The 67354-nt window shown below is 56.5% G+C and overlaps 4 protein-coding genes across 18 annotated transcripts in view; 2 read left to right on the forward strand and 2 right to left on the reverse strand.

Annotated features, from left to right (window-relative positions):
- The first annotated feature begins 397 nt into the window (after positions 1 to 397).
- On the forward strand, positions 398 to 5414 carry CRABP2 (cellular retinoic acid binding protein 2). Its single transcript, XM_036922571.2, has 4 exons — positions 398 to 626; positions 3987 to 4165; positions 4379 to 4495; positions 4968 to 5414. Exons 1-4 carry the CDS (start codon positions 557 to 559, stop codon positions 5016 to 5018), a joined length of 417 nt encoding a protein of 138 aa, XP_036778466.1. The 5' UTR covers positions 398 to 556; the 3' UTR covers positions 5019 to 5414.
- A 14721-nt stretch (positions 5415 to 20135) lies between these two features.
- NES (nestin) lies at positions 20136 to 28645 on the forward strand. The gene is made up of 4 exons (XM_036922569.2): positions 20136 to 21080; positions 22216 to 22340; positions 24064 to 24137; positions 24398 to 28645. The coding sequence occupies exons 1-4, from the start codon at positions 20289 to 20291 to the stop codon at positions 28162 to 28164; spliced, it is 4758 nt and encodes a 1585-aa protein (XP_036778464.2). The 5' UTR covers positions 20136 to 20288; the 3' UTR covers positions 28165 to 28645.
- Positions 28646 to 36469: 7824 nt separating this feature from the next.
- Positions 36470 to 53244, reverse strand: BCAN (brevican). 11 transcript variants are annotated; one of them, XM_057495040.1, is made up of 16 exons: positions 53031 to 53244; positions 52461 to 52676; positions 51734 to 51897; positions 49137 to 49247; positions 48063 to 48437; positions 47568 to 47742; positions 47156 to 47292; positions 46375 to 46671; positions 44241 to 44474; positions 43028 to 43675; positions 39615 to 39722; positions 38860 to 39018; positions 38139 to 38221; positions 37687 to 37831; positions 37274 to 37464; positions 36470 to 36951 (listed from the first exon to the last, which is right to left on the reverse strand). In XM_057495040.1, the coding sequence occupies exons 3-16, from the start codon at positions 51774 to 51776 to the stop codon at positions 36844 to 36846; spliced, it is 2814 nt and encodes a 937-aa protein (XP_057351023.1). In that variant the 5' UTR covers positions 51777 to 51897; positions 52461 to 52676; positions 53031 to 53244; the 3' UTR covers positions 36470 to 36843. The 11 variants fall into 11 exon arrangements, with proteins under 11 accessions (XP_057351023.1, XP_036778447.2, XP_057351026.1 ...); XM_036922552.2 differs by lacking the exon at positions 52461 to 52676 and having other exon boundaries at positions 46375 to 46668; XM_057495043.1 differs by lacking the exon at positions 52461 to 52676 and having other exon boundaries at positions 43028 to 43633.
- A 7696-nt stretch (positions 53245 to 60940) lies between these two features.
- Positions 60941 to 67354, reverse strand: part of HAPLN2 (hyaluronan and proteoglycan link protein 2) — an 8346-nt gene continuing 1932 nt past the window's right edge. For 2 of the 5 annotated variants that reach the window (XM_057495060.1, XM_057495059.1), the window contains exons 4-8: positions 66731 to 66842; positions 66160 to 66513; positions 65867 to 65983; positions 65551 to 65733; positions 64566 to 65181 (exon numbers count right to left, since the gene is read on the reverse strand). In XM_057495060.1, the coding sequence (XP_057351043.1) occupies positions 64901 to 65181; positions 65551 to 65733; positions 65867 to 65983; positions 66160 to 66513; positions 66731 to 66818 (1023 nt within the window). In that variant the 5' untranslated portion in view covers positions 66819 to 66842 and the 3' untranslated portion in view covers positions 64566 to 64900. Of the gene's footprint in view, positions 65182 to 65550; positions 65734 to 65866; positions 65984 to 66159; positions 66514 to 66730; positions 66843 to 67149; positions 67235 to 67354 lie in introns of those variants that run through there. The other 3 variants (XM_057495057.1, XM_057495058.1, XM_036922564.2) reach the window with 3 other exon arrangements.

The following is a 67354-nucleotide window of genomic DNA, read 5'->3' on the forward strand; positions in this document are numbered from 1 at the left end:
GGGTATCTGGCACCAAGGAGCGCACCGAGTCAGGTTGGGGAGGGTTGGGGAACAGGGGAGACGTGGTCCTGTGTCTCGGACTGTAGGACATGAGACCCCAGCATCCGTGCCCAAGGCCTGGCATCGCATCCTCTCGGCCGAGAGCCCGATCCGAGTGCGTGCCCTCCGTCCGCCTCCCCATCCGCTCGCCCGCGCTCGAGGAAGCTATCTCGGCCCCCAGCGAGCCCCGGACCCGCCCAAGCGGCTAGACCCCGAGGCCGGGAGCCCAGGGTAGGGGTGGGTGGTAATGCAAGGCCGGGGCTCAGGGTCCCCCAGGTGGGTGGGGGCGGGGCGGGGGCGGGGCCACCTCATTCTGGGGCAGGGGCGGGCTCAAGCAGGGTATAAAGGCTGCCCGCGCCGGAGCCCAGGCCAGCGTTGGGCTAGTCCTGGGACGCGCCTTGGTTCTAGAGCCTCGCGATCCGGAGAAGGCGGAGGCAACATCTCTTTGGACTAAAAGGACTCAGCGTCCAGTGCTTCAGCCGACGGATCTGAGGGGACCGCCACCCGCGCCGCCACCATGCCCAACTTCTCTGGCAACTGGAAGATCATTCAATCGGAAAACTTTGAGGATTTGCTCAAAGTGCTGGGTAAGGAGATTTTCGAGCGCCCTGGAGAGGAGAGGGGGCTCCGGAGTCCTCGGAGGTGGGTAGGAGAAAGAAAGGGGAGCTGGAATCAGGGCTTGGACGGCTGGGCGCCTGCATCCCCCAAAAAGGGGCCGGACGCCTGGGTTTTGGGGCGCTGGCCCGCAGGGCTAAATCCTGCTTTCTCCGGCGGGGCGCCCACCCATGTCTGCTCCTGCAGTGACTCAGCCCGCGAATCAACTAGGAACCAGAAGCACCGAGGTCTGTACCCCTCGGGGTGGGGCCGGGGGCTCTCTGCAGTTCAGAAGCTGCAAACCCTGCTGCCTGGGTCCCTACCCGAGCGAGCCCCTCGGAGACATTCCTGCCTCCTTCCCCGCGCCCCGGCCAGCAAACCCAGCGCTGGGGACAGGTTCATTACCTCTCCAGCCCGGCCTCCACCCAGCAGGTGATCCGCCACCCCGAGCACCGACCGACACCCCTTCCTGCCCGCTTCAGCACCTACCACTCTGCTCCCTGCAACCCCCCTCCCCCTATTTGTGAGACAAATATTTTCCTACAGCCGGCAGCCCTAGAGTCCTAAAATCGCTCTGGATAATTATCACTTTCTTAGATTTCAACAAATGGCTTCGTGTGTAACCCCAGCCCTTCATTTCCAAAAATCCAAGTTCTCTGCTTCCACCCTCCCTGGAGATCCGCTGCAGGCCAGCTGGGTGTGTTGGCTGAAGGTGGGGGAAGTTGAACCTACCCGGCCTGCCTTTCCCAACTCCTGCAGGCCCTCTAGTGTCTGGGAAGTGGGAGAAAGGCAGGACTGGCTGGGAGGGGGCCTCTGGGAAGAGATGGCGGTTAGCTAAGGACCCCAGTAACCGGGAAGCCGCCTGGGAGCTCTGGAGCCTAAGGGTGACATGCCATCAATTTCTGGATTGAACAGAGAGACCCCAGTTGGGCTTGGGTGGCACCTACTATGGGGCAGGGAGCTGTAGGGGTGAGTCTGGACCTAGGAAGGGCCGCAGTGCTAGGGGGAGCTCAGGGATTACCTTGCTGTTAGTTCTTGTAGTCTAACCGCCCGACTTCTTCTAGTCATGTCTGTCCTCACTGAAACTGGATCAAAAGGGTAGAAATTTTCCCTTCAGAAAGCCAAGATGCCATTCCCTCCCCTATCATCTCTGGATTCTGGCCCCTCTCCCCAGTGGACGAGGCGGTGCCCTGGCACAGCCCTGGCACAGGCCCAGGCATCAGCTGGAGAGTAAGATCCAAAGCCCAGTCCTGTTGTCTGTCCATCTTCAGTCTGTTTGTCCTCCCTGCAGGGTCTCTCAGAGCCACGTGCCTTCCTCAGGCGCCGCTGGGGGGCAAACTGAAAACAGACCCGTTAGACAAACACAGTCCTCAGTCAGCCAAGGGCTGCTGAGCCGAGCCCCAGCCCCACAGGCTCACAGGCCCCACAGGCTGGCCAGCCGGGTGCCTCCTCTGACCCCAGCTTTGCCTCCCCAGGAAGCGCTGTACCTTCTCACCCCTCTTTGCCCTAGGCAAGGGTCCCTCTTTTGTCAAGAATGCTCAGGTTTTGGGGGGGATACTTGTCCTATCCACCATGATGGTCATGGCATATTGTAGGTTCTGCTTCTGTAACAGGAAAGTTGGATGCTAGATATCAGGATGGGCTTCCCAGGTAGCAGCAGAGTGAAGTAGTGTCTTTGTCCAAGAAGATGGGGTGAGATGTGTCTCTTCTACCAAGTTATTGAGCCTGGGAACCTCAGTCATTTCCCCCTGACCCAAGAGATCAGCAGGCGAGAGGTGGGCTCCTGGGACTCCTGAGGGGCAGGGCCCCTCCCTCGTGCTCCCTTCTGTCTGGAACAGAGTGGGTCTGCTTTGGTGCCAAGGGAAAAGAAGATTTGGTTCTTTAGGAACCCAGGTCTGGAGGAGGGCCAGGGAGTCTGGGCCAGATCAGGGGTAAGGGAATCACACGTGCCTGGCCCAGCCCAGCTTGGTCCCTTCATCTCCACCCATCTGCTTCCCCGAAGGGTTCTGCTCCAGTTCAGGGCACGAGGCCAGGCCAGGTGAAGTGCTGTGGAACTTAGACCTGGGCCCGGGCCAGCAGTGCCACCCTGCCTGCTTGTCCTCCTGGCAGAGGGGTGCTCTCTCCTGGCTCCGCATCCCTCTGAATAACTGGGGAGCAGAGAGAAGGGGTCCAATCTGGGAAGGGATATGGGAGACAGGCATAGGGACTCTGAATCCACAGAGGCTGAATGAGAAGGCCTGACCATCCTGAGATGGGGTAGGTGACCCTGGAGTAGGGAACATATCAGGGAAGGCAGGGAGGCAGTGTCCCTTTCTGTCACTTGAGGGGAGAGGGTCATGGGGGCCTCCCAAGAGGGTAGGTGAACAGGACTCTGATGTAGGGAACTTTGTCACCCCCACTCATGGCTTTTTCTTTGTCTTCCTCTTATCAGGAAAAATAGTAGTAACAATAAGAATGGCTACTGTTTCCTGAAAAGTTAAAGGTATACCTGGCACTACATGTAATAGGTCCTAAACACATCACCCCATTTGCTAGGCTTTTTGAAGAACCATTGTTTCCATTTTACACTGAGGACTCTAAGACTCAGAGAAGTTAAGCCCATTGCCCAGGGTCACCCAGCCTGCAGGGGAGGCTGAGCCAGGTGGAAATCAGAGCTGAATACATCTTAGTCCAGAGCCTATGGCTTCCCAAGGCTGCCAGTCATTCTGGAGAGGGAAACAGCTGCCCACCTCTTCACCTGCTGAGGATCTCTGCTCCTTCTCATTTTAGGGAGGGACAGAGATTGGGCAAATGAAGGCCTACCTAGCACCAGACAGGAGACGTGGATAGGGCAGAGAGGGAGGTGGCCCCTGCTTCCCGGACATGCGTGGTAAGGCCTAGCTTGGGGAGGTTCTGCCCTACAATACAGGCAGGGGTGAAGACACGGTGACTCCGGTGAGCCCACCGCAGCAGAGGATCTCAAGCAGGGTGCACAAAGGGCCAAACGCGAGGTGAACAGGGCCAAGGTGAGCCCATAGCAGGAGGCCTGCTGGGTCGGGGGAAAGGGGAAAAGCTGTCCCTGAGAGCTCTGGGACTTGGGGAGCCCAGTCTGCGCCTACCGACTCATCAAGGTGGGGCCGCAGCCAACAGCAGGACTCCTAAGGGCAGGGCACTGCCTTTCTGCCCCTCCTCCCTAAGCCCCCCAGGCAGTCAGCCCACAGCACCTGCCCTTTCCTTAAGGAACTTTCTAGGACACCCAGACAGACTGCCCCCTCCCCCAGTCGCTCACACTTCAGCCTGCTCCAGCTGTCCCGGGGAGGGTGTGATTGGTGCTGGAGCACCCCTAAAGGCCAGCCTCCCTCTTCTCCCTGCAGGGGTGAATGTGATGCTGAGGAAGATTGCCGTGGCCGCGGCATCCAAGCCCGCAGTGGAGATCAAACAGGACGGAGACACTTTCTATATCAAAACCTCTACCACTGTGCGTACCACAGAGATTAACTTCAAGATTGGAGAAGAATTTGAGGAGCAGACTGTGGACGGGAGACCCTGTAAGGTGAGGACCAGGAAAGGTTCCCTCAGGGTCATGGCCCGTATTGCCCTGACTCTCAATGTGTAACTTACTAGACTTTTCCTAGATTCTTTGTCTCAGTTCCAGTGGAGAAAGTCCTAGGAAGCGGTGGCCCATAGAAAGGGGTATATCCCTTATCCCTCTCTCTGCTTTGTCCCCGCTGATGGCCCAGCTCACTTGGTCACCTCCCTCTTGCAGAGCCTGGTGAAATGGGAGAGTGAGAACAAAATGGTCTGTGAGCAGAGGCTTTTGAAGGGAGAGGGTCCCAAGACCTCCTGGACCAGAGAGCTGACCAATGATGGGGAGCTGATTCTGGTAAGGCTTGTGTCTTCCCAGCTATAGGCAAGCCCAGGGCTACCTTTGGGGATTTTCTGGGACACTTCAGGGTGCAGCAGGTTCGAGATCAACCACGGCTGGTCTCTCCATCTCTTGATGGGGCACTGGGGTAGGACTAACCTGTCCCTGTCCAATTCACTGCCCTTGTAGGAATGTGAAATGGTGTTCCTTCTGGGAGGGCAAAGGACATGTACTGAAAGGCCCCAGCAATTCTCCAGGGGGGACTTTCCTAGCTTGGGGAGGAGGATGTAGGACAGACCCCTGGGACTCTATTGCCATCCTCCCTCCCACGATGCCTGGGCATTTTGGAACCAGCTCCTGCATGTCAGTCCTGAATCAGGAAGCAGGTTTGCACCTGAAGGTGGCTGAGTGGAGTACCTCCATTCAACACACCTCCTCCCAAGCTGCAGGACCCTGGGGCCTCCCAGACTAACAGCGGCTTCTCTTCCAGACTATGACTGCAGATGACATCGTGTGCACCAGGGTCTATGTCCGTGAGTGAGTGGCTGTGGGTCCAAGAGCTGCCAGAGCCCATCGCCAGCCCTTGCTCCCTGCCTCCCCCCACCCTCATTCCTTCCTCCTAGGCTAGCTCTCCCCCAACCCTGCTCATTTCTGGGGGCTCTGAATGCCTCCTGCAGGGGCTCTGCTTTTCTGGCCCCACTTCCCTTCCCCTACACCAACAAAGAGGGATGGGTTGCAAAAGCCCAGATCACCCATTCTGGAGTCACTTCCCCTGCCCCGAGTCAGCAGTCCCAGCCCTAAACCCCCCCAGAGCACAGCCTTTCTTTCTAAGGGGACCTGAGGGCCCCAGTGGGAAAGACGGGCCCTCTGGTTTCCACTCTTCCACCCTATACAGTGTAGAATATTTATTGGTTAATTTTATTAAAATGTTTTAAAAGATACAACCTGTCTCTGGCTCCTTGGGAAGGGGCAGAGAAGTCGCCAGCTTCAACTTTGCCTCTGAAATGCAGTGTGAGAGAGCTGGTGATTCAGCAGCAAGGATGTGTTACACGGACGGACGGAGGGAAAGGTCCCTCCCCTCACCCTGCTCACCACCACCCCTCCATCCCGCTGAATCCATGAGCATCGAGCATCACCTCCGCTTCCCCTCGCCCAGCCTCTTCAGTCCCCACTCTGGCTTCCAAGGTCACGGGGGCCCTGGGCCCTGGGGAGCTGCCTCCCACCTTCTCCCATGTTGTCCGTGATGGTGACACAGCTTCCTCATCCTCTTCTAGTTGTTTCGCTCCCCTGCAGCCTGAGCTTGGCTTCCCATGGCTCCAGATGAGCTTGCTGATGCCCACAGACTGGCCTGGCTCCTGCCCAGGTCTCTGGACCCGAGGTCGCCTGCCTGTGAGCCCTCTGTGTCTGAGACAAGCCCACCCGCCGCCTGGAGGTCTCCCACACACCGCTTCCACGCCGGCTTCCACGTCTGCCGGGCAGGCCTCTTGACTCCTGCACCCACGCACCTCCCTGAGCCTCCGCACTCAGATCTATCCCAATTCCATCACCAGGTCTCAAATGCCTGCCCTTCCCCAGGCCGCTCCCTAGACCAGACCTTCTCGTGGCTCACCTGGTTCAGTGCACAGCGGCTTCTCCCTAGCTTGTCTGTCCTGCTCTTCCCGTCCTAGTTGTGTGACAGAGTGAATGAGCACCTGTGCTGGAATCGGAGGTGTTCCAGTCCTGGTTCTGCCACTTGCTAGCTGGATGACCTCAGACAAGTGACTTAGTTTCTCCGAGTCTTAGTGATTTTTTATTTTTTATTTTTTACGCAAAATAATGTAACTTAGTGGCTTATGTACTGGGAAGTTGCAGCTGGGTCTAGCTTCGGGTGTGGCTAAATCCAGGGCCTCAAATGAGGTCATCAAACCTCTCCCTGTGCATCTATCCACCTCCTCTCTGTTTCTTTTGTGCATTGGCCACATTCAGTTGAGTCACATGGAAGTTTTCTCTAAGTCATGGGAAACTGGCTAATGATGCCTGAAGCTCATGTGGTCACAGCTTCATATCCAAAAAGAAGGACCCTCTCCCAGGGCCCTTTCCTCAGTATCCCAGAAGGAGTTGCTTGGGGTCTACTTGGATCACATGACCATCCCTTGATCTAGTTGCTGTTGGCAGGGCATGGGGCCTGGGCACAGGCCAGGCCTGACCTATCACCACACCCTGGCACGGAATAGGTGGGGCTCCATGACTGACAGGCCCACCAGATCCCATGGGATGGGAAGAAACACTTTTCTCGTGAAGAGGGTTCCTATGAGTCTCAGATTTCTAATATATAAAATAGCAATTACATATAACATCTATCTCACAAAGGATGCTATAATAGTTAAATAAAATAAATCTCACTAAGTACACAGCATTTAGCTATAGTAAACCCTCAAAAAATGACAGTCTGTCTCTCTGATCCATCCTCCATAATGCTGCCATGGGGATCCTTCAAAACATAGATTATATTATGCCACGCCCCGTTTAAAAAACAATAAAACAAAACAGAAACCTTAGCTGCAGCCCTTTTTTTTTGTCCAGAATAAGGTCCAAACTGGCACTGGAGGCCCTGCAAGGTGTGGCCCCTACCCCCTTCCTGCGTGGACTCCTCCGGGCAGGCCTGCGCTCCAGCCCCGCCTGCCTGCTTGCACATTGGCACCCAGAGCTTCTCCAAAGCTTAGCTCCTTGCATAGCCTGAAGCAGCCTCTCTACATGGTGCTGACAATCAGCAGTCACGCTTCAGAGCCTCTATGCCTTGGATAAGCCTACCCTCCCTGCAAAGCCAAGGCCTGCCGCTCCTACCCCAGGAAAGGCCACGTGCTGCAGCAGAGGGCAGAGGGTCAGGGCCAGGGCACGGGGAGAGAGCATTCAGAGCCCTCTCAGAGAGAGGGGTAGGGGGTGAGGGTGATGGGCCCTTCCATTCATTCACCCAAATATTGCTTCCTGACAACCTCCTAGGAGCTGAGGGCTCAGCTAGATGCTGGGAACACAGAATTGAACAACACAGACAAGATCTCTGCCCTGCTGGGGCCTGTGGGAGGAAACAGACCTTAAGGGAGGAGAGTCAGACGATCAAAATATAAATGTACAGATAAATGCACATCTGAGTTCTGCGTAGGTGCTGTGACAGAACCGGGGAGCAGAGGGAGAAAGCATTTCACCTCATTCAGATCACTGGTGGGCAGAGGTGTCAGGAGAACAGGTGTTTGACGACAAAGCACTTGGCGTGACCTGAAGGGCTGAGTGGGGTGAAGCAGAAGGGAAGACACTCTAGGTAGAGAGAACCACAGGGAAAAGGCCCCGAGGACAGTTTGGGACTAGCCAGGGTCCAGTGATGGGTGCAGGGGCTGCAGCCAGATCATGCAGCCCCTGAGGACTTGGGGGCCATGACAAGTATTTATTTTATTCGATGAGCAATGAGAAGGCACTGGAGGGTTTTTTAAAGGGGGTGGTATCCATTTGTGTTTTTAGGAGTTCTCTCTGGCTGCCAGGAGGAGATGGATCGGAGAAAAGGGGAGTGAAGGCAGAGACAGCAGGAGACTGGTGAGATGTCCCGCAGAGGGTGGAGAGAAATCAGGTGGGCAACACAGAGGCAGAGGGTCCAGACTCCCGGTGGACTGGATGGAGGCAGGGGGAGAGAGTGGCTCTCTGGCTTCCATCTCTGGGGGCTGGTAGTGCTGCCTTCAGAACTGGAAACATGAATCGGTCTGGATGCCAACTTTCTTGTTTTTATCCAGAAACACCCCAACTCCTCAGCTTGAGCCCTGGCTGCATCTCCTTTCGGCATCACCTCCACCCCTCCCACCCCTGCCTGGACCTCAGCTTTGTCTGATCCCCATCCAGGCTGCTGGCTCCCCAGCCTCCCTTCCCCCCTTGACTTCACTCGCCACTCCTCCCTGCCCACTGCCCAGGACGTTGTGGCTGTCTGGTCAGAATATCTGCTCTTGTTTCTCTGCCTAGTTTGTCTCTTTCTGGAATGAAGTTGCTGAGAAGGGCAGAGAGAAGCACATTTCTTTTTCCCGGGAGATCCCATCAGATTGGAGGCTCCCTGAAGGCAGTGGCTGTGAGTCCCCTGGGACTGGGGCTCTCTGTAGGTGGGGCCCCTCCCCCTGGCTCTGCTGCTTCAGTACATGCCTCCCTGCCTGCCAGCCAGAGATGAGAGGGAAGTCCCAGTCCTGGACCCAGGAGCTTGGATCAGGGAGGGGCCGCCTCACCCATTTGGCCCAGCCTGGCTCAGCCCGTGAGAAAGTCTACTCAGCTTCCTCTCCCCAAAGGCCAGCCTGGGTTCCTCTGCCGTTACCTGGGCCCTCATTACCCAGCAGTGAGTTTGGGAGAAAATGCACAGGAGCCCCCATTTGCTGCCTGCATGCTGAAAATCCTGAGATCTGTGAGGGCAGATCCCAAACTTCTCAGAGCCCAACCACAGGTGAGGGTGAACCACTTCCGGCAGCAGAGGGGGCCTGGGCCATCCAGCCTCCAGTCCTGTGAGGGGCAGAGCAAGGAGGGCCAGAGAGGCAGGGGTACAGGGACAGAGAGAGGGCATGTGGAGCTCTCCCCAGGGGCCCGGGGGTTGACATACATGGCAGGGGCACTGACAGGCACCGGGAGAGTCTGTGCCAGCATCTTGGGGAAACTAAGGCGCACATAAAGGACAAGAGCACGGGGCTGAGAGAAAGATCTAGCAACATCAAAACCAAAAGATTCAGGGCACAGCTAAGCCCAGAGAGGAGAATGCTCGGAGCCCAGGGTGCCTCTGAGGCCCCCTGAACCCAGGGCCACTCCGTGCCTGTGTGTGGCAGGAAGAGCCCAGTCACAGGAATCCACAGGGGAGGGACTGGCCGCAGTGGGGCCTGAGACAGGAAACCCCGAGAGAGGGAGGGCCTGGGGGAGGGACCCAGGGGAAAGCAGAGGGGTGGGGACCCGGAGGAGAGCCTGACTGGAGAGGGCTCAGACACTCAGGAGGGGAGGACAGGGGAGAAAGGGCTCCGGGGGTGGGGGTCAGAGGAGAGGGGGTGTGCTGGTCAGGCCCTCTGACCCCAGGCCCCAACAAAGGGCTGCCCAAGGACCGCCACTGGGACAAGATGGATGGGACTGGGGCTGCCAGGCCCTTTGTGGCGGGGGATGAAAGGCAGCAGGCTCTGAGAGTCCCCCAGGGGCCCCCTGTCTTGTTGGCCCCCCTGCACCTCCCCGCAGTGCCCTCAGGGGCCTTCGCGTGTTGGTGGGGGATGGGGAAGGGCTGAGGTGGGCAGGGGAGAAGTGAGTCCAACCAGGTATTTCTCCTGGCTGGGCTGCTCCTACCTGAGGAAGATGGGGACCGGGCAGAGGGACAGCGGGGGACCTGGGGTGTGCTTCAGGCTATACAGAAAGCGAAGCATCCGTGTGCCAGTAAAATGCAAACGAACTGCCTGCGAGGCCCCAGCAGAGGCGGCTGATCGGGGCTGCTGTTGCCGTCAGGGGCCCCAACCCCATCAGGCCTTGCCGCCTCTCCTCCAGTCCTGCCACTGCCCTCCTGACCCCCTGGCTTCTTCCTGCCCCTGTCCCCCTTGGCGCTGCCAGTCGAGAAACCAGTTCTGTTCCTGCCCTGGATAAGGATCTCTGGGCTGGGCTCTTCCCAGGCAGCGGCAGAAACCTGGCAGGCTGACAGCACCCCCGCCCCCAGCAGGAGCTGCCAAGATCTCCCCACTGCAGGCCCACTGGGTTGCCCAGCCCCTTCCTGGCCATCCTTGCCACCGTCCACTGCCTGCCTTCCCAGCCCAGGTCCCACCCGAAGAGAAGGTCTCCGAATGGCTTTGGAGGGGGCAGGGGTCCTCCCTTGCCTCTTCCCTAGGATGTCCCAGAAGCCGGGTCCCTCACTGCCCACCCCCATTCCCATTTCCCATCAGACAGCTGTTGGCCTGAACCACCTCTGCCCCCTGCCCCCCAGGGCTCCCCACAGGGCTCTGACAATGGCTCTCCCACCGCAGGGTCAGCCAGGCACTGGCACAGAAGGGGGCAGGGTGAGACAGGCTTGACCCTACTTAACCCCGACCCGTGGTCTCCTCTCAAGCCATCGTTCATTTCCTGAGATGTTCTGGTCCCTTTCTCATGCCTTAGAGCTGCACCCCCCTCCCCAACACCACCACACAGAAGGGACTTTAAAAGGTCATCTCCTCCATTCTTCCGACTCCTCATCAAATGTCTGCCTGACCTCTGCCCCTGCCCAGCACCCCAGAAACCCCAGGCCACTCCTTGTTTCCTGCCCCAGCCCTCCGCAGGGTTGCTGGCCACTCCTAACACCCCCCAGGGATCCGCTAGCTGGGGGTATGGGAGATGGCAAAGCAGAGAGGTGGGCAATTCTGGTAGCTGTCAGGGGAGACCCTGGGACATTTGGAAGAGACTGGGCTCCGCTCCAACCCCTACCCCTTGAGGTGAGCAGGTGTGTCAGGCCAGGCTGGGATTCAAGCTGGTGACTCAAGCTGGAGCAGCGTGACAGCCGCACAGTCCCGGGCAAGAAGCCCTCCCTTCCAGCCGCCCCAACGTGGAATCTTAGAAGCTGGGAATTCTAGAACCAGAGAACAGTCTCAGAAAGAAGAGTCCTCAGTAACCATGCGTCTTCTTTGTTCAAGAGAAAACTGGGGACCAGAAAGGGGTGTGGCCCCCTTGTGGGGGTCACTCAGGCAGCAGGGAAATCTTTGGTCAAGTAAGAGGGGGCTGCTTGGGTTCAGTACAAACCAGCTTGGTCCCAACCAGTATCAGCTGGACCCTCACAACCTCTTCCTGCCCACCAAGGGGAGTGGTCTTTCAGCATGGAGAGAGTTCTTCCCCATAGTCTGGTGCAGCGGGGCAAACCCATGTCCTTCGAGTGGCCTCTCTCTTCTCCGTCTGGGCCAAAGATCATGAGGCCAGGACAGGTGCAGGGGGCCGTTCAGGCTCAGGTGGGGGGTTACAGGACAAGGTTTCAGCAAGGGCCTAAGGGCAGGGGAATCTTGGGCTCTGCCCAGAGCTGCCTGGGGAGGGAGAGCCACCTCCCCCGGGCATAGCTTGGTGGAGGAACACAGCAGCTCCTCAGAGGCCTGACCGAGCTCCTACTCTCCCTTAGTCCACCCAGGGACACACCTGAGTACATGCCAGGGCCAGGGCCTCCCCTACTTGGGTCATGGACACAGGTATCATCACTGCTTTCAGGAGTGTCTACCAAGCCAGGACCCCGGCCCAGGTCTTGCCTTGGGCAGATGGGCAGGATTCATTTCCTCCACACACGTTTAGGGAGCATCAGCTACATGGCAGACACTGGTGAACACAGACAACACAGAGCTTTCCTCTGTCCTCATGTTCCCTGAGGCCTACTCGGTGCCATGTAGTTCCCTCACCTCTCGCTCAGTTCCAGAGCCAGGATGGGGTCTCCACAGCACGCTCTGGGCAACAGGGTGTGAAGGAAGGCCAGTCCCTGCCATCCTCAGGCTGCCTGGCCTCCTCTCCAGCCCCTTTCCTCATAGCTGTGTATGGAGGCTAAATCTCTCAGTGAAACTTCCCTGTCATTGTCCTGCTATCACAGCCCCTGACACAGAAATCAGCCAAGGAACCGTGGAAACACAGGGGCAGAGGGATGAGGTCAGCCTGCCAGCAGCCTGTCTCAGGGCAGGAACCTGGGCCCCAACCCAGCTGAGTCCCAGGACGAAATGGAGCAGAGATTCCTCAGTTCCACAGCCCTCTCTGGCTCGCCCCTTCCCACTGCCCCCATCCTCCTCAAAGCTCCCCTCAGTGCCTCCTGACGGAGCTTCGGCCCCTCTCCGGACAGAGCCCGTTCCTCAAGCGGCCTCAGGGCCTGGAGAGGGGTCAGTGGGGTGCCCCTAGGTGGGGACACTCTCACCCCCCTCTCCTTTCTTTCTCTGCTCTCCACCCCACTCTCGCCGTCCCTCCTCTCTCCTTAGTCCCCCACTCTAGCTCCTGGCTGCAAGCCAGCATTGTTCCCGCCCTGTTCCCCACTCAGACCTCCTTTCCTCCCTGCCCCCTCCAGCCGGCCTGTGGGCACCAGCCGAGCCCCAGGCCACAGTAGCCCCGGGCTGGGGGTGGGGCAGGAGGAGACCTTCTGGTCCCATCTCCTGCTTCCTCATCACTGCCCTACCAGTCCCCACTGATGGCCTCCACCCCGACAGAGAAGGCTGGGGAGCTTGGGTTTCTCAAGGCCCCAGGTTATTTTTAATGCAACCAGCTTAGAAGATAAATATACCTCCCCTTCCCCCCAGCTGCCCTGCTCAGACAATACCCCCTCCAGATTCTCTCCTGCCTTTCATCCACTCTCCTCAGACTTGACTCGCCTCTAATGCCTGCTTCTCACATTTCCTCCTGGTAGGTCCCCCTCTAGCCTGGAGTCCCAGCAGGAAGACAGCTTGACCCCCAAATCCCATAGATGAGGTGGGGGGTGTCCTGGTGTCCTGGCTCCACCTAGTGCCTTTCTGAGACCTTGCGCACAGCCGTGGGGCCCTGGGGGAGCCTCCCGTTTGGTGGCACGGGCAGGCACAGGACCTGGAGAGCCCTGGACAGGAGTCCCTCCCGCAGGTTGATCTGCCTCCTTGGCTGCAGCCCGGGCCCCGGGGCTCCTGGAGGTCAGGAGACCACTGCGTCTTCCTTTCCTTTCTCCCACAGTGCAGGTAAATTCTTCCTGGAATGAACTACCAGGCCCCTTGCTTTGGCTCAAAGACCCTCCTGGCAATAGTCCAGGGCAGGAATTGCAGCTCTCCAGAGAGCACAGAAGAGGCTCCCCGGCACCCCGATGCACTACTGTACATTCCTGGATTATTGGAGTCCCGGGACTGAGGAAGCCACCAAGGTCTTCTAAGACAGGCCCCAGGGTGAATCACCCTCGCGCTGTTAGCTGGACTGGGCTCCCTAACAGGGCACTCCCTCCCTCTGTTGGCAATCTGCCCCAGTGCAGAAACATGTCTCGTGAGCACTTCCTTTGTCTGGGCTGGCATCTGGGCCCTATAGCTCCCACTCAGCAGGCCTGGTTCCGCTTCCTGAATCTACACAAGAAAAGTCTGGGCCCTTTCACCCCAGAGTCCTTCAGACACTTCAGATGACCCTACCCCATGTATTTATTTTCAAATATTTCATGTGCTCTATCTATAATTGTATCACACGCAGTACCTCTTCACCCCCCTTGGGTCTCCTTCCTCCTCCCCAGAGAGAACCACTGTCCTTTATTTTGATTATTTTGATTTTCAAAAATATTTTTACTACATAGGTACAAATCTCCAAATAACAAAGGGCCCTGTAGGATTCTGGTCTTTGATGGAAATGGTATCAGCTCTGCGTATTTTACTACGTTGCTTTTCTTTCCCAATATGATGCTTGAGAGGTTCAACCATGTTGATTCGTTTCCACAGTTGTGTGGAATGAACACAACTCATGACTGTGGAAAATTTTAAAACCTGGCAGTGCCAAGACAGTACGGAGCCCTGGGAACTCCATGTATCCCGTTTGCGGACAGTAAACTGGTGTGCCACTCTAAAAAGCAATGTGGCATCATTCCGTGGAGTTGAAGATGTACCTCCCCTCAGACCACAATTCCCTCCCAGATGGCCCCAGAGAGAGCAGCATGTGCCTGAGCTCCAGGAAGCCTGGGCAAGAGGGCTCACAGTGACACGGGTGGTCGCCACCCAGACATCCCTGCCCTACCCGTTTACTCATTTCACAGCCACTGAGCACGTGCTGAGCACGAGGCACTGGGAATTTGGACAGGACAGACAGACAGGTGAGCTCTCTGTGTTCAGGTTGGCATTATTGTCCCCATTTTCTAGATAAGGAGGAAGCTGAGACTCAGGCAGGTTAAGTGTCTCTCCAGGTCTCAAATGCAGGTCTGCCTGCAGAGCTTATGCTCTTAACAGCGTTGCCACACTGCTTCTAGGTGCCTGGTCCTTCAGTGGGCACACTTCAGTGTGTCTGTGCCCTCCTTCTGTGGGGTGCTCAGAGCCAAACTCAGCCCTGGGGTGTGTGGTCAGACCAGCGTGGGATTGAACAGTCAGTCAGCAAACACCTGATGGGCGCTCTGCCTAGACAGGGCATCCAAGTGCTGCCAGATACGGACCTCACCTTCGGCTTCTTCCCTGCTATCCCAGTTCAAGCCTAGCCCCCTGATCTCAGCTCCAGGCCAGCCTCAGCTGGCCTTCAGTTCTTCTCTGTCCACTTCTCCCCAAAACTGGGTGGGTGGGTGGGTGGTGGTAGGGTAGGATTTAACCAGGGGAGAGGAGTTTTAAGTCCAGAACTGGTCATCTCCCGGCTCCGTGTGGCCTCAGGTGGCCCTGAATGAGATGATGGGAGAAACATGAGGAATGGTAGAGATTAAAGGCTTCCCTAGCAGGCCCTCTCTGAGTCATCCTCTGACCCTGCACTGTCCCCTTCCTTCCCAGATAGAGGGAGGTGCAGTCTGAGTCAGAACTGGGAGTTCGAGTTTTAGTTGTGTGATCTTGTATAGGCTACTTAACCTCTTGAGGGCTCCTCAGGTAGAAAACCATGGATGAAAACAATGATGATATTACCCGTCTCACTATGTAAATCTTATAGATTTTATAAAGTCCAGTTTCCCAGGGAATGTAGCTTTTCTTGAGGCAACCGCGGCCCCTGCTGGCCAGGCCCCGTGGCAGCCCCTTCTCCTCTCCACAGGGTGGAGACCTGAGCTGAGCCCGGAGCTGGGCCAGCGGCCCCTCTGCGAGGTGCTCCTCAAAGCACAGGCCCAGAGGATGAGAGACAGAAGGGACCAAGTCGTTCTGTGCCTCTCCCCCTTCTCCCTGACAGGGCTCATCCCCCCTTCATCCGCTCCACTGGTGCACCATCCTGAACTGAACCCCACCCTGCGCATCTGGCCTCTGTGGCACCTCTCATGCCACAGTCACTTCCATCCCTAGAGAAAGCCACATATATGGGGGTCTCCCCCATCCCCTCCCTCATCCCCACATCTTCCTGGAACTGATGCATCCTAGCTAGTCTCACGTCTCTTCTCTCCTCTCTACTCCTAGGTTTGGGTCTTATTGCCTCAAACCTTGGTGGTACCTGCCCTGTCTGGCCTTCCTGTCTGTCTCCTACCAACCCCACCTCCACAGCGATTTTTCTAAGACGCAGTTCTGACCAGGTTGCCCTTTGGTTAGGTGACCTTTCCATAGCTCTTCGGTTCCCGGAGGTGGAGGCCCAGCCACCACCATCCTGCTGCCTCCATTGGCCACCTCATCACACGTCTCCACCCAGGTAACCCTCGATGGCTCTCAGGTCTGTCCTCCAACGTGCCCATAGGCTCCCTGGGGAAGGAGCTGCATACTAGTCATTATTATTCCTTCGAAACATTTATATTGTGCCTATAGTGTACCTGGCATTCAATAGATGCTTGATATGGTTTATTCTAATAAACCAAGACCCAGAGAGGTGACCTGACTAGTCCAAGGTTGCACAGAGAGACGGGCTCTTTGTTCAAAGCTTTTCCTACCCCCTTGCCTTCCCTCAACCCCTTGTCCCAGGATGGGGCATGGGGAGGCCACCTGCCCTGCTGCGGACATGAGGGAAAGGAGAAGAGAGCAAGACCGGCCCCAGCACCCCTCCAGCTGGGAAAGGAGAAAATGAAGAGGAACACGCTGCCTCCCAGCACCAGCTCCAGCTCCAAGACGCCCTCGTGTGGACAGGGAAGGCAGGAGGGGAAGGCAGGGTCCCGCCAGTACCCAAAGCTCTCAGGCCAAAGCCAGGCTTCCCACGGGGGGTCCCAGGCCCTCCCTCTGCGCTGCTGATCACCTCCTCATCGCCAGATCTCTGTACAGAGCGTCTCAAAGTTTCCGCTCCTACCCTCTGGTCCCATCCCATTCACTTCCCTCCCCCCATATCTTTTCCTATTGTTAGAGGACGTGTGACTTCTTACTGACTTTACCTCTTGCCACTCTTTACCTGCATGTCCAGCAGGCCCCATCTAGCTGGGAAGTGGAAAGGCACAGAAAGGGAGGGCAGGGAGATAAAAATGGGGGGCTAGGTTAGAAATGGGGACCAAAAGTGACTTCCTGACCCCTGCCCTAGTCTCTGCATTTTTGAGGCAAAGAGGGGGGAGACAGGGGAGGTAACAACAGTGAAACAGCTTTAGGCTCTCTGACCACTGCCTACAAGAACACTCTGCTGTGTCTCCCTCTCCTGTTCCTTAAAGCTGTCTGGCAGACCTCCTCTGAGCTTCCTTCTCCTTTGTGGGAAGGAGGAGGAAAGAGGGGTGAGTGCCGCTCATCCAGTGCTGTAATCAGCCTCCCCCAGATGCGGACCTCCCTTGGGGCTGGAGATGCCCAGAGCTTGCTGCCCCATGGGGCTCCTTGCCCAGAGTCCTCCTGGCAAACACAGCCTCACCTGTCCCTCCCCGTGGACCCTCTGTTTCCAGTCATCCCTCTCCAGGGTGTGTTTCCCTTACTCAGTGGTGTCTGCAGAGCAGATGAGCGAGCCTCCTGCCCTGAGAGGCAGCTGCCAGGAGTGGGACACCAGTGTGCCCTTCAGGCAGACCCCCAACCTCGAGGAGGCATTCCCTTGGAAGTCCACACCCACTGCTTTGGTGGGCACCACCCTTCCCCTCTGGGCAGAGGAGGGGAAGCCACAGCCTGCCCTCCAGGGCTGGCCCCACTGCACCCCTGTGGGGCTGCATGCAACCTCTTCACACTCTGCCCGCTTTCTCTCAGGCAGACTGGGCAAGGGTAAGGCTTCTGGGAGGGTCCAGCCATTTCCTTAGGAGGTATGTGGTACTCAGGGGCTATAGTTTTAGTGTCAGAGCTTACCTGCAATCCTGAGACAGAATTATGTTCTGAACGTTGTCATCAAACATTATTCCAACTTCCTTACTATCCGCTCATCTTCTTCTGGGGTCAATCCCAACTGGACACTTGAATATAGTGTCCAGGTAACACTTCAGGTGTGGAGGACAATGGGAATGTTGCCACTTGTGATCTGGACACCTTGCATCTATTGATCATTTATACCCTTTGTACTTTTGCAGGTAGCCAGTTCACAGTGGTGGTTCATAGCAAGCTGTGGTGTGCTAAAACCCCCAGGCTCTCTGCTCTCTTCACTGGGTATATTCTACTCTTTACTCTTATCTTCTTATGCTGTTGAGATTATATATATATATATAAACCAAAAGCAGAATTTCACATTTATCCCTATGAAATGTCATCTGGTTCAATTTTTTTCCCTATTTTGTCAAAATCTAAAATCTTAGTTCTTGCATAATCTGTAGATTTGATAAATATGGCTTCTATGTTTTCATCGAAGTCCTTAGTACAAACTCGTAATAGTCAGGACCACGGACAGAACCAGGGCAGCCCACGGGGCCCTCCTCATGGACATCTCTGGGGATGGCTACTGAACTTTGTGTCCACTGTAGTATCACATAGCCCATGTGTCCCGGGCCCAGGAACAGAAGGTGTGCAGCCAGGGACCTCACAAAAATCCCAGTAATCCAGGGCAACTGCTGGAGGAGGAGAGGAAGCCAGTTGGCCAGCCTCGTGCCCACTGAGTGCCTGCTGGTGCCCAGGAAGGGCCTCATTTCCCTCATTTCTCATTGCTTCAGATGTTGTCTGCTTAGACTCTTCTGAACATTGCTGTGGCTCTGCCAGGCTGTGGTTGCTGAAGCCCACCTCCTGCTTTTGAGAAATCAACATCACACGCTTTTCCAGCATTCTAGACCATCTCTGTTCCCCATTACCCCTAAAACTCACTGAGAGTGGTTCATGGGAGGAGAGTTTGCTCCAGCTCAATAGCTTTCATGGTGATGGTCTTCAAAAAGGGTTTGTAGTCTTGTTTGATCCTCAGAATAAACTTACGGGGATAGATAGGTATTAACCTCTTTTACCAAACAGCTAAACTGAGGCTCACTTAGAGAAGTTATATGATTTGTCCAAGGCCATTCAGCAAGAAAGTGTAAAAGTCAGACCCAGTGCTCTTTGCATGAGATATGGTGCCCAATGTCTCCCCTCTGGGTAAAATTGAGGGGCCCAGGAGAGAAGCTCTCCACACCAATGCCAGCAGGGGTCCCCCCTCAAGGATCCCAGGGCTCTCAAATATTCAGTACTTTCTCCCCACAGGAGGGAGAGGCCCCACATCCAGCTCTCCTGGATACAACTCTTGGGAGCCCTCAGCCCAACCCCAACAGCAGGATTGTGAGGTGATGTGAGGGTGGAGAAGGCTTGGGCTCCCGGTCTGAACTAACTCTCAGTCAGTCCCTCCATTCTGCACCCACCGGCCTCCCCCTGGTCTCTGTTCTGCATAGATGTAGTGAATTCCAAAGGCCAGGTGGCGGAGGTATTGGTGGGGTGGCCTCCTGGTCATTGACTATGCTGTACTTCCTACCCAGAAGCTCCCCTATGTTCTCTGTGCACCCCAGCTCTCTGTGGATGCCTTGGGCGCTAACTATTGTAATAATCTTATTATGTTTGTCTTCACCACAAGACTCAGTGTTCATTGCTGTTGCCCTGACATCACTGAACTATGAGCTCCTCTAGGGTTGGGACAGAGGGCTGATCACATAGTAGGTGTTCAATTTACACTTCATAACACTAAATTGGACTTACATGAGCAGAAGTTCCTTCCCTGAAGATTCCCTTGGTCTCGTTAAGGCTGAGTCTCCCCTTCTGGCTCTGCTTCCCCTTACTCTAGGGTCCTATGGTCCCCCACTTCCCTGCTCAAAGACCTTTCCTTCTCCAGAAATCCCTCCCGACTACTTTCACCCTCAGTGAGCTCTCTGCTCCCAGAAATGTAGACCCCTCAAACGGGTGTTTTGAGAATTCGGTCAGATAATATAAGTAAAATGTTAGAATATAATTTGGCACATTACAAGGCACGATAAATGTGGGCTTGTGATAATGGAAAGAACTGCCTTTTCTTTCTGCTTCCGTGTCTTGGCCCCGTCTTTATGCCGCCAGGGGGCGCCCTCTGCTCAAAAACATCCCTGACTACGAGGCCAGGATGGGGAGCCCTTCCGTGACAACGGAGGGAGGGCCTTCGACTACCTAAACCTGGGTGCCTGAACCTCAGGTTACGTGGAAGAGCGGTAGGAAGGATGGAGGTGAATAGGAGAAAGCACCTTCTCACGTGACCTCTCCATTTCCTGCTGGAAACAAGTTAAAAGGATGTGTGTGCATGTATCATGTTTCCCAAAGGGACATTCTTCTAGTTTTCCAGACAGTGTCTCTCTATTCTCTCTCAGCAATGCTGCTTTGTTCCAGTATTTTAGGAGGTGAGCACTTGTTATTTATGAAAAACGTGACCACATCTATCTTTTTGGCTGTCCGCTGAGATTTCCACCATTGTTCCCATCTTATAGACGAAGAAACTGAGTCTTAGAGGAATTCAGTAAGTGATAACTGTTTGGGGTGCTCAGTAACTGAGACTGGAACCAGCCCAGAGCCCCCTGGCATCCCCTCCACAGGTTCAGTTCTGTGCATAATCTGCGTTTATCTGGGGTTATGGCCGTTCTTGGCCTCGTCCTGCAGAAAGACACCATCATCAGACTGGCTTATCCTTAGCCTCACTCTCCAGCACACCAGGGCCTCCGGGGCAGAGGCTGCCGCTGCTGCTCTGAACTCTAAGGAGTTAAGGCCTGGGGTCCCGCCCCTTTTCCCGCCTCGCTGGCGGGAGTATGAATAGCGGAGCTCCCAGCTCCCACTCCCGACTCTCAGTAGCTCCGGCAGCTCCAGGCCCCGCCCGTTCACTGTCCCCTCCGTCTCTTTTTCCCTTTCGTCCTAAAAGCTCTAAGGACCACTGGCTTCTCCCGGTTCCCTGAGTCTCTCCACCGTCGGTGGTTCTGATGAGCAGGATGGAGGGCTGCCTGGGGGAGGAATCTTTTCAGATGTGGGAGCTCAACCGGCGCCTGGAGGCCTACCTGGCCCGAGTCAAGGCGCTAGAAGAGCAGAATGAGCTGCTCAGCGCGGAACTCGGGGGTCTCCGGACACAGTCTGGGGACGCCTCCTGGCGGGCCCGTGCAGACGACGAGCTGGCGGCCCTGCGGGCCCTCGTCGACCAGCGCTGGCGGGAGAAGCACGCGGCCGAGGTGGCGCGAGACAACCTGGTAGAGGAGGTGGAGGGCGTGGCGGGCCGATACCAGCGGCAGAGGCTGGTCCGGGAGCGGACGGCGGAGGAGGTGGCCCGCCACCGGCGCGCGGTCGAGGCGGAGAAGTGCGCCCAGGCCTGGCTGACCACCCAGGCGGCGGAGCTGGAGCGCGAGCTGAAGACCCTGCGCGCCGCGCACGAGGAGGAGCGCGCCGGCCTGAACGCGCAGGCGGCCTCCGTCCCCCGCGGCCCCGCCGCGCCCCGCGGGGGCCCCGCGCCGGCCCCCGAGGTGGAGGAGGTGGCGCGGCGGCTGAGCCAGGCGTGGCGCGGGGCGGTGTTGGGCTACCAGGAGCGCGTGGCGCACATGGAGACGTCGCTGGGCCAGGCCCGCGAGCGGCTGGGCCGTGCGGTGCAGGGCGCCCGTGAGGGTCGCCTGGAGCTGCAGCAGCTCCAGGCGGAGCGCGGTGGCCTCCAGGAGCGCAGGGCAGCGCTGGAGCAGAGGTTAGAGGGTCGCTGGCAGGAGCGGCTGAGGGCTACTGAGAAGTTCCAGGTGAGGTGGTGGGGGTGGGAGACATGGGCAAGGTAGGCTTCAGGAAGTCAGTCCCTGGGGGGTCCAGAGACCTTCTGGGGAGGGAGTGGGAAGTAGGGCTTGGAGTTGGCTGCCCATCAGAGCCCACTTCTTAGAAAACCCGTACTTGGCGCTGGAGGCCCTGGACTAGACTTCACAACTCCTGTGGAGTAAGGTGGGCGTGATGGGGGTTCAGAGCCCTCTCAAAACACACCCCCTGGAAGGGCAGACAGGTCCAAGGCCAGTGGGACAGCCCCCTCCCTGTCCCAACGGGATGGCCCCTTTCCCACCCTCACGGCCCCTAGGCCTCTCCCTGTGCTCTGCTGTCACTGAGGAGATGCCCAGGACTTTCCCCCTCCGCGCTGATCTGATGCTCTGGCCATTCAGAATCTCCAAGTTCCTGACTGTCCTCCCCCCACCGTGGCAGGAGCTGGTGAGGGGCCCTGGATGAGTGGCCACCAGCCCCTCTTCCATGTCCTGGCTTCTCTGCTCCCCAAGCACATTCCAGAGGCCTGGGACAACTGCTCCCCCCACACCGCACAGATGTGACCAGCAGCTGAGAAAACAGCCTCCTGCCTGGGCCAGACAGAGACCTCACCATGGCCGCCCCCTCCCCACCCCTCCCCACCCCTCCTCTCAGAGGACAAAGATTCCAGAACATGTGGGAAGTGGAGGCGGTGGGGGCCTGGTGCAAGGAGTGGGAGACAGTGATTGGGACCAAGGCTGTTTGGCTTCCAGTCCTGCAGGCTCCAAGCCTCTTGATTAATCGTTTTTCCTTCTGTTTCCACTTTTTTCCCTCCTCTGTAACCCATCTCCTCTCCTCCCTCACCTCCCCCTTCCGGGGGGAGCTGAATTTGAGCAACATGTGCTACCATTTAATCAGCATCCTCAGAGGAGGAGCCAGGCTGTGGAAGAGGGCTGAGAGGGGCCCCCGTGCTCACTGAGGGGGCTTCAGAGGCGGTTCTCTGGGAAGGGAGTGGGGTAGGGGTGGCAGGAATCTGCCCCTCAGCAAAGTCAGTCAGGTAGTAGAAGATGCCCCTACAGCAGCCGAGCAGGAGGCAAGTTGGTTGGCAGGAAGGACCCTCCCCTTCACTGACCCCTCTGGCTTGCTCTGCAGCTGGCTGTGGAGGCCTTGGAGCAGGAGAAACAGGGCCTACAGAGCCAGATTGCCCAGGTCCTGGAAGGTCGACAGCAGCTGGCACACCTCAAGATGTCCCTCAGTCTAGAGGTGGCCACATACAGGTAAGGATGGACCCCCACTCACCCAGGCACACAGCTGCACACATACATGCTGGGGCAAACTCCTCGGCCGGAGGGGCTCAGAGCCACGGGGGGTGGCTGCTCTACTACCCCTAGGTTCTGTGATTCTAGGCTGATCCCTTCCTCACTAGGATGTGTCCCACCTGAGCCCACAGCTCCCCCAGGGGCTCAGGACCAGGGAAGTGTCCTGTGCCTGGGAAGTCCCCGAAGGAGAGGTGATGTTGCTGGCTAAGATGGCCTCAGAGGAGAGGGCTGGGCCCATGTGGGGCGTCTGCCCCCAGACTTTCCCCAAGAGGCTGAAAAGCCCACTCTTCGTGTGGGTGGATTCCCACCGGGCGGGTGATGTCCTTGGGCAGCCTCAGGGAGGAGGAGTTGCACGTGTGGGGTGGTGGCCCTGACTTGCCACCTGACCTGGGCCTCGGTTTCCTCGTCTGGGGGATGGGAGATGGTCTGGGTGCTGTTCAAGGCCCCTTCCGTCCTGAATGTCATGGGCCTGACTCCCCTCAAACCCCAGTGCCCTTGGCTCTGCCCAGCCCTTCTACTGACCACATTTCCTGTTGGCTCAGGAAATGCTGAGGCTGAGGAAGTGCTACTTTCTGGCTTTGTGGCCTTGGGCAAACCCGCAGTCTCTTCTGGGAAACTGGCCTGGTTGGCTGAGGATCCAGCCATAGAGCCTGAGGAAGGAGAGGCTTTGCGTACCCCAAGCCCACAGGGTGGGGACCAGGCTGGATAAGTACGAGAACAGTGCCCCCAGAAACCCCAGGCAAGGCAGGGGCCCTGGGACAGGTGCAGGAGGGGAGAAGAGTGTAGGCAGGGCCCAGAGCGAGAAGGCCGTTGGGGATGCAGGTACGAGGAAGAGAGCAGAGCTCCCAGGGCACAGTGCTGCACCGGGGAGGACAGAGCTGGGACAGAAAACACCAACCAGGCTCAGGTCATGAAGAGCAGAGAGCAGATGCTCAGCATAACTTGTTGAATTGATTGGCCCCCTCCCCCGAGTGGTTCTCTCCACCTCGCCTATGTCCTCATGAGGCACTGAGGCAGGAGCATGGTCACAAAGACCTGCATTGCCCTGAAAGGCTTGAGATCCAGAGTACACAGAAGTCCCAGGATGGGGGCCTTGTCCCCCAAATCAAACCACTGAGGGAAAGGGTCTGGGCCGGCGCCCGTTTTCGGGGCATGAAAAGGATTTGGAGAGAGAGAGCTGAATTCACTTGCTTTTGTCTGCCACCAGCTCTGGGGGGCCCTGAGGGAGGAAGAGGAGGGGGGAGCCTATCCCATGGGAACAGCCTGAGAATTCCCACTTCCCCTGGGAAGCCCCCTACTCAGACCCTCCAGATGGCTCCGGACAATGGCAGCAATTAGCATGAGAATTGGCCCCCCACGAGAAGGATGAGGTCATGGGCCTGGGGTGGGGAGGAGACTCTCTAAGCGATATGCGGGTGTGTGTACACTGTGTGGACTGTGGGAATCTGCTTATGTGTCTGTGAGTCCAGCTGTGTGTCCCAAATAAGTGTGTGATATCTGTGGGCATGTGACCATGTGACGTCATGTGCACAGCCAAGTAGAACCCCGTGCATGGCTTTTGTGTGACAGTGGTGAAAATGAAGAGGGAGCCTGACGCAGGCTCAGCTCCAGGTTTTCCCAGGTCGGTGTGCCTACGGGCCTGTGGCAGAGGCCAGACCCAGCTTTCCTCCCTTCTCCCCAGGACCCTCCTGGAGGCTGAGAACTCCCGGCTGCAGACAGCTGGCAGCGGTTCCAAGGCTCCCCTCAGCTTCCAGGGTAAGAGGAGGGGCCAGGTACCCCCCACCCCCAAACTCTCTCCTTTGCTCTTCATACCCCAGAGCAATTCCTTTCCTGAGAGGCATTGGTCTAAATCTTGACTCCTTGGTCCCTAGCAGTGAGGAGCGTGCTCTCAGCCAGGCCAGGGGGAGGCCGGGGAAGGGCCCATAGGCACTTTGGCTGGAAGTAGTAGTTGCTCTGCGCCTGTCCCCTGCCAGCCAGTACATACTGACACTGTTTCTTCCCCTATGCCTTTCCAGACCCTAAGCTGGAGCTGAATTTCCCTGGGATCCCAGAGGGCCGGCATCTGGGACCTTTGCTCTCTGTCCTGAGCCCTACTCCCCTCTCCTCACCCTTGCCTGATAGCCTCGAGACACCTGTGCCTGCCTTTCTGAAAAGCCAGGAATTCCTCCAGGCCCGTACTCCCACCTTGGCCAGCACCCCTATCCTACCCACACTTCAGGCTCCCTGCCCCAATACAGATGCAGAAATCAGAGCTCAGAATGACCCTCTCTCCCTGCTCCAGCCACAGGCTGGGAGGCAACAGGCTCCAGAGGCCACGTGGGCTGAAGCCAAGGTGGCCATCCCTACCAGGGTCCTTCCAGAACCAGAGGAGCCTGGGGGCAAGCAGCAAGAGGTCAGCACAGGACAGTCCCCTGAAGATCATGCCTCCTTGGCCCCATCTCTCAGCCTTGACCATCCCAGTTTAGAAGCCAAAGATGGAGAACCTAGTGGGTCTAGAGGGTCCAGCCGATTCCAGGAGGAAGGTGAAGGGCAAATCTGGGGGCTAGCAGAAAAAGAAACATTCATAGAGGTCAAAATGGTGAGCAGTTTGCAGGAGGAAACAGAACAAAAAGAGGGGGCTCCGGATATGAATGAAGTTCAGAACACTCAAGGTCCTTTGGAAAAAGAAAAGGAAATTCAAGAACCACTGGTGTCTCTGGAAAAACAGAACCACGAGTCACTGAGATCTCTAGAGAAGGAGACTCAAGAATCTCTGAAATCTTTAGAAGAAAAGAACTTAGGAACACCAGAAAGTCTAGAAAAGGAGACTCAAAAACTAATGACGTCTCTTGAAGGTAGTCTAGAGACATTTTTATGTCCAGGAAAGGAAAGTCAAGAATTAGTGAAGTCTCTAGAAGAGGAGAGCTTTGAGTCATTGAGAAATCTGGAAAAGGAGAATCAAGAGCCATTGTGGTCTCTAGAAGATAAGAATCAAGAGACCTTGAGACTTCCAGAAAAAGAGAAGCAGGAGTCCTTACGGTCTCCAAAAGATGAGAATCATGAGACCTTGAAGCCTCTAGAACAAGAGGTTCAGGAGCCACTGAGGCCTCTAGGAGAGGACCAGGAGACATTGAGGTCTCTAGAAAAAGAAAACAAGGAGTCCCTAATGTCTTCAGGAGATGAGAATCATGAGACCCTGAGCCCTCTAGAAAAAGAGAACCAGGACTCCCTGAGGTCTCTAGAAGAAGAGGATGAGGAGGCAATGAGACCTCTAGAAAAAGAGGTCCAGGAGCCATTGAGGTATCTAGAAGAGGTCCAGGAGACACTGAGGCCTCTAGAAAAAGAGACTCAACAGCCACTGAGATCTCTAGGAGAAGACCAGATGACACTGGCACCTCTAGAAAAGGTGAAACCAGAGACACTAATGTCTCTTGAAAAAGACCAGGAGATATTTAGACCTCTTGAAAAAGAGAATCAAGACTTAAGGTCTCTAAAAGAAGAGAATGTAGAGGTAGTGAGATCTTCAGAAACAGAAAATCTAGAACCACTAAAGTCTGCAGGAGAAGACCTGGAAATACTGAGATCTCTAGAAACGCAAGAGCCTCTGTGGCCTCTAGAAGAAATGAATCAGGGGACAGTGAACTCTCTAGAAAAGGAGAATCAAGAAGCACTGAGATCTCTGGGAGAGTGGAATCTAGAGAATTTGAGATCTACAGAAGAGGTAGACAAGGAAAATCAAAGGTACCTGGAAGAAGAAGAGAACCTGGAGGAGGGAGAGAAGCAAGAGTTGCCGGGGTCCCTAGAAGAGGAAGGACAGGAGTGGCCGTTGTCTGCAAATCTGCGAAGACGGGAGGATGCGGTGGGGCACCGAGAACTGGATGAGGAAATGCCCCCTGGGGGGGCTGGAGTAGAGAGTGAGGATGAGGCAGGGCTGGACCTGAGGGAGCAGGATGGCTTCACAGGGAAGGAGAAGTCTGTAGAGCAGGGAGAGCTGTGGCTGACAGGCACAGGGGAGGCCTGGAGCACAGCTGAGGGGCACCCAGGGAGCCCTGAGCCCAAAGAGCAGGGGGTCCCACTTGAGGGAACCAGTAGGGAAGGAGGCACTGAGGGCCTCCAGGGCCCTGAAGGGCAGCCAGAGCAGGTGGGGGCCCCAGGCCGCCTGGCTCCCCAGGGAATGTCAGAAGTGATAGAGCGGATGTTGGAAGGTGAGGATGAGGCCCCGGGGGGTACCCAAGTCTCCTCAGAGGCCACACTGGGATTAGAGACAGATGTGGGTGAGTCTACTGCGGGCACAGAGCAGGGAACCGAGCAGGGGACCACGCAGGAGGCGGCAGGGCTAGAGGATCCAGGCCATGTGGTCACAGAGGAGGCGATGGAGCCACCCCTGGGCCAGGAAGGTCTGGAGACAAAGAGGGTGCAGAGCTTGGGTGAGCCCAGGAAGGACCTGGAGGAGGCGGCTGCTCTGGGGCCGGAGTTCTCCACTCTGCCCGGCGGGAGCAGAGACCCCGGGGAGCCAGCTCAGCACTGGGAGGATCCAGCCCCTGAGGCCCCCTGGGAGGCAGAGGGGCTCCCCACCTTGTGCCATGATGGACGTGATACCCCTCAACCCAGGCCCCTGGTGCCAGAGGAAGCAGCGGAGGACGCAAGACTAGTGCAGGGGTCCCCTGAGCCCTGGTTGCCCACCCCACTCCCTGAAGATGCCCCTGGGCACCTGGCTGAGGGGTGCCAGGAGGCTAGCTGGGGGCTGCAGGGCTCAGCTGAGGCCCTGGAAAGGGTAGAGGGTGAACAAGAGGAGCTGGGTTCTGGGGAGGTTCCCGAGAGCCTCCAGGATGAGGGCGAGGAGAGCAGAGAAGAGAGTGAGGCCGACGAGCTTGGGGAGACTCTCCCCGACTCCACTCCCCTGGGCCTCTACCTCAGGTCCCCTGCCTCTCCCAGCTGGGGCCTGGCTGCGGAGCAGAGGCCTCCCCCTCAAGGGGATGCTGGTAGGGAAGGCTGGGGTCCCGCCGTCCTGGCCCCTGAGGGCCCCGGGTCACAGCTCTCAGACGACGAGGAGGAGCGGGGCCAGGACTCCGACCTGTCGGAGGAATTTGAGGACCTGGGCACCGAGGCTTCTCTCCTTCCCGGGGTCCCCAGAGAAGTGGTGGAGCCTGCAGCCTGGGAACGTGATGGGGAGTCTGACGGATTTGCAGATGAGGAGGAGAGTGGGGAGGAAGGGGAGGAAGAGGAGAGGGCGCCAGGAGTTGGGCGGTGGGGCCCGGGGTCCTCCACTGGCAGCCTCCCAGCCCTGAGTGGCCCTCAGACAGGGACCCTCCCAGAGTCTGAGACGGTGGCTGTCAGTGTCCCTTGGGATGACGGCTTGAAGGGCACAGTGGCCCACGCCCCCATGACCACCCTGGAGACCGAGGCCCGGGGCAGCACTGAGCCCTCCGGATCAGAGGGGGCGCCTGACCCCACTCCCTCGGAGAGGGAGGACCGAGTCCCTGGCCCTCTGGACACCCCCAGTGGGGTGGAGGACACGGGCCTGGGGGTAGGGGACACACCTGATGTCAATGGCCAGGGCCCCAGCTTGGAGGAGCTGGAGCACGTGAACGGGGGGGTGGTAAATGGGCTGGAGCAGACTGAGGGAGGAGGGCAAGGGGAACTGGGGCCCCCCAAGGGGGACCGAGGGAGCCCCCTGGAGGAGGAGGAGGGAGGGGCCCTGAAGACCCCTTGGGCAGGGGCTGTCCACCTGGGCCCGAGCCAGTTCCTGAAGTTCACTCCGAGGGAAGGAGATGGAGATTCCTGGACCTCGGGGGAAGACTAGGGAAAGAGGTCCTCCCTCACTGCGGACTTGTGGGGGTGGTGTCACCAAGCCCCACGGGCCCCCCAGGGGTGGCACCCTTAGCTTAGTTTCTCTCTTCCTGTGGTTTCTGTCCAGGTGGTCTGGCTGGCCAAGGTGAAATGGGGGCAAGAGTGGGGCCCCAGGAATAAATGCCTGTCCCTTAGACCCTGCAAAGGGGACATTCTGCCCACACTGCCCATGAGGCTTCAGCCAGCTGGGTCCTTGTAGGACTAGGCCCCATTCCTTGCACCCTCTCCTCCCCAACCTGTCAGCTGGAAAGGCGTGGAGCCCAGTGGCTCCTCTGAGGGAGAGGGGGCTGCAGCCCTGTCCCACCTCACTGCATCCTCCCGGGATGTCTGGCCACCCCAAGAGGGTGAGGGGCTGCTCCTATGTCCCAGCCCCCATTTTCCTGCCATTCCAGTCCCATCTGGTTTATCCCTGCCTGAATAAAGGAATGCCTCTGCCTATAGAGTCTGGACTCTTCCTTCCCCCGTGCAGAGGGGGTCCTCAGGCCTGCAGAGTTGCAGAGCAGACTGGGGAGCAGGAGATGTAGTGCTGGGGAGGGGCTGAGTTCTGAGGAGAGGAGGACCTGGGGGGCCTCTGGGGGAGACGAGGCAGACAAACCAAGACAGCAGGCAGTGGTGCCAGGGGCCCGGGGAGGGCTAGGGTGCTGCTGGGCCGGGGGCCGGTCCAGGTGGCCTCAGTGCCTGCAGAAGCCAAGCCAATCGTCACCTCTGCCCACAGAGCTCATTATAGGGATTAGGCCTGGGGCCACCCCCGCCCTGGCATATATTCCCTGCCAGCCCCTCAGTGCCGCCAGCATAATAAGCCCCCTTGTCTCCAAATCCAAACAGTTGTCCGGCCAGTGCTGTCTGCTCTGACTGGCTGGGTCAGAGCAGGGTGAGAGACAGGGCAGGTCTGTTCTGTCTTCGTCTGGCCTCAGGTCAGCATTTAGCCTCTCAGAGCCTCACTCTCAGCCACACAATGAGGGGCGCTGGGCTGGGTGACATGGGGGCCTCCAGGGGCAGGAAGAGCAGGCCACGGGAAGCTGCAGGGCTCAGCTTAGGTCTTCAGCAGGGCTTTCCTCCCACGCTGAAGTAGTAGGCAGGGCAGAAGGTCACATGGAGATGAAGAGACAGAGGAACTGAAGCTGTGAGGTGCGCGTGAGAGCTGGTGGGGGTGCTCTCTGTGCTGACCGCGGGGTGGCTGGGGGTCCACCTAGCCACCGCCTCTCCCCCACCTTCCAGGGAGTTCTTTGGTTCCCTGGGTGGGGCAGGGAGAGCCCAGAGGGTCCTGGATTAGGCCAGGTCTGAACGCCTTGAAGTCAGGGTATCCAAATAGAAAGCACTCCCCAGCCCAACTCAGCGGGCCGGAAGGTCTGTCGACACCTCTAAATATCCCAGGATAGGAGCTGCCAAACGTTCCACATTTGGAGACGATCCCACGTCTGGGGCTAGCTCTTCCTCTCCCTGGGCCCAAGGCTGAAAGCAAGGGGAGGATGAAAGGAAGCAGTCCCGGTCCCCCTGGTCCCCACTGATGCCCTCTGGCCAAGGAAGGGGACAGAAGGCCTCCTGACAAAACCTCACTGTCCGCCTCTCCTCTCACGCCTTTCTCCTTCTCCATCTAGGAGTGTCTGTCTTTGGCAGCCAGGCCCCCATTTCACATACATCCCTGCCCTTGGGGTCCAGGATCCTATCCGTCCCCACCCTTCTGGCAGCCCGATCCACTCTCCTTCCTGGACATGCTAACAAGGCTTTGTCTGATCCTGCCAGGTTGCCAGGCCTTGCAGCCAGCACACTGGTGTCCAGACAAGTAAGGCCCATTCTCTGCCCTATAAATGGACAGAGGAGCCCTGTGCTTGACCTTCCCAGGCACTCGGGCACCCCCACTGGGCAAGGGACCAAGGACAGAGACCAAGCCAAGCAGTCCTCCCTATGCCCATGTGCCCATCCTGCCCCACATGTCAGAGTCCCTGGTTCCCTAAAGTTACCCAAACCAGCCATTTCTGCTAAGAATCCCTAATGGGGGAGGATATGGGTTAGACATAAGTGAGGACTTTCCTAAAGGTATGTAGTGGGGGTCTTGTTCCCTTTGAAAGTGGTAGTCTGCTTATGTAGCAAGAGAAATGATGGTTGGATAATGTCAGGGACATTCCTGATGGCGATAATATGAGAGAATGTTATTTTGCAACAAATATTTATTGAGCATCTACTATGTGCCATGCACTATACAGGCCCTGGGCATCAGGATTCCCTGCTCAGGGAGCTTTCTCCTCTAATCGACCAAGTTTTCTGAGTGGAAGTCATATTTGAGAACAAAAGTGCAGGGGTTTATGGGAGCATAGAGCAGCGACCTCATCTGATCGGGACTGGGAGAGTAGGGGAGGGGGTGGTTGGAGAAGACTGCCCTGAGAACTGGTGCAGGAGCTGGCCAGTGAAGGGAGGAGGAGGAGGAGGGAGGGGGAGGAAAAGGATCCTAGTCAGAGGGAACAGCACTGCAAAATACGGAGACAGGAAGAGTGAGCTTAGGTATATGAGGAGCAGAAAGCCTTGTGTGGCCAGAAAGTAGAGAACGAGGGAGAAGAGGGTTCACAAGACTAAAGAGATAGTTAGGAGTCAGAGGGCTGGGGCCTCGCCAGGCAACCAGGAAATAAGGACTTCTTCCTAAGAGAAATGAGGAGCCCCTGCAGGGTTTTAAGTAGGGGGGTGCTATGACCAAGTTTGCATTTGAAACAAAACCTGGCTGCTGGGTGAGAATGGATCGGAGTAGGCAGGGGGCTTCAGGGAGGCTACTGCAGTGGTCCCAGCAGAGGGTGATGACTGGGGGAAGGAGAGAAGAGAGGTAAGGGAAGCAGAATCTCAGGATTGGTGCTGGAGCAGGGCAGGTGGCAGCAGAGGTTCCCAGGTGTTTAGCCTGGGTCGCTGGGAGAGGCTGGTCCTGTCTGGTGAGTTGGAGAATCCAGCAGGAAGCTGTGACTCTCCTAGGGGAGGGTGGATGCATGGAGCTCAGGAGAGAGAACTAGTTTGGAGACAAGAATTGGAGGGTCAGTGGCCTAGACATTACCCAGAGAGAGGCCAGGACAGAGCTGCCAGGGAAATCCCGACAGAGAAGAGACACTTGGGCAGGAGCTGGAGAAGGAGAGGCTAGAGAGTAGGGGGACCAGGGGACCATGGTACCTCAGAAGACCCTGTCATTTCAGAAATCTGCAGGGAAGCACAGACTTTGCAGCACAGAGCCTGGGCCTGAGGTGTTTAGGTTCCTTCAACCATGTATTGAATGCATGAATGAATGAATGAATGAACGAACGAATGAAAACTGCGGTGAGGTCAGACCACAGGGAACATGGGAGGGTGGAGTCCCCAGAGGGGAGAGTGAGGAGGCAGCACCCTGCCTCATCCTCACCAGATCCCCCCCAGCATGAGGACAAGTGGGAGGTTATTCTGGGCCCCTGTGGGTAAATATAGCCTCTGAGCGGGGAGGGGGCCGGGTGGGGGGCCGGAGGTGGCTTCCTTGGTTTGTTTGGGGCACTTCCTTATAAGGCTGTGCAGGCCTAAGCGCCGAGGAGGGTGAGGTCAGGGGCTGAGCTCTCCATTCAGCCGGCCTGATGCTGTCCCCATTGCCACTGGCTGCTGCCAGAGTCTCAGAGGAAATCAAAGGCCTAGGCTTTGGGCTCTGGCCAAGGGAGCTCAGAGTGCAGCCCTTTAAAGGGCCCCCTCAGCCTTCACATCTGCTCTGGAAGCCCAGTCCGGGGGTGGGGTAGGGGGTGTCTCCCCAGCGTCTTCTCAGGAGGCGACGCTGGGGGCATTGGTTTTCTCATCTGTACAAAACTGGCCAGACTGGGCCATTCCCTGGGGCTCCACACAGCTACGGTACTCCGGGGTCTGCCCTCTGACCCTCCCTGCAGCGTCTGCCCCTCTTGCTCTGGCCTCTGTAGATCAAAAACTCAGAGTTCATTCATTGCTTCCCAAGGCCCTGGTCCCTCAGCTCCCTCAGCACCCCCTTCTCAGCCCTCCCTGGGGAACCAGCTGCTGCCGCTTGACCCTGTGGTGTCACAGCTGCTGTCAGCCTGCCATCCTTGTCAGGCAGGGCAGGAGGAATGTGGTTTAATTTGGGTTGGAATGTGCTCTCTGGGGCTGCCCATGGAGAGGGGGTGGGGAACGGAGACCAAGCCCCTCCAAGCCCAGCAAACCCAAGAGGACTCTGGGCATGGGGACAGGCCCCTGGGTCCCTCCTGGGCCGCGCCCCCACCTCATCGGAGACTAAACTCCAGACGGGTCCCGCAGCAGAATGGACCTCCCTGGAGGTGGGAAAGGAGTACATTCTTGGGAATGCAGGACCCGTGGGGTAAAGAAAGGACCCCGGAATTCTGTCTGCAGGCCCACCTTAGACAAACAGAGGCAAGTCTCAAGTAAGAGAACCAGAAGAGGACTGCTTGGCTCAGGGCAGGAAGAGGGACGGAATGGCCTCAGGTGAGGGCCCTGGACTCTGTGACGGGAAGCAGAGGAAAGCTCGGTGCTGTTCCGTCTCTCACAGTACAAAGAGCCTGCCCCGCCCCTCAGCCCTCCTCCGCCCTGGGGCCCCCTTCCCCTCTCCCCTTTCTAACGTAGCACCCGGATCAGGCTTGGCCCTTCTCCAACATTTCGGGAGCGGCCGACACCGCCTCCCGCTCCCCCACCCCTTCCCCAAGCCCCATTATTCCGGGGTCTCCAGAGCGAATGTCCCTCCTATAACCTAACGCCAATCCTCACGCTGTAGCATCCATTGCTCTTGCCCCACAGGGACAAACCCCAGGCCCCAAAGTCCCAGGGTCTCCTCGTCCAGTCACAAACTCGCCCCCAAGCCCCATCCACTCTCCCCACCCCCATGACTCAGCTGTGGCTCCAAAAATAAACTGGGGCGGATGCCAGGGGGCCACCGTCGAGGAACCTCCTCCCAGCAGCTGTGGGCTCAGCTGCTGACAAGCTGGTGCCCCAGGGTCCCAGGAGGGGTGGCTGGGAGACCTTGGGGGTGGGAGATGCCCTGCTGGCGCTGGCCCCTCCTGGTCCTGCTCAGCCGCACTCACACTCACCAACACCCTTTCCTCCACCTTCCTCCCCCCTGGCCCCTTCCCAGCCTGGTCCTTCCTTTCCTATTCACCTCATTTGCCAGGAAGTTATATGTCAGAGAGAACTTCTGCTCACCTTGGTGGGGAAACTGAGGCATGGGGAGAGATCCCTTGCCCACGACACTGAGTCCCTAGAAGCCATTCGGGGTCCATCCAACATGCAAGGGGAGGCTGTGGGCTTCTTCCTTTAAATGCTCCAGCTGAAAGGGGTCAACAGCCTTCCCTTTGTTAATAAGCTATTTAAAAACTAAGGGAAAACCATCAGAGCATAAACACAGAGGCCACAAGATCCACCCCCTCAGACAATTAACTGGAGCCCAGAGTCTTGCAGTGGGGGGCATTTCCTCACATCCTACTTCCTTCTCCCTCTTTTCTTTTGTCCTCTGCTTCCCGGTCCCTTCCTTACGCTCCGCCTTAGCCTTTCAGCCCCTCCTTCCCAGGAGGGAGAAGTCGGCTTTGTAGCAAGCAGACCAGAAGTTAGAGCTCAGAAAGGTCCGCAGTCTGGGAAAGGAGGACGCCCGGCCTGGCTGGGAGAGAGGGCACCTGAGTCATCACGCCAGGCATTGACTGCAGCCCCCAGGGAAAGCCCTCCCACCCACGGGGTGTCTGACAGGCTGGGCATTTTTGGAAGTCTTTGGGAGCTGCTGTGTCACGCAGGCAGCCAGGACAATGGGGCCCTTTCTCTCCCTGTGCAGGAGACAGGCCCACAGACCCAGCCTCAGGGCCGGGACAAAGGCCCCAGTGAGGTTGGGGCAGTGTGTGGGAGTGGGGGTTTGGGGGATGAATGTGGAGGTGGGGTGTGGGTCAGAACAGCCCAGGGGTAAGCCAGGGCCCATGGCAGTTGGAGGACCTCTGGAAGGCCCATCTCACCAGGCCCTCAGGCCCCTCCCTCCATAATACCCAAGCCCCTAACTTTCACCCAGGCTGGACCTCCCTTTTCCATGTATGCCCGTATACTCTCTGACGTCCCTCATCCCCAGAGATGGGGAGACCCCATTTTAGACATGCAAGAAAGAGGCTGAGAGCTTAACCCCATATCTAGGGGCTTGGCAGGGGTGGGCACCTGGTCAGACCTGTGCTGTGCCCTGGACGCAGATGCAGATTTGGCTTCTCAAAGAGATAGGGCTGACACTCCTCGAGGGCCTAATGCCCCCGCCCCGCCCCCAGGCCAAGACAGACCCCAGGCCCTGACACATGCGCGCGCACACACACACGCGCACACGCACGCGCAGGGTTTGATTCTGTGCAGGGTGCTGAGTCATCCCTGGCCCAGCTCCCCCTTCCCCAGGAAGCCCAACAAAGCCAGGAGGCTTCCGCTTCCCGCAGCCCTGCCGAAGTAGCCCAGCAGGTGCCGAGGAGCTGGGAAAGGTTTCTAGTTCCAGCCCTATATCAACCTCTGGAGCGCTCCTCACCCACAGAGGAGAGAAGATAGTGGACCCCTGACTACCGCTACGGGGAAGATTCAGCGAGAAAGTATTGATGACAGGCCTGGGAACCAAAGCCCCTCCCAGCTTACCACCAGGAGCTTTCTGGGAAATCCAGTGCACTGTCTAAACTCCATCTCTGTGTGGATCTATTGCTCCCTGTGTGGAGAACCTCCCTTAAGAACCCAAGGGCAGACACTGCCCCCTCCTCAGCCTTCTCCTCCTCTTCAGTCCCTGCCTTCAAAGGTCCGCCTTGGTTTTGATCCACTCACAATTCCAGCTGATACCCTCACATCCCTAAAACGCAGTGAGTGGGTAATCACAGGGTAGTAAGCATAAAGGGGGGTCTACTCTGGTCCCAGTATCATTCTCTTCCTTGTGGCTCCTCACGAAACAGCCCTATTGCCTAGCTATGCTAGACTGCGTTGTGCGGGGAGGGCAGAAAGTGGAGCATGTGGGCCTCGGGGTGAGGAGAGGAACGTGGTGGTATGTGGTAGGTGGGTCTGGGAGGTCAGTGCTGGTATCCTAGAGACCAGCTGGTTTGGGGTTTATATACAGGGTGGAGAAGGCCTGGGAGCTGGGCAGGATGGCCTGGGAGAGCCCCCGGATCCTCCCAGAAGCATTTGTCTTTCTGCGTCTTGCCTGGCTGTCTCTGGGTCTCTCCATATGGCTGTCAGCCCTTTGCCCTCTGGATCTGTCTCCCTGTCTCTTAGTTTTATCAGGTTTTACTGACTTCTAGGAAGAACAGAATTGCCCATGTGGTATAACAGTGGGCACAACACATGGCAGTGTACACACGTGTGTGCATGTGTGTGGTTAAGTGTGAGGATCTGCAGCAATAAGAGTCACCCCATCATGAAGACTCGCGGCATCCTGATACACGCTTACTTATTAACCATAAGACACACTAGGGCATATCTGTGCACTCTGATGAAGTACACACACACACACACACACACCCAGCCAGGCATCATTCTCTTTCAGTTCTCAGAGAGTGACCTCACCATCTCAGTCTCCGCTGACTCACAGCCCCCATGGCCAGGGCGCCCTGGCCGGAAGTCTTACCCTCCCCTCCACAGCCCGGTATCCTCCATCCCTGCCTTGGGCTCCTCGAAAAGAAAGACCGCGGCGCCCCCTGGCGGTATCCTGGGACCCTCCCGCTCCTCCGGTCCAGCTCCACTCACGCAAGCGCGCAAGACACCCTCTGGCCGCCTTGTCTGCAGCTGCAGCGCCTTCTTCTGGCCACAGCCTAGAAGACCTGCAGGTGTTTCCCCAGAGCCCAGTCTGCGTCAGGGTTGGGGACCTAGTTTCCCCATTCCTGCATCTCTGCCTTCTCTGCTGGAGGTAAACCTTCCCAGAGCCCAAACCCCAGAGTTGCGTTCCCTGCACACACAGCACCCTCTCAAACCTCCCTGAGGAACCTCAGAACTGGGACAAGGAGGCACCAACCTCTGGCTTCCTCCTGGGCCCTCAGCCCATATTCCTCCCTAGATTGAACTCGTCTAGCTCTGCTCAAGCTGGGCACTCCAGCTCCTTCCAACCATCCTGACGCCCAGTCCCCATGGGCTTCTTTATTCCGTGAACCCTCGCTGGGCAGCTCTTCTTACAAGGCACTGCTCTATCCACTAATATGCTGGGGACTCCTCGGACCTTCGGAATCTAATGAACACACAAAGTCTCTTTATCTTGTGAGGCCCAGCCCAGTCCCACTTCCCTGTCTTTCTCTCACACACAGAAGAATCAAACCCCTTGTGTCCAAATACAGCTGTATTTCCTGCTGGCTTTACAGGCACTCCATCCTGCAAATCCATTTCCTTGGAAAACAGAGAGTGGGCACAGTGCCCCCCAGGGGAATGGAGGGGACAGGATGGCTGGCAAGGAGAGGGCAGCTGAGGCACTTAGGGACTTACTCGAGGCCCTGAGGGAAAAACTTGAGGCACAGAGCAGGGATGAGAGGGCTCAGGCTGGGCTGGAGCTGCCCAGGTAGTTCCCAGAAGTCCCTTCAGGGAATTCTGGATTCCAGCCCCACCCCTCTCATGTGGTAACTTCCTGTGATGGGAAGAGCATAGGGTGTGAGGGAGGGTTGTGGGGAGAGGGCAATGCTGGGGGCAGCAGTGGACAAGGCCTTGGCCCCTAGGGACCTGGAACAGGACTGGAAGGAGGGGTCAACCGCACCTTCCAGCGCCCCAGGAGCCTCCATTGATGTCCTTCTGGGACCTTCGTTGGGTGCAGAGCTCGAGCCTGGGGAAGACACACACACTCACCCTCCACCCTGGGCTCCTCCTCCTTCCCTCTCTTCTTAGAGCCTAACTTCTGGTGTTATTGCTCCTTGACCCCTGACCTCATCAAAACACTTACCCCAGCTTAAGTGCCCAGAGTGTGGCCACAAGTTCTCAGACATCAGCAATAAAAGGGACCCCAGAGCACCCAGCCACCTTCCCTTTGCCCCAGAGAGGGGGAGTGATTACTCCAAGGTCACACAGCCAAGGACTGGAAGAGCTAGGCCTGGAGCCCAGGGCTGCTGCTGGCTAGTGCCTCCCACCTGTCTCCTCCTGGCACTCACAGGCCTACGGGGCACGCAGGAGATCTGGGGGGGCTCCCAGCGACCATCCTCCTGGCAGCGGATCAGTGGCAGGTTGCGCTGGGCCAGCCCCTCTCGGCACCGGTAACGAAGCACTGTGTGCACCTCATAGCGCAGCTGTGGGCGGCCAGACACTTGTGCCAGGGGCAGCTCCGGTGGGGGCCCACAGGACACTGCAGGGGGGACACAGTCAGGAGCTAGGAGCCTGGCTCTGTGGGTGACAGTTCTCGGAAGAGGGATGAAAAAAGCAGGGATTCTGAGAGGACCACCTAATTTGTTATCCCTCCATGGCTATGGCCTGGCACCCATTCCGACTCCTCTGTGCAGCTCTGCCCCCTCCTTCTGGGCACACATCAGTTCCTAGCCTCCACTCCTCCGCCCGTTGCCGCCCTCACCCAGCCCCATCTTGCAGGTGTAGGACAGGTGGTAGTTGCAAGGCACATCACTCCACTGTCCCTGATCGTGCCACACCATGACCACGCAGTTCTCTCCAGACAGGAAGTAGCTGTCAGGCTGCCCGGGGTTCCAGTTCTCATAGAGCTGGGGGGACAGGGGTGGAGAAGGTAGCGAGGGGCTCCGACACCAGGCGCACTTGGAGGAATGAGGAGAGGGAGGCTGTGGGCCAAGGGGCTGGGGAGCCCAGGAAGGAAGAAGGAGAGGTCAGGGACTTTGGGGGAAGGAATCGTGGGGGCCAGAAAAGAAGTGAGAGGGACAAGGAAGGGAAGAGGGCGCAGAGAGGAGGGAAGGGCCAGGAGAAAGGGAGGGAGGGATGGGGTCGCTGGGGCGGACGGCGAAATTGCCTTGAAGTCGCGACCTCGACAGTGTGAGGGGCGGCCGAGCCTCTCACCAGGGGGACGCCGTCTGACCACAGGAAATCGCCTTCTATGGTCCTGTCATTGAGCCCGATCCACTGGTACTCCCGGTATCGATCTGGGGGAGAACCGCAGGAAGACGAGGGCGCGGTGAGCTCCGCTGCCAGCAGGTGGCGGCCATTCCCCGCCACCCGGCAGTCTGCGGGGGACCGCGGGGAAGCCCCTCCCGCGATCCCAGATCCGCGCTCCCCTCTTTTCATCCCTCCCCCCAACCTCTGCGCACCGGCTTGATGGAAGGCAGGGGCGGGGCTGGGGGCGGGGGGAAATACCACCAGGGCTAGAAACTGAAAGCTGGGAAAAGAGTAAAAACTCGCAAGGAGGTCAGAGTCGAGGGAAGCAGATGAAGGTAGGAGGGCCTGCAGGTGCGGAGGGACGGAAGGCCCCCTCCCAAGCCACCCCGCACCTCCAGCCCAGCAGCCACCTGGCTGATGCAGGTGCATTTCCTGAGCAAACCTCAGCCCTCCCCTGCCTGAAGCCGCACTAGCCATGTGTGGAGTGGGAAGGAGGGAGACAGAGGGAGAAGTGAATGAATGAATGAATGAATGAATGAATGAAGTAAACCAAAGAACGAGTACCTGAATTAATGAATAAGGGAATTAATTAACTAGCACACTCACTCTTTAAATGATTGGTTAGTGAGTGATGAGTGAGAGAGAGCAGATGACAGGGTCCCTGTCAGCCCCGTCCCCAGCCCACTGTTGATGAAGTCCTGTTCCTCAGGCGTGCTGATGCTGGCCAGGTGCGCCCCGTACATCCGGCACTGGGTCTCTGCCTCCTGCCAGCTCCTTCGTGTAGAAAAGTGCTTGTAGCAGGAGCCCTGGAAGGAGTCCCAGCCAGGGCTACAGAAGTGGAGGCCTGGGGCACAGAAGGGCAGGCGACTTAGGTGGAAGGACCCTGGGACCCAGAAAGGCCAGGCTCCCCGGAAGGGGGCTTTTTCCCACCACTGCAGACCATGGAAGCAGAGCTAAAGGGCAGGAAAGTGGTGCCAAAGATCTGGTAGGGCATGAGGGGTGAGGAGTAGTCCAGTGGGGCCCTAGGGCAGAAGACCTTGATGCCTTCCTTCAGTGAGTCACAGGGACCAGGGTGAGGTCTGGAGTCTAGGCCTGGGTCTCTGCAATCCTCTATCCTACAGAATGGCTGTACCCTCCTCTCCTCCCAGGAGAATGGAAAGTGGCAGGTATTGACTGCCTACCAAATACCAGGAGTATGCTAAGCACTCCTCTCACAGAACCCCCTGAGAAAGGTATTTCTGGTTCCACTAACAGATGAGGAAAGTAAGGGTGGAGTTCAGAGAGGTTATGTGATTTGCCTAAATGGGGGAATGTGGGTTCATCAAAGATAAGGCCAAAACCTGTGCCACCCTCTCCCTTGGTAACTAGCACGTTGTGACATATGTTGTGGGTCCAGGCTTCAGATCTACCCCCACCCACCCTGCCCCACAATACACTCACCGATATTGCACAGGTCCCCCCCATAGCCAGGCAAACACAGGCAGCGGACCCCCTCCTCCTCCTCCAAGCATGTCCCGCCATTGTGGCAGGGGCTGGGGACACAGTCACCTGGCAGGAAGAGAAGTGAGGTGGGGGGAGCAGGAGAGCGCATCTCTGCATCCGAGGCCTCCAGGAGTGGCCTCTGCGTCCCCAGTCCTGACCTCCTTGTCTTAGTTCTGGGTCTCTTACCCACCCCGCCCCTCCTCCCCACCCCCCAACTTCAGCACTGACTCGGTCCTGCACTGTTTATTGTCATGCCCACCAGTGTGGGCCTAGTCCAACAGGCGCTGGAGGAAGCAACCAGGAAGGCCCTCAGGACCCAGCGCCACCGAGAGGCAAGATACCGGGCTGTCAGTCATGAGACCTGGACTCTTATCTGGCTCCTGGACGTGCTGGGTGACACTGGGAGATCACTTTACTACTCTGGGACTGGAGTTCAGTCCCCCACCCCTTGTCTTTGTGCCAGTGCCAGGTCCCAGCCCAGTTCAGTATAGACTAGGTAGGCAGGGTGGACCTGGAGGGGAGAGGAGAGTCACCATAGCAACAGTGAGATGTGACCTGCCCTTAACTGCTCTGGGGCCCGATACTGGGGTGGTCCAGGTGGGAGCTAACCATTCCTCCTAACGTCCGCTGGGCAGAGGCAGCCCCAGAAACTGTTAGTGAAGATCCACTTCCCTCTCTGTGCCCCCCACCCAACCCCAGGAACGATGCTACAGCGGCTCCCTCTGTCCTGCCGTCATCACCATCAGGCCCCTTTGCTTCCCTTCTCATCTCCCAGACTTTTCCCCCTTGCCAGGCTCCCCTTTCCCCCTCCACTTCCAGCCTTCTGCAGGTCCCCCAGCCTAGAAACCCCTTCAATCCATCTCGCTCCCTCTGGCTCCCCCTCCTCCAGGTAGTCTTCTTAGACTAACACACTTCCCTGAAGGCCTGCGATCTGCAGTCTGAGCCCAGCTCTGTCTGGCAAGGCCATCTGCCTTCTCCTCCTGGACTCGATCCTCTCTGGGTCCTGGGGTGGGAGGTGGCAGCTCTTAGGCTGGCCCTGGGTGCCAGAAGGGCTGTCAGATTCGACTTCGTTCTGCTCCAGATGACCCAGGGGAAGATGGCACCACAGACACAGTGCAGGCCAGAGCTCTCAGCCCTGGGAAGTGGAACACCCCTGGGCGAGACTGCTTAGATTGTGCCCTCAGCCTTTAGCAGCCAAGGGCAAAGCCCACAGTGCTTCACTCTGGCCCGAGAACTCACTGCCTGGGGGGAGATGGGAGTCAGAGCAGAGGTGGGGGGAGGAGAAGCTGGAGTTGATTCAAAGAATCTTGCTGGATGACCTAGCTGTTTTGGGTAAAATGAATCAGCTGTTCCAGCACCACCACCCTGTCATCTTCCCTCCTGCCAAACTGGTAGTTCTATTTCCTGGGCAAAGGTGAGGAGGGGAGGTGTTTTATTTAACCCATTAAGCACCAGCTCCCACAGAGGGTAAGTGTCCTGAACCCCCTTCCACTCCTCACACTTTCCTGCTCCTCCTGTTGTCCTCTCTGCTCCTCTGTCCAACCCCCCAGCCCTAAGGGATAGAGACCCTCAAACCTAGGTTCCCTACCCAGACCATAAGTCCCTCCCCCTGGCTGTGGGCTGCAGAACCTGAACCAGCACAGGCAGAGTCGGGTGGAGAGACTCCTTGTGGAACTTTCTGGTCCTCCCTCCTCCTGCTCTTTGGGCTGGTTACTATGCACAATTAAGTTTCTCTTCCCTCTTGCTGCAATGGTGCGCGAGAGGGTCCCTCACTCATCCTCCGTGGGTGGTAACTAAGACATGGCAGGCACTTCCCATGGTGCTCCTCTCCCCACTCCTCGCAGTGCTCAACTCCAAGGCCAGCTGGACAGGAGCCAATCGTTGAAATGGGTGAGCCTGGGTGTGATGCAGGGACCTCTAGCCCACCTGGGCCGTCTGGGACTCGGAGGATCCCGGCCTTTTCCAGGGGTGTCCACTGGCAAGCCCAACCTTCCCTGAATAGGTAAGACTTCTCTCAGGCCCTAGAACCTAACCCCTCATTCCTCTTTAGTCCCTCTCCATCCTCGTCCACTGCTTTGTATCTTCTCCAACATTAGAGACCTTGAGATCCTTCGGATTCAGGGAGGAGGGTGAACCCATTCTTCCTAGGGGGTTGAGTGGTCATTAGTGCAGGGGTCAGTGGAGGAGGGGGATGCTGAGGGCAGCAGGGACGAGTGCTAGGTACCACCCACCCGCTGAGATGCTAGAAACAGGGCCCCAGGGCACCTGGACCCCAGGGACCAGCCTCTAAAAGGGACTTTTTCAGTCACTGCTCTGTGTGCATAGCTCTGTACGGGAGCCATCAAGGTGGATCAGAAATGAACACACACACAGGCACACTCCAGGGTGCAGAGGCTTCTCCCCATCAGGGGTGAGGGACTACAACTCCCAGTACTCTTGCAGACTGATTCGCAATGACTTCTCTGAGGTAATGCGAACAGTCAAGATTTGGGGTCGCAGCAGTCAGGCAAGAAAGTGGAGTCTGAGAAGAACAGGAGGAGGGAACAGCAAGGGGCTGTTAGACTGCTAGGACAGGAAGGCTTGCAGATGAGAAAAACACACAGACCCAGAGAAGGAGAGGAGAGAGATGGTACCAAAAAGAAGCATCAAAGAGCTACCCATGACACAAATCCACGGACTGAAATGGGCAGACAGCTGAGGGTGGAGACAGAGGGTGCCAGAGGGTTGGTTATAAAGAGGTTTAATAGAGATTTATTTCCAAGGCTTGTTTTCCATGAAACATTTTTTAAAATACTTCACAGAAGTAGTTGCTTAAGGCTCTGTAGGAGTAAGGACTCTCCTAGACCCCAGAGGCTGAGGGGCAGGGAGGGAACTCCAGGCTTCCCTGCTATCAGTGGGGGTGGCTGCAGGGGCTACAGGTGGCACACAGGAGAGGGAAGGGAGCAGTGGAAGAGGGGCCTGGGACCCAAAGAGTGCGATAGGTGACAGGGTACCCTATCCCATGAGACATGAGGGTGCTCTGTGGGGCCAGTAAGACATGAGTCACAGGCGGGGAGCTGAGAGTATGGAAGAGTCCCAGGTGGTCAGTGGTGGGACTGGGGTCCCAGGGTGAGGGCTTCAGAAACAGGGAGAGGGTCACAGGATGGGAGTCATGGAGCTGGGGATGATGGTGTGAGGGGTCAGAATGCTGGGATGGAGGTCACAGGTGGGGCATCCAAGATCGGAAAACTACAGGTAGAGGTGGGTAGGATAAAGACGGCAAGGGACAAGAGAGGCTGGGGCAATGGTGGGTTAAAGGACCACAGGTCAGGTGCACCAGAGCTGCAGGGAGAGAAGGAGAAAGAGAGCAGTTGAGCCTTGGGCACAGTTACCTGGTGAGGGGGCCATGGCCACTCCGCCTTGGCCAGCACTGTCAGTGGGCAGCACCGGCTGGGCCCGAACTGAGGTCCCTGCTGGGACAGTTCTTCCAGAATTCTCTTCAGAGGGGACCTCCGGGTCCCCGGGACCCTCAGGGGCCCTTGTGGCTGGAAGCAGGAGAGGAGACTCTTCGGAGCTCCCTGTCTCCTCACTCTCTCCTCGAGGGACCCCAGACAGCTCAGGACCCCCAGTCTCCTCCCCAACCTCTCTTGCCCCAGCTGGAGTGAAAGGCGGTGGGGGTGCCAGGCTCCCCTCCCTGGGAGTTGGCAGAGTCCCAGTGGGTGGTCCAAGGACCCCTGGAGGCCTAGGGGCCTCTGGCTCTCCATCAGGTGGTGGTGACACATCAGGCTGTAGGACTGCCCTTGTCAGCGGCGGGGATGCCTCAGAAAGTGATTCCTCTAGGGCTGGCTCAGTGGGGAGATAGGCCTCTTCATCCAGGCTGCTGAGCTCACTGGGCCAGGCCCACAGGGCCTCATCTTCCACCTCCTCCTCTTCTTCCTCCTCCTCTTTCTCTTCCTCCTTGTATTTCTCATCTTCCTCCAACACCTTGTCTTCCTCTTCTGAGGACCCCAAGGGAGGTACAATGGTTTGGGTTTTGAATTCTAGACAAAGCACAGATGGTTCAGCACCAGGGACAGCACCCACCAGAGGCCTGGAAGCAGGAAGGGGGAAGGCAAGAAAGGCAGGGCTGGGGGTGCTGAGGCTTGGGGCCAGAGGGAAGAGCCTGTCCTGGGAGAGCTGTCTTTGCTCCAAACTGAAAGAACTTCATCTTGAGCTGCAATGTTCAGGCAACACTTGGGAAGGCTCTGTGAGCTGTCCCCAGGGAAACATGGTCATTGCATCTCTCTCTCCTAGCCTGTTAAAATTCTCTAGTCTATTTTGGGTAGGTGAGGAAGAGGAGGGACCAAAAAAAAGAGGCCCCTCCTTCCCGGAAGGCAGCTCCTTAGTCCAAGCATCTCCAGACCCAGAGAGTTTGGAGTGGAATTTGCTGGAAAGGCAAAGGTTGGAGAGAGACAAGAGAGATGCCCTGCACACTGAGCTGCTGAGAACCGACAGGGCAGAGTCATGCCTCCATAACCCCAGCCCTAACCCAAGCCCTAATTACGGCATCCACTGGGCTTGCACCTTCTGCCCTCATCTTCTCCCAGGATAAGGAATTTGAGTTACCTAGGAGGGTCCTAGGGGCCTCTGCTGGGTCTTCTGGAGTGGAACTTCCACCTCCTCCATCCTCCACGATGGGAATGGAGTAGATGGCTCCTCGGGACTCGCTCTCCACAGCTCCTTGCGGCAGTTGCAGTTCCTCCAGGGTCTCTGTCACGGTGACAATGGCTTCCAGTCCATCAGAGGCCAGGTCGGAGGCTGGGTTGGAGACCTCAGGGATGGCAGAGGGCTGGGCAGAGTCTGTGGCAGGAGAAAGGTGCCAGTGGGAGGTTAAATACGTGGCTGTGCCCTCCCAGGTCATGGTGGCATGTGAGGGCTCTGTAGTAGACCCAGAGACCATAGAATTCTCTTAATTCTCTCTCATCTTCCCCGTAGGGCACTCATGGGACCCAGGGAGCATTCTGAGATTCTATCACACATTCCTCAAGCATTCATCAAGTGCGCAGTATGTGTCAAAACAGCACGCTCCCTGCCGTCAAGGGAACTTATAAGCTAGATAAGACAATGAACAAATAAACATAATGTTACCACATAGAGAGCAAGTAAGCAGAGTGAGGAGACAGGATAGTGGGAATTACTGCTTCAGATAGAAGGTCAGGAGAGGCTCCGGGAAGAGACAGTCCCTTGAGGGAGGAGTTGGAGGCAGAAGGATGGACAGAATGGCCTCAGCACGTCGGGATCCTGGTCTTGGGGCAAGGTGTGAGGGATCCCAGTGGTCCCAAGATGTTTGGAATGGAAGGGATAGGCTGCCATCACCACAGGAGAGCTGAAGGGCAGGGTACAAGAACACTCAAGTCTCCACCTGAGGGTCTCATATCGGGGCAAGAGGGCAAAAGAATGGACTGCCCCATCCTTCTGCAATCTGTTCCCTTCAAATAACCAGAGTTCTAGAATGGATCACCTTGTCTCAAGGGAGCTAAGAGCTCAACACCAAAGAAGCGAAGGTGGAACTGGGCTAAGAAAAGCCCTGAGGGCCGTCTGTGCTCAGCCAGATGAGACAGGACAGCACAGCCTGCCCTCATCACCTACTCCACTGAGCCCTGCTCATGCCAGACAAGCAAACCTGTGCCCTTGCCTGCCTCCATCCTCCACCTGCTTCCAACCATAGGCATCCTCTCCCCTCTGCCCTCCTCTTAATTCAATTCCTCCTTCCATTTCAAAAGCACAGAATCATAAGCAGTGCACGGACCTGTTAGCTATTATTATCACATCATCCCAATTCAGTAAACCTTTCCAGGTGGACATGTCTTCCTATGGACTTCAATTCCAAACCTCTCCCTAGCCCCAGGCCAAAGATGTTTGGAGATCTGTCCCAGCAGAAGTGATTATTTTCTGTCAGTGTCACCTCATGCTGGGAGCAAAGTATCTCATCTTCCGGCAGATTGGAGGCGCCCATGGCAAAAACCGTGTCTTCGCCCTTCAGACTAAGAGTTCCTCGAGGGTAAAGGCTGTGCCTTGTTCTCCCACTTCTGCTTCCAGCCCTTGCACCAGTACCGCAGGCTTACAGCTGAAGCAAGGGCCCAGACATCCATGGCAATGCCTCCCTGTCTGCCAGTCACCCTAGGCCTCTGCCCCCGGCACTGTCTCCCCTTCAGCTCCCAGTATAAGATGAGGTCAGGAGGCCATCTCTACACCCGACTTTCCTTGAGGACTTGCTCCCTGGGGAAGACTTGTGTCTGCTCTTCAGTGTTTGGTGGCTAAAGATCCGACAACTTCAAGCTAAAGGCTCTGTAAACAGCCTTGAGGGCCCTTGAGGGCATTTGGTTAACTGGAGCAGATCATTCGCTGGATTCAGAGAATGTTGGTCATCTGTGCTCTACTAAGATGACCGGAAATGAAAACACACTTGGCAGCCCAGTAGGGGATAGGTGGCTTTAAAACTAGAACAGACAAGACCAGACTCGTCGTGTGAAGGCAGGTGAGCAGAGGCAGAGAGGTGAGCACTCCGTGAGGTCACACAGCCCAAGCCAGAGGGCATGACCAGAATTAGAACCCGAGGTGGCAAGCTGGGCATCACCCAAGGCTCCTTGAGGCACATGGCAAAGACCTGAGAGACAAAAGCCCAGAGCCGGCGTAGGACCCCAGCGCGCCGCCCTGCCTCTCTGGGGTCGGTCTCCGCCTCTGCAGGGAGGCCGCTCACCTCGGAAGCAGTAGACATGGAAGCGGCTGTGCTTGTTGGGGAAGCCGGTCTGGTTGGGGAAGAGGAAGAGAGTCTTGACACCAGGCAGGCCCCCGCCGCAGCGCTGGCGGGGTGTGACAATGGGGTAGCGCACGCTGCCATCGGCCAGCCAGCCTGGGCTGCAGCGGTCCAGGCCACCATCCCAGGCTGCATACAGCTGGCCCGTGGTGGCGATCTCCGCACCCCGCTCCCGGCAGTACGCCCGTGCCTCCTCCAACGTCAGCTTGTCTGGAGGGGCGCCCAGGAACAGCTCTCCTGCTAGGGAAGGGGAGGCTGGGTTACCAGGAAGCTGGCGTCCCCTTCCACCCTTGGCTCCCACAGAGACGCAGGGCAGGCTTCTCTAGGCCTCAGTCTTCTCATCCATAACACAGATTCAACTACCCTATTTCATAGGATCAAAGTCTGGAGAGAACCTTGGCATGGACATGATTGCTCAAGGAAAATGGCCCTACTTCCTCATTCTGCAAAGAAGGAAACTGAGGCCCAAAGATGCCAAGAGGTAGAAAGTGCACGCACGGCAGGTAGCAGCAGAGTCAAAACTCAAACTCAGTCTCCTACCACCTATTTGAGGTTTGGGCCATGAACTTGCCTCTGTGACAGTGTTCCGAGGGAGGGACACTGATTGTTTCCTTACCCCCTGGGTACCCCCTTAAACCCATGAGGGACAGGAAGGTCCAGCAGAGGCTCCAGGAGCAACTATGGGTAGCACTGGAGAAGGAGCTCTAACCTAGAAACCCCTCACCCCAATCACCGTTCAGGTCTTCAGCATAACAGTAGACATCATAGAGGTCATCCGGGTCTACCACTCCATAGTTCCGGACCCCAGGGAAACCATCCATGTCTCCGTAACAGGCCTCTCGCGGGGTCTGGATGGGATACCTGGAAGGTGGTACAGATGCCTTCACTAGGGAGCCACACCCAGGCGTCTGTCCTGAATCACACTGCCTTTCAGTAGAGCCAATTGTCCTCCCAGCTCTGAGGGACCCACACTCCCAGGGCAGGGTCCTCACTCACCCTATGCAGACCAGCCTCATTCCCCTGAGGTGGGGGGCTCTGTATGGCTAGTCTGGGGCAGCAGGCAGCCCCTGGCAGGACCAGAGGCCACAGCCGCCTCAGAGACAACTAGAAGCTCCCGGTCCACAGCCCCAGCCCACCTCACGGTCTGGTCGGACAGCCAGCCAGCATCACACTGCTCATAGCCCCCAAGGTAGGCGGCATAGAGCTGCTCCGGGGTGGCAATGCGGGCTCCGATGCGGGCACAGGCCTCCTGGGCCCCAGAGAAGGAGAAAGCGTAGCGGGCTGAGCCCTCGCGGTAGAGAAAGACGACCCCTGAGAAGCAGAAGGGACTCCTGAGGCATGATCCCCCAGCACACTGACCTCCCCTCACCGACCTGGTCACACCCCAGGACACAAAGGGAAAAGTTCAAATTGTGCTCACTAATCAGCATGAGGGGCTTATGTTAGACTGTGGGTAGAACTGCCTCCACCTGATGAGAGAAAGGAGGTAACAAAAGCCTGTGTCTACTCCTTTTTCAACTCAGTCTGTGCCTTCCAGGTGTCTTGGCTCCCCTCTCAGACTGTGGGCTCCCTAAGGGCAGGCGCCCTTCCCTCCTTCTCTCAGGAACCTCTCCCTGCCCCTGCCCTCTCACCTTTGACCTTGACCTCCACAGCATCACTGCTGTCATCTATGCCCTGTTGGACCTCGCAGCGGTAGATGCCTGAGTCGTTGGGCCGCAGCTCGCTCAGAGCCAGGGAGACATTGGTGAGTGACGCTGGGTAGGCAGGCAGCGCCACGCGGAACCGGTAGGCTTCGCTCACCTTGACGCGCAGCCCCCGGGCCACCAGCACCTCGGCCTCCCGGCCCCCGGACAGGAAGGTCCACTTGACCCTCGGGGAGCCCAGCACAGCCCGGCGGCCAGGCGGCGGCCGCAGGTAGTGAACATGGCACGGGATGGTGAGGGTGCCGCCCAGCACACCCTGCAGCGGCGCGGTGCCCACGATGCGCACACGGAAGGCCCGGTCCTCTGTGGGCGGGTGGGGAGGGCTGGAAATGCGCGCTCTGGTCCCACCTGGTCCCACGGGGGGTTTCCAAGCTCTGCCCCAGGATCCCTCTTGCCTGGCTCCAGGATTCTCCAGACCAGCCCTGGGATTGCCCCTCCTCACCCTTGGGTTTTCCTGGCCCTCTGGGGTCCTGCAAACAGCACCTCTAGGTCTCCAGGGCCCACCCCTATGGTCTCCAGATCTGCTCCAAAGTCTCCCAGTCAATTCTGCCCCTATAGTCACCTGGTACCTCCATGGGGGTCCTGGGCCACACCCCGGGGTCTTCTGACCTTCCTCCCTGGGTCCTCTAGCCTTGTTCTGTTTCCCAGTCTGTCCCCTTCAGACTCACTTTCAGACTTGACCCCCAGATTCCCAGCTCCATCCCCGTTCTGCCTAGCTGCATTCATCCTGTCCTCAGTGTACCCCCCATTCATCTGGTTCCCAGAGTCCCCCACAGATTGGAAGCCTTGTACCTAGTGCCCCTCCCCGGCTCTACCCCAAGTTTCCACCACCCTCCTAGGAGCCCACTTATTTTCAAGTGTCCCATCCTAGACCTTCCCCCAGAGTCCTCCCAACTCCATCTTCTCCCTGGGACTGGAAGAGTTCGGTAGGGCCCAACAGGAGGCCACCCCTGCCACAGGGGAGATGCAGGAGACAGACAGTGACCCTAGCGGATTGCTTACCTGAGCTGTCCCTTTCCAGGGCATCAGCTAAGGCCGCAGGGACCTGTGCCAGGGCCAGGGTTGCCAGCAGGGGCAGGAACAATGGGGCCATGCTGCAAGCTGATGGAGGGACTTGAGGAGGAAAGATGGGGTTAGACCTCAGGATGGACTTCTGGCTCCATACCACATCTATGTGGACTTACACAGGTCCTGGTCCCTGGACTTATACAGGGACTTAAACCCGCTGTCCCCACCTCACCATTAACTCTCTGGTCCTGATCCCTGTCTGCCTGCCAAGGGATTCTCCCTCAGCCAACACCGGGGTCCTAGTCAGCTCTCTTTGTGATGTAAGGCAAATTACTTATGCTCTCTGGACCTTTATTTCCTTACTTGTAAAAGAGCACCATCACTACCACCTCACAGGTTGTGATGAGGCTGTGGGCTTTGAGAGTGCTTTATATCTGAAAAGGCCTGTAGAAATGCACAGCACCAGGCACACAGTAGGGGCTCAATAAATGCTTAGAGCATGAATGGTGGGTGCTATTATACTAAGAATTCCCTCTGCTCCACCCAGTGCCAGACTCCTCCCACAATACCCCTCGAACTTTCCCTCCCTGAATGCCATACCCATGTAGCTCCTCCTGGAGGACCTCCTAGACTGAACCTGGGCACTGTACAACTTCTCTCCAGCCCAACCCCTCCTGGACCTCCCCCAACCCCACCATTACTTACAAGGAAAGTCTTCTCTTTATTCCTCTGGATACTCCACCCCCATCCTTGGCTGCCTTCTCCCTTCTTCCTCCCAGCCTTTCCTTCCTGCCTGGCACGGGCTTTCCCACCGGATCTCCTGGCTCAGAAAGCATCTGGGACAAAGCCCCTGTCTCTGCCAGTCTGGCTTCCATCCAGCCTCTCACTTCCCTCACCCCAGTCCCAGGCTGGCAGAGTGGGCTCAGGGGGGCTAAGAATAAATAGGAGGGGCCATCTTCCTCCCACCCCTAGCTATCAGAAACTCTGAGAACCCAGAATATTCCTCTGAAGATCTTAAAGCACTTACACTCTCATAACAGATAGATGAGGGGATATGACATCGAGAAATGGGGCCCAGAGAGGGAGAGAGTTGACCCCAAGTCCCCAGCACAGCAAGTCAGGCACGAGGCCAGTTGCCCGCAGGAGGGAAGACTGCAGAGCTAGTGTCCCGCATCATTTTTAGGAGTCAGGCTAGACTTAGAAGAGCATGGAGACCCAAGTCTGCCTTGGAACAGGCCAGGCCAGCAGGAGGGATGAAGGTCAGTCTGCAGTCAAGACTTCCTAGAGACCGGCTCATTCCCACTGGCTGTGCATTCCCTCTGCAGGCCCCTTATTCAGCCCCATCATCCCCACCCGTTCAGGCTCTGCCTTCCTCCCCTTTCCTGAGCTTGAGCTGATGGGAAATTTCCGTCTTCTCCCAGATCCCCCCAGGGATCCCAGACCCTCCTAGGGATGCTTCCCTACCACTGAAACCTCTTATTTCCCTCACTGTGCCTGGGTATCATCTCCCTGGGGTCAGAGCTGGGGGAGAAGTGGCAGAAGCCAGATGCCCAGGGTCTCTCTCTGACCTTTGAGAGGGAGGAGGTTATTGATGGGGCCAGATCAGAGGATCGCCAAGACCAGCTCTGGGGAGGGGGGCCCTTCGGAGGACTGCTTTTGGGGGTTGGAAGGACCATTTGGCATCAGCAGCCAGTGCCTGCCAGGGAGACATTTGAGCTGTGCCAGGTCTTGGGCCAGGCCCCTTCCTGGAGCCCTCCCTCCCTTCTCTTTGGGCTGGAGCTGGAACTGCTCACAGACCTGGTCCCAGCTCTCTGACAGGTGGCCCAGAAACCCATATAGTTGGAGCCTTTCTGGGACCAACGTTCTGGACTCCTATTCACCTCTGTTTGGAAGATGGGGGAATGAAGGGAGGAGCTCCAGGGCTGAGGAGGACCTGGACACCCTGGAACATAGAGGGTGTCTCACCCCCACCTCCAGGACCAGGAGTCACTGACCCGAGAGAGGCTAAAGGGTGGTCCTGATTGTATGGTTCTCACAATCAGAGAGCACTGCACCCCTCCCCTCCTGCCCCCTAACCACACCGAGCTTGGGCCTCACTCAGCCCTTTCCTGTATGGAAGGAGTCCTGAGAACAGTTAAGCATCCTGTCATCCAGCACCAGATGCAGACCCAAGGATCCAGGCCTTGGCCTTCTCCACACACTCACCCACCTCCTCTCCTCCATCTTCTTGTCCTCCTGAGCAGGACACGCCACTCCATCTCTAACCTCAAGAGCTCAGCGGTCTTCCTGTCCCTCTCTGATGCCACATCATCCTTCTCTCCAGCTCTCTCGCTACTCCAGCTTCTAAGTTTCGTCCCTTGTCTTGAGTTTCTGGAGCTGTTTAGGAAACTTCCCTCTTGTTACATTGTCATTCCTGTCTGACCACGGACATCCATCTCCCTCACAGGCTCCATAGACCCAATCCGCAGAGAATCAAGAGCAGGCTCTGTGTGTGTGTGCATGTGCGCATGCGAGCACGTGCATGCCCACACATGCATGAGTGCACGTGCCTACACACACCCAACACCCACATCACCATGCTGAATGCCCACCAGCTGGCTGCTCCATAGGAACATAGCTCCAGCGCTCACTCATCTGGTTGGCAGGGACGCACAGGAGGTCAGAGCTCCCATCACAGCAGAAGGGAGCCTCTCAGCTATCCCTAGTGGCTGTGTAAGCAGCAACACGAACAGTATCGGCCAGGCCTTAACAGAGCCTGCAGGAGTAATTGCAGTAACCGCATAAATGGTCCTATTTATTGGAAGTACAACTAATACTACTACTAGCAACATCACCAGCTGAGCTATTGTAGCAGCTCCTCCTAGGATAACATCTGAAATGTGGACGGTGCTGTTACCCATGAGGACACAGGCATTGGTAGCACCGTGGGAGGGTCTCTGGGTAACAGCGCCCCCTGATGTTACTGGTATTGTCTGGGGTAGAAGTAACACAGGTGTTAACAGTGCTGCATTGTGCAAAATAGTGCTGCAATAGTGCAAACATTGACGGCAGATCTCTTGGTGCTGTTAGAAACACGTGGGCAGAGCTATTCTGATAGGAGGTGGGTATGGAAGTCCAGTGGGAGGGGGTTCCCAGACCACCAGTGGTGCTAGGGAGGAAAGCAGGAGTGGTAACTGGAATCCAGCTAACAGTTTCTGCCTACTTACCTGCCAAGCAAGGCTTTTACTAAGTGCTTCCAGGTATAACCTCAACTTTGAGAAAAATGCTGTTTATGCGCTGCATTGATGAGGAACCCGAGGTTCAGAGAGGTCAACTAACTTGCTCAAGGTCGCACAGCAAGTAAGTGGCAGAGTTGGGATTCCAGCTCCAGTGGGCGCCTCGAAGACCCGCTACAGCGGCTCCTAACGGCTGGCTGTCCTTCGGGCTCCGCGGAGGTGTCCCCAGAGGAAGGGTGCCTGAGAGCGGCTCCTCCCGCGGGGCTGCCTCCACGGCGGGTGGGCGCGGAGTCGGGGGCTACCTCGGACCGCCGCCGCCCTGCCCAGGAAAAGGTCAGGAACCTCGGCGGCGGCGCGGGGCCTGGAGCGTGCAGGAAGAAGGACCCAAGGACCAAGAGGGGCGCTCCCCTTAACCCTCCGACTCCAGGGGGCTGCCGGGCAGACTGCAAGCAGCAATGGGGGGCCAGCGGCAGAGGTGGCGCCGGCAGCAGGCGCCGTAGCGCTCCGAGGGGCCCACAGCGGACCTCGCGCAGGTGCCGGGGGCTGGCGAGTCCGGTGCCCCGGAGCCTCTGGAGGCCAGGGCTGCGGGAGGGGGCGCGGACCCCGGGCAGCGGTGGGCGCTGCTTTTTTCTCCCCCTCCCGGGCCGGGCGGCCGGGCTGCGGACGCACTCACCTGCCGGCGGGCGGCCCTGGGCCGGGGTGGGGGTGCCGCACCGCGAAGTTTGCCGCCTCCTCCGGGGGTCTGTTCGGGGTCCACGGCTTGGTCCTGCAGCCGCGGCCGAGACTGCGGCGGGGACTGCGCGGGCGCAGGGAGAGGCTGGGCCCGCAGGACGCTCGGAAGAGGGCGCCGGGCCGCCGGGCGCCGCACAAAACCCCCTTTCTTCCCCCCGCCCCGCCCCACCCTTCCCGAGGGCCGCCCCCGCCCCCTGACCGGGAACGCGGGGGGCTCAGGAAGGTCACGGGACCCGCTGCCTTCTCTGCGTCGGCTCCCGGCGGCAGCAGCTAGAGCAAGGACGAGAGAAGTAGGACATCGTTCTGGGTTGAGAAGCTGAGGACTTGGAGTAGGGAGGGAGGGCACAGGGGCGCGAGGGAGCGCTCAGGGCCCAGGATGATGTTGCAGCAAGAGGGATGGAAGTTAGACAGCCGGAGGGACTTCCGCTGGGGCGAGGAGGAGGGACTCAGGCTTAGATAGTAGGGGGAAGGGGGAAGGGAGAATGCGAAGCTTTGCTCCTGGAGAGACATCCCACACCCACATAAAAATGGGGGCAGGAAGCTGTTTTTTGAAGGCAGAATGAGGTGCAAATGACCATAGGCACCTCCCTGGAGGAAGCTCTGATTGGATTTTGTCTCCTGTGGCGCTCCCACTCCCTGCACAGAGGAGGAGCTGACTTTGCAGCTGGAGGAGTGGAGGTTAGACAGTAGATTGATAAGTTAAGCAAAACAAGTCAGGGACTCTCTAGACATGGTGAGGGGATAGGAGTGGCACGAGGAATGGACATTACTGGTCATGCAAACCAATGTGCAAAATGCAGGCGTTGCTGGGAGCCCAGAGGGCCCACTGGCCAGGGCTACTGGTGATGAATGTGCTGCCCGGTGCCAGGGGGTGGGCCTTGAGTGTTGTCCAGACTGTGGGGACTCCTCAGAGCCCAGAATACCAATGACACACTCCTCCCCGGCTCCAGGGCCTCCACCTCCGTCCACTTTCCCAGGCTCTCCTCTCCCCTGTCCCCACTACTTCCCTCCTCCCTCCTGGGACTAGAGGCAAAGCCCCTGGCACAGACTGTGGGCAGTCAGACGCCTGGATTCTCTCCCCTGGATACCAATAGTAGCACCAAGGAGAGCTTGTTGGGGCTTCAATCCCCATAATCTTCAGCAGTACCCCCAAAATATCCCAGGTAAAGTGGGGTGCCTGCAATGCAAGTGCAACTTCCCGGCAGGTCCTTGCCCTTCCGTCTAGACCACCCCCATGTCTCTCCCGCATGTGTGGGAATTTTCGATGCCCCAGCTGCTCTGCTCCCCATTGCCTGTGCTTCTATTCCCATTGCTGTGGATTTGGTTCCCAAGGGCTTTGAGAAGCCCACAAAAAAACCCCTCCCCAAATCCTTGATGACCTAAAGGTAAGATGGGCCCCTTCCCAGAGATCTATCTACTCTAGAGATAGGACAAGAAAACCTGGGGGTGGTGGGTGGTAGGATCCCTCAATAAGATAAATGCCCTGTCAGGGATGTGAGATGAAGAGGACAGAGCAACATGCCTGGGAGAGTCTGGGGAGGAAGAGACCTCCATTTATTCATTTCATTAAACAAGTATTAAGGTGAATGTCCGCTCTGGACCAGGCACTTATTTTAGGCCTTGATAATGTTGTCCCAAGTCCTCTAGTGGAGAGGGCGATCTGAGAAGGCCTTTGGGGACAGACCTGGGCAGTGCCTGGTAGCTCTAGGACCTCCCTTTGCTCCCCCCAGACCTTGCATCCCTGAGCTGAAAGAGAAGCCCCCTCCGCCAGGACAGCCTCAGCAAGGATGTGTGCCTGCCCCCACACAGGCTGCGCTCAGCTCTACAGGGGCCCCGTGGGGCTCGCACCCCGCCAGGCAAAGCCAGGCAACCGAGTGGCTGAAATTCAATCCCAGTGTTGGCTCGCATGTAACCACAGTTCTCGCCTCGGGAAACCCAGCTGTAATCAGGAAAGACAAAGAAAGTGACCTTCTTTGCCACCTCCCCTCGTGACTAGTAGCATGGGCACACATTTTGGCGCCCTGGGGGAGTCCAACCTTGACTGAGGCCAGCAGCACCTGGATCTGGACGAGGGCTGGCACCAGAAGGTCTGTTCCAAGAAGCAGATCCCTGGTGGGAAACCAGACAGGGTGAGAGAGAAGACAGCTGCTGCTGTGAAAATTGGTAACAGTCAGGTCTCTGGGCACCAAGGGCAAACTCCTGTTTTGCCATTTGCAGCAGCAAAACCTTTCCCCGAAACCATTTCTTCTTCTGTACAATGAGCTGAACGGTACCCACTGCACTGGGTAATAGCTATTGCACTTGGGCTGGGAAAGGGAAGCACCTGGCCCATAGGCTGGGCTCAGCAAAACCTAGTCCTTTTTCTTAGCTAGTCACATGCACACAAGCACGCACACACATTCTTACACTCACATGCCCCAATATGCAGAGGTCTTCGGGGCATGCCTCCGTGAATGGGTTGGAAAAGGCTCCATATTTGAGAGAGGAGTCATTTCCCGAGGATTTCCCCGGTGGGGGACTGAGCCTCTCCCCGAGACCTTTCCAACATGTTCAGCTATAGAAATTCAGGCTGAAGTCTAACCCACCTGTCGCAGTTTGAACTGGTAATTGCTGATCAAGGACTTCCTTTGCTGTCTTTACTTGAATCTTGACTCATGGCCAGGTGACTCCCCCATGGCCCCCATTTTTATTCCCTTTCTGAAAAGAGGCAAGAACCAAGGCCTTCCCCTGGAGGTCTCAGAAAGGGATCCTCAGGGACTGGCTGAAGGCAAACAGGATCAAAGGACACAGAAAGCATGGAAGTCAGATTTCAAGTAGAATTCCTGCCCCAGTAACAGAAGGAGAATGTCTCAGGTAACCTTAGGTATCTTCTGGACAAGGAAACTAAGACCCAGAGGTGAAGTGACTATCTAGGGTCAGAAAGCATGTCACTGACTGACCATAACCAAAAACCAAGTGTCCTGACTCCCAGGCCAGGGTTCCTGCCAGGCCCCCCACAAGCTGCCTTTCTCTCAGGGGAGAGAAAATGGGGGAGATGGAGAGAAGAAAGAGAAGGAGGGAGAGAGGGGGCAGCTCTCCTTTTTCCCAAGCGCAGCCCAGCTGGCTCATCTCCAAGAGTCCTGAGCCCTGGGGAGTTTTCCAGGCCCTCTGGATGAGAACAATCAATCTCCTGCTGCTCCGCTCCCCCTCCGCCCCACATCCCCCATCCAGGCCAAAGCTGAGACCATGACCCACGTTGAGGAAAAAGAATCCCACCTCCAAGTTGTTCCCCACCAGCTCCCTCCAGCTCCATTAGCCCTGAGCCTTCCTTACTGGATTCGCAGCCACAGTGGCCACTGGGAGAGCCTGTCCTTCCAGCCCCTTGAACACCTGCCCCCACTTAGGGGCACAAGGGGTGGGGGCACAGGCAGCTTAGTTCCTCTCGGAGGCCCTGCACATCACACAGGCACCTGGGTCCTATGCCGTGGGGACGTGGGAGTGGGGCTGAAAAGGGGGGGAATGAATGCAGTGCCGAACGCTAGCACAGCTGTGTTTGGAGAATGGGGTCTTTGATAGCTGCTGAAAGGGGCCAGGAAGCATGGGACCCCAGCCCAGGAATGACTTGGTGTGGCTCTCAGGGCTCCTGCAGCTGAACGCATTGGGGGTGGCGGGTGGGAAGACAGCGGTGGGACCCACAAGCTGAACAGCATTGTGGGAGAGCCCCTGGTGCATGAATAGGAGCCAAGTGTCCCCCCAAGCTGATAGACCCTTGCTTTGAAGGGTGCAAACTCTAGTGTTCCAAGGACACCACAGACTGTTCCAGAAAGAACAACTGAAGGCACTGGAGGGCTTGAGTCTGAGTATACCCAAATCTACTTGAGAAACAGCCCGTCCCATCTTCAGGCTCCCTGCCTCCTGATGGTGAAAGCCCACTCACTTTCTATGGTGCTGGGGCAGGTACCATTCTCTCTGTTCCTCAGTTTTTTCACCTGCAAAATGTTAATAACACCCTGTTTGATGGTTTTGGTGTTGGAACCATGGGAATGTCTTACATAATTAAAACACAAAATTGAATTGGAAAAAATTTAATTAATTTTAGATTAAATTAAAAAGAAGTGATGCACTCTCTAAAAAATCTAAAACAAAGTGAAGTAAACACACCTAGCATGTGAAGCTAGAGGCAAAGCCACATAGAAGAATTTTCTTCAAGTGATTATAAAACTCAGCATTTTGACAACACATCCCTAAGAACAAAAAGAACCATGGAGAAATCTTAATGTTGGCATTATTATTTTGAAAAGCACTATTTAGTGTGATAAAGCAAGTAATTATAGTAATGGTGTTAGGAACTAAGATTTTCAGTGTAAAGAAAGTAATCTGAATTGGAAACAGCATGAACTCAAGATATGTATATATATCTCAGGTGTACTGAAAGGGCCTAAGGCCAGTGACAACCCAGTAACAATGAATCTCCCTTTTGCCCAGATTATGGTCTCTAACTAGCCCTTTCCACTAAAAGGACAGGACTCTAGGTGAAAACTCCAAGTCTGGGTCAAGAAAGTTTGTCATACTTGAGAATAAGGAAGTTAGGAGACTCAAGCCAGGCTCATGTCAAAAGGGCTGAGGAGCCAATTTCAGAAGACTCCTACTGTCCAAGGAGCATTATTTGAATAAGGGCAGCATTAAAATGAATAATGACTACAAGAAATTGAAACACATCAAATATATGTGTTCATAATGATACTAAAAAATAAAATCACCTGCTACATTTGGACATTGATAGGGCACCAACTCTCAATTTTGAAAATCGATGGGGTACTGCAGATCCCGATATACTATATGCCCTTAGCAGTCACCTCCACAAGCCCGAGGCTGCTGCTGACTGCCTGAGGATTTTTTTCTGACGGCGGAGGTGTGCTGGGCCAAAGTGGATAGCAAGTCAGAAGTGCACGAGAGTCCGTGTCCCTGGAAACTGACAGAGGGCGAGTAGTAGACTAAAACTCTGGCCCCCTTGACTGGCATGTGGGAATACCGTGAGGCAAGCTCCCTACATGTCCCAGGGTTCCCATTAGCTCTGAGCTCCCACAATCATCAACCTGTTCAATTGTTTGGATAATTTGCTCAGTTATTCATTGGACTCCTTCCCTTCCGTGTCTCACTTTCCTATCAATACCTAGGAATTCGATGAGCAAGTCCTGAGCACACATGGGTGGGCACAGCCCAATCCAAAATGGTACATTTGTGATTGGGTGTGAATGCATTCAGAGGGTACAAGTAAGCTACATGAGCAGGAAGCAGGAACTCCCACAGGACTTACCTCTGCAGTGCCCAGGCCTCCCTCTCAGTTCACCCATAGCCTTGTGGGGCTTCTCTGCAGTCAGGCTTCAGAGGAAAAAGTCTGGCTCATGGATGGGTCACTACCGCGTTCACCCCTTGTGGCGGTGACGACAGCGATACGTACACAGACCTGGTTCACTTCAGTTGTTTATTGTTGCTCGGAAGGCCGGGAGAAGGTGAGTGAGAAGAAGCAACAGCCGGGGGGAGCGAATGAGAGGAAGAATGAGAGGAGAGAGAGACAGAGATTGAGAGAGAATGAGAGTGAGTGAGAGAGAGAGAGTGGGAGAGTGAGAGAGTGCTTCTCTTTCCTGCTTACGCCTTATATAAAGGAAGCTGGCCTATGGTGATCAAGATCATGCAAGCCTATAGGAGCAACTTCCTTATGCTAATGCCACCTAACCAGGCAGGGTGGCGCCCATTAAGCGTGCGCCATCTTAGGGCATTGGTCAACTAGAGTGGAAGGGCGGTGTTCAGCCATAGTGGGACTCAGCCTCGGCCGTAGGCCGGCCCCTACAGGTCACTTTGATTTATTGACGGGAGCTAACCGTGGACCGCTGCCACACTGCAGCCCCAATCAGGGTTGGCCCTGAGAGACAGCAGTGAGCTTTGCAGCAAGAGGTGACTTGAGGGAAGTATATACATGGACCCTCGAGCATTGGCAAATGGCGTGGTTGATTGGCCAGGCCAGGATTGGGCAGGACTGGAAGGCTGGAGATAAGGAAGTCTAGGGAAGAGCTAATGGATAGACTTACAGAAGTGGGCATCATGTCTTATGGCCGTGCCATTAAAGAACATTCACTGCAGAGGACACACTGAAAAGCCAGGGGGCCAGAGGGACTCCAGTGCAGAACAGCCAGCCTTTGTCCTGTGCCATGCCAGGGCTTGCCCAGTGGGCCTGTGAACCAAGGAATTGTGGTGGTAGAAAAGGAGACTGCAAGAGCTCACAACACGGGCTCCCTCTCATCAGAGCTACTGGGTGTTCAGCCTGTTAGCAGCAGAGATGGGTGCTGAACGCTCAGCGTGGTCCCATCCTTCAAGGAGACCAACCAGCCACTGAGAAGCATGCTGGTTACAGTGTAACTCTTTCAATCTGCCTGGGGGAGCAGCATCTCCTGACTGGTATCAACACATATGCCAGATATGATTTGCCTTCCCTGCCTGAGTGCCTTGGTCAGAACCAACATCCAAGGACATAAAGAAAATTATTTATCCTTCTGAGCTCCCCTGTAGTATCATCACGAATCAGTGAAGGGAATGTGACAATGGGCACATGACCACAGGATCCATTGGCCCTACAATAGGCCTCAAAAGTGCTAGCCTGCCAGCACATTAGCATAGCTTCTTTATAGCACATCTAAATACCAGCTTGGGGAAAACATCCTCTGGGGTACTTCAAAATGCAGTGTATTTATTGAACTAATGCCATTATTGGTCCTGTATCCCAGATGGCTAGAAATCGTGGGTACAGCAGCCAGGATATGCAAGTAAAATACCCCTCTCACCATCAGTCCCAGAGACCCACTTGGGGAATTTGTGCTTCCTGCCCCTATAAATTGAGGCTCTGCAGGATGAGAAGCCCTGCCTAGTTCCTAGGGCGGGAGATGTGCCACCAGGGGTCACAGTAAGAGCACCACCAAACCTAAGTAAGGCTGCAGCCTCTGGGATATTAGGGGCACCTCATGCCTCTGGGATATTAGGGGCACCTCATGCCAACTGACCAGTAGGCAAAGAAAAGAATTACACTGGCAAAGACATCTGATCTTGATTATCCTGTGTCCATAGGTAGTCACAGATAAGCATTTGCAGCAATGTTGGCCTGTCAAGGGCATGGGAATGAAAGGCTGGGGCCTTCAGGGATGAAGGTCTGGGTTTTTCCACTGTGAAAGGCCTGTAGACCAACAGAATGAACCTGCAGGAAGGAGATGCTGAATATTGATTACAGCCTTGGAAACAGCTGCTGCCATGGTGACTGTAGTTTGCCCGAGGAGCCCCCCTGTTGTAAGGCTTTCTCTTTAAAGAATTAGAAACTGCAGTCAGCCATCACCTTAGAGAATCAGTGACAGGACAACCTGAACTTAACGTGGGGCACAAATGGAGCCCAGCAGTGCAGAGGGTGGATTGTAGCTGTCACCCTATCCTTCAGCATTCACTCTACAGGGGGAAGGCTTCTTGGTGAACACCTGTAGCTCTGCCTGAGGTCCTTTTTTTCTCGCTGTGGGAGCATGTTTGCACTCAGGGCTAGCTAGGAAGGCGAGAGGGCTAATGCCCCCAGAAGCAGGTGTCACCTTTCACACAGGAAGTTCACAAATAATATCTGGGTTTCTTTGTCCATCAGGTGGGGTTCTCTGAGATGGGCTCTATACGGTCTTCCAGAATTCCCCAGCAGGACTGAGCCGCGGTTGCTTCCCTGCTCTATTGCACGCCTTTCACTGGCTTCCTTCCCTTTCCCCGTCTCTCTCCACTCCACCAGTGCCTCTTAGCATTACCTCCCAAATACCTCCCATTACCTCCCAAATAAACTACTCACACTCAGAGTCTTGGCTCAACATCTGTTTTTGGGGAACCCTGTTGTCTTAGTTCAGGCTGCTATAACGCGCTACCACAGACTGGGTGGCTTAAACAACAAACATTTATTTCTCACAGTTCTGGAGGCCCCCAGATCTGGTGTCTTCCCATTGCACTCGCACATGGTGGAGACCAGAGACAGGGAGCAAGTTCTCCCTTTTCTTATAATGACACCCATCCCGTCATGAGGGCCCCGCCCTCATGATTTAATTGCCTCGCAAAGGCCCCCTCTCCAAATACCATCTCCTTAGACATTAGGCTTTTAACATATGAATTTGAGGTGGGGTGGGAGGCTGGGGGTTGGGGGATGCAAACATTTAGTCCATTGCATCTAAGACAGATGGAAGAGAATCAGGCATTAAGTCTACCTTTCCCAAATGGATTATATGTTAGAGTAATAAAATAATTGAGGGAAATTTTTCTTTATAGATGATTCCCAGCTAGTAAATGAAAGAGCAATGATGAAATTAGAACATCTCCATTTTGCACTCCTAATGTAATACTGGATCTAGACAATGACTATCAGCAGCCAGTAGGTAAAAAATTGATGGGTGTAGTGGGTTAGCTTGTAGGCACAAAAAGTTATGCCCTTATCCTAGTCCCTGAAACGTGTGAATGTTAACTTGTCTGGATAAATGGTCTTTGCAGATACAATTTATTACATGAATTCATTCCTTTAACACAGTTAATGGTTTTGAGATGAGATTATCCTGGATTAGCCAGGTGGGATAAATCCAGTGACAAGTGTCCTTATGAGAGACAGTAGAGAAGACACAGGCACATGAAGAGAAAGAGGCAATGTGACCACAGAGACAGAGATTGAAGACAGAAAGCCAAGGGATGCCACTGGCTACCACTAGACAGAAGGGGCAAGAAAGAATTCTCAGAGTCACCAGAGGAAATGCCAGCATTTTGAGTTTGGGCTTTTGGCCTCCAGGATGTAAAAGAATAAACTTCTGTTGTCTCAAGCCATCAAGTTTGTGGTGATTTGTTACAGCAGCTAATATGAAACTAATGAAATGAGCTTTGAATGGATCAGACTGACACTACGTGAATTTACTGCTCAACCTTAGCATCACTATTTTAGTACAACAGCCAGACACCACATACCTCCTGATGTGATGAAAGGAGTATATGGTATCACTCATAAAATATTCCTGGAAAAAGTGAATGGCCATTTAATCAAACTGAATATTAAATCAAATTAAATAAAAATATAAATGTAATTTACAGGGGACAGCAGAACATGTTAAATGACACTGCAAGGATGCACTCAGCCAAATCCAGAATATGGGAAGCTTGACAGGAGAATGACCCAGTTTCTTCAACAAACAAACAAAATGGCATAGATAAGAGGAAGAAGGAAGAAGTACAGTTTAAAAGATGCTTTAAAGAGTAACTCCAAAAAATTAATCAAATGCAATGAGTAGACCTTAGCTGAGTCCTGATTTGAACAAATCAACTATAATATTATATATTTTTAGATATGCAGGAGAAATTGATCATGAACTAAGTATCAGATGACATTAATTTAGTCAGCAGAGTGTGATCATGGAATTGTGGTTATTTTTAAGTCACTGTGTGTTAGAAATAGTACTGAGTATTTACTAGTGAAATGATAGACTGTCTGGGATTTGCTTTAAAATACCCCCAGCAAAAGAAAACACAAGCAGGGATTCATGAAACAAGAAGGGCAGAATTGTGAAATGGTCAAACTGGATGATGGGGGATTCGTGATACTATTCTATTTGTGTGTATGTTTGAAATACTCCATTAAAAAAATTGTTACAGCAATATGGAGAGTAGTTGTAAGAATTAGTTGTCAGGTAATACTATGGCTGAGGAACCAGAACTTGGCAACAAATGGAAAACAACTCCTGTGACCACTTCTCATATGGTCTCTTGACAAAGGCTGAAGGCCTCCTGCTGAGCTTCTGGGCCCACAGTCTTGGCCTTCTGGGGCTCTGACTTCAAAATAGGCCAGAACTTAGAAAACCCGGAAGAGCACGCAGTGGGGGAGTGGGTGACTACCAATAGGCCCCAGAATCTAGACTGTCTTCTTTCGTGCTTATGGTAGATATTAGTGCTGTTAATCAAATATTTCCAGTTCCACTTCTAGGCCAAGATAAGATGTCTCTTTCCTGCCTCCTTGTGACTGAGTGGGGCCATGTTATTAGTTCACAGAAGAGAATGAGTTGTGAACAGATGAGACAGGGACAGGTGTCCCTCCAAGCTGTAGTGATCCTCTGTGACCGTCTGAGCTCCAGGGGTCTTTTTATTTTTTTCCTTCTAGCATGATGATTGACAGCATTTGCTATGGAGGCCACTCTGTCAGCCTGGGTCCCTGAGTAACTAAAATGAGAAGAGTCTCCTTTTGACCATGATGCACATGTAGCCTGAGTGAGATACAAACCTTTGTTGTTTTAAGCCACTGAAATTTGGGAGTTGTTTGTTATCACAGCATAGTTAACTTATCCTAATAGAGTGCGCTACAGCAACCAATCCTATTCTACCTGGTAAGAATCTGGAATAATAATTATTATTGTAGTTCTGTTATAATAGTAATAATAATCACTAATTATTATAGGTACCACTTTCTGAGTGGCCCTTATGTGTTTCAGACATGTACTACCCAGTACATGCATTGCCAGTTAATTGCTCACAACTAACTTAGGAGGCAAATATTACTATCCAGCGACCAGGAAGAGAAAACCAAAGCTTAGGAATTGGCACAAATACTGCATTTGCTGCACGAGGGTTACTGGTATGCTGTTCGTTTGATCATTCCCTGTATATAAAGTCCCATAAGAAGTCTCTTAAAAAATTATTGCAAGAACCCTCTTAGAAAGCAGTTTTACAACATGCATTGAGCACCGTTAAGAAGTTCACATCCTTTGCTCCAGTCACTCTTATTCGCTAGCGCAGGCTTTTTGTGTTGTAGTTAGACCGCTTAAATAAAATCCGAAAGTATTTATATATTAAAGAAAAACAAGTTGACATTTGAGTTTGTGTCTTGAGGTCCTGGTACGTTTCCTTTAGCTAGATGTTAAGAATGTTCCTGGTTCCGGTCGCCCTTTCGCCTTGGCGGCCATAATGGTGGTGAATGCTAAACCCTATGCACAATCACCCTGAACTAGCAACCCAGCAGGAACCTCTTTAGCATTGGTGCCCGCAGAGTTAATTTCCCGTATGACTTTCCTGTCTTTAAGCAGTCCTGCAAGTCCTTCTGGGAGACTGGCAGGATACAAACACATTTTGAGGTACGTTTAGGTCCATCTAATGTTTGTTCTGTGGTGCCGTCGGTAGACCTGGGGGTTTTCTCCTGGCAGATTTGAACTAAGCTTTGGTGTGTGGCGCCCCCGTGTGGCGCCTGGCGCAACACCACCCTGAGTTCTCTGGCGTCAGTCCGCCAGCCAGGCTGACCACGGTGCCTCCAGGTCTCCCTCGACCTTTTGTTGCCCTCTCCTCGCAAGTCTCTCCCCAGCGGCAACAGCTCCTCCTCTTACTTTTTCTTGGGGCACAGTCGGCACGCTGAGTCCAAGGTCATCCCCCTCACCCGCCATGCCTCGCTGCGCTTACAGCTTCGCCCAACACAAAGAGTCCTCAAGTTATTTTATTGCTAAACACAGAAGTCAGTTAATGTCCCCTGGGCGCCCTCCGCCCCCTAGCAAAGGATGCGGAGGCAGGCGCACCGCTGCTGGTCCTCAATCCCGTGGGTGCGAAGGCCCACCCTGCCACCAGAGGCGCCAGCACCTCCCCTCCCGACACCCAGCCAGCCAGGATCCGTGGCTCGCAGCCCTCGGCCAGGAAGGCTGGTCAGCAGGAGGTGCTCCTAGCCTGACGGAAGGGGAGGTTCGCGGGACAGGGGCGACCGACGCCCACCCGGACTCGCAGGCTTTGTCGCGCACGCCGAAGGGGTGCAGTGGGCCGCTATTCGGAGTAGCAGTAGGTCCCGTAGGCCGCCTGCTGGGGTCTGGGGAAGCCAAAGCTGCGCACTCCGGGATCAGGGAGGCCCCCGCAGCGCGGCCGCGGCGTGGTGATGGGGAAGCGCACGCTGCCGTCAGCCAGCCAGCCGCCGTCGCACCGGTCCAGCCCCGAGAACTTCCAGGCGGCGTAGAGGTGCCCGACCTTGGCCACTACGGCCCCACGCCGCCGGCACGCCGCGTGGGCTTCAGACAGCGTCAGCCGCCCGGGCACGAAGAACACGTGGCCTGGGGACCGGAGCGGGTCAGAGACTGGCCAAGAGCCGGCAGGGCGGGATGAGGCAGGAGCAGAGTCGGGGGCAGGCTGTGGAGGGGCGGAACCCAACTTGGATAGGAGGTGAGGGAGCGCGCCAGTGGAGCTGCGGGAGGAGGGCTGGATCCTGAGTGGGCGGAGCGATGGAGGGGGCGATGTCCTGAAGGGACTAGGCCTGCGGGGGATCCGCAGCAACCAGTTCTTTCCCCGCCCCATTCCTCAGACCCCGCCCCAAATCTCTGCCACGCTCGCTCGGCCCGCCCCGTGGCCGGCGGGGTCCCTCCCCCGCAGCCCGCCGGGCCCCACCCCCTCCGGTCGCAGGGGTCGCTCGCCCCGCCCCTCACCCGCCAGAGCGGAGGTGAAGCAGAAGGCGTCGTAGCGGTCGCGCTTCCGGTCGCGGGGCCCGTAGCTGCGGATCCCTGGCCGACCTCGGCCTCCGCACGGAGCGCGCGCCGTGAGCACAGGGTAGCGCACGGAGCCCTCAAGCAGCCAGCCCGCGTTACACCAGTCCAGACCCTCCGTCCACGCTGGCGGGAGATGGGGGGCGTGGTCGGCGGGTTGGGGGCGTCACCCGCGGGCGCCCGGCCGCGAGCACGCCCCCGCTGGGGCCCACGTGGCATCCCGGAGACGGCCTGGCGGTCCCCGCGTTCGGCCGCTCACCCTGGTACAGCTGGGCGTAGGTGGCCAGGCGTCCGTCCTGCTCTTCGCACGCCTGCTTCGCCTCGTAGTAATTGAACTGGTACCGGCCCCGGCTGGGCTGGTACGGAAACACCACACCTGGGGGGTGGCGGACAGCCCGGGGAGGGCCGGCAGACGTGGGGAGGAGAGCGGCGCAGTCTAGGAGAAAGGGCTGGGGGGACCCCGGGAGCGGGCAGGAGAGGAACCCTGGGACCCCCGAGAGAAGGCGGCTGAACCCCAACAAGAGAAGAAAGGCGGGACCCGAAGGGCCTCACCCTCCAGGCGCAGAGTCAGCGCCACGCTCTCATCCTCGATGCCGTTGATGAGCTCACAGCGGTACCTGCCCTCGTCCTCCAGGTGCACGCTGGCGATGACCAGGGAGGCGTCTAGCCGATGCCCCCTCCGCATCCTGGCACGCCCTCCCAGGGGGCCGTAGCCCCTGGCTTGCAGTCCGTTGGTGATGAGCACCGGCGTTTCCTGGAGCTCCCCAGGCTCCACTTTGCTCCAGCGCACCTTGTAGCTGGGAGGCGGGGCACCCAGGACGCAGGGCAGCGTGGCCGTGGCCCCACGACGAGAGTGAATGACTTCGTGGATGGGGGTTAGGAGGTAGTGGGGGCCAGGGTGGGGTGCTGAGCAGAGGGGGTCACAGTGGCAGGAATCCCCTGGCCCCACGGCCCCAAGTGCCCATCCAGACCCTGTTCCCCAGACCCCCCCAAGCCTCTCGTCCATGGCTCACTCAGCAAGGACTCTCCCTGGGCACCTCCTGCAGCTGCCCTCAGCACTTCTCACACACCTAGAGCTTCTGCCCCACTCTTCCCCGGACTCTGGGCCGGGCTGAGGTCTTACCTGGGTCCCCCAGGGCTCTGTGCCAGATGGTGAAGGCCCAAGGGAGAAGGAAGTGGCAGAGTGCGGGGAGGCTGAGCCTGCCAGGCATGATGGGGAGGCAACCCAGCAAGGTCTGCAGGGCACAAACGGTGGGCGTTCCTTAGGACTAAGGGCATGGGGGGGATGGAGATGGTCTCCATCAGGGGTTCCTCAGAGGGGACTGTCCAGCCAGAAGCCGTGGGGGCAGAAAAGGAGCTGATGTTTGTGGCAAAAAGAAGGTGATGGGAGCAGGAGGGCAATAAACTCCCCTCTGGGCCAGGCCTCCTGGGCCCACCCCTCATCCTCTCACATCCATCCCTTCAGTCAGCAGGTCCTGTTTTAACACCTCCTCTACTTCTCCCCACTTCTCATCACAAGTGCTGCTTCCCAAGTCTTGCTACCTGATTGCCAGCTCCAGTCTCTGCGCTCTCCCAACACCCACTCTCCATCCAAAACCAGAGCAGATGTGATCTGGTCACTCTCCTGCTAAAGACAGTGGCTCCCTCGGCCCTGAGGATAAAGTCGTCTCCTAACCACAGCTTCCAAGCTCCCTGGAATCCAGCCTCTCCCCGCATCTCCAACATTGTGCACCTCCTGTGCTCTCGG

The sequence above is a fragment of the Manis pentadactyla genome, chromosome 19 (assembly GCF_030020395.1).
Source record: "Manis pentadactyla isolate mManPen7 chromosome 19, mManPen7.hap1, whole genome shotgun sequence".
NCBI classification, from domain to species: Eukaryota; Metazoa; Chordata; class Mammalia; order Pholidota; family Manidae; genus Manis; species Manis pentadactyla.

Excerpts from the sequence above, each read along its gene's own strand:
- CRABP2 (XM_036922571.2), top strand. The coding sequence starts at position 557 with ATGCCCAACTTCTCTGGCAACTGGAAGATCATTCAATCGGAAAACTTT. Across the intron at positions 627-3,986 it reads GGATTTGCTCAAAGTGCTGG|GGGTGAATGTGATGCTGAGG; the intron begins GTAAGGAGATTT and ends TTCTCCCTGCAG. Across the intron at positions 4,166-4,378 it reads TGGACGGGAGACCCTGTAAG|AGCCTGGTGAAATGGGAGAG; the intron begins GTGAGGACCAGG and ends TCCCTCTTGCAG.
- NES (XM_036922569.2), top strand. The coding sequence starts at position 20,289 with ATGAGCAGGATGGAGGGCTGCCTGGGGGAGGAATCTTTTCAGATGTGG. Across the intron at positions 21,081-22,215 it reads GGGCTACTGAGAAGTTCCAG|CTGGCTGTGGAGGCCTTGGA; the intron begins GTGAGGTGGTGG and ends CTTGCTCTGCAG. Across the intron at positions 24,138-24,397 it reads GGCTCCCCTCAGCTTCCAGG|ACCCTAAGCTGGAGCTGAAT; the intron begins GTAAGAGGAGGG and ends ATGCCTTTCCAG.
- BCAN (XM_057495039.1), bottom strand. The coding sequence starts at position 51,776 with ATGAGTGAGCGCTGGAGCTATGTTCCTATGGAGCAGCCAGCTG. Across the intron at positions 43,676-44,240 it reads GGCCCCTAGGACCCTCCTAG|AATTCAAAACCCAAACCATT; the intron begins GTAACTCAAATT and ends TGCTTTGTCTAG. Across the intron at positions 37,832-38,138 it reads GGTCAGACGGCGTCCCCCTG|CTCTATGAGAACTGGAACCC; the intron begins GTGAGAGGCTCG and ends CTGTCCCCCCAG.